The 68,194-nt window shown below is 35.1% G+C and overlaps 10 protein-coding genes, 1 long non-coding RNA gene and 1 other non-coding gene across 28 annotated transcripts; 7 read left to right on the top strand and 5 right to left on the bottom strand.

Annotated features, from left to right (window-relative positions):
- Positions 1–57: 57 nt before the first annotated feature.
- Positions 58–2,674, bottom strand: LOC115997947 (protein NOI4). Of its 2 annotated transcripts, none has more exons than XR_004093809.1 (3): positions 2,548–2,674; positions 2,044–2,229; positions 58–339 (listed from the first exon to the last, which is right to left on the bottom strand). XR_004093809.1 is itself a non-coding variant. In XM_031237368.1 (3 exons), exons 1-3 carry the CDS (start codon positions 2,554–2,556, stop codon positions 305–307), a joined length of 225 nt encoding a protein of 74 aa, XP_031093228.1. In that variant the 5' UTR covers positions 2,557–2,668; the 3' UTR covers positions 58–304. The 2 variants fall into 2 exon arrangements, 1 of the variants encoding a protein (XP_031093228.1); XM_031237368.1 differs by having other exon boundaries at positions 58–334; positions 2,548–2,668.
- Positions 2,675–8,173: 5,499 nt separating this feature from the next.
- LOC115998198 (cystinosin homolog) lies at positions 8,174–11,081 on the top strand. Of its 2 annotated transcripts, XM_031237692.1 has the most exons (9): positions 8,174–8,415; positions 8,494–8,626; positions 8,758–8,847; positions 9,076–9,200; positions 9,899–9,941; positions 10,036–10,153; positions 10,291–10,340; positions 10,437–10,532; positions 10,865–11,081. In XM_031237692.1, exons 1-9 carry the CDS (start codon positions 8,297–8,299, stop codon positions 10,883–10,885), a joined length of 795 nt encoding a protein of 264 aa, XP_031093552.1. In that variant the 5' UTR covers positions 8,174–8,296; the 3' UTR covers positions 10,886–11,081. The 2 variants fall into 2 exon arrangements, with proteins under 2 accessions (XP_031093552.1, XP_031093551.1); XM_031237691.1 differs by lacking the exon at positions 10,865–11,081 and having other exon boundaries at positions 8,176–8,415; positions 10,437–10,787.
- A 3,519-nt stretch (positions 11,082–14,600) lies between these two features.
- On the top strand, positions 14,601–23,132 carry LOC115998636. Of its 5 annotated transcripts, XR_004093935.1 has the most exons (9): positions 14,601–14,823; positions 15,103–15,157; positions 15,235–15,361; positions 16,575–16,621; positions 16,928–19,608; positions 19,685–19,784; positions 19,868–21,195; positions 22,737–23,009; positions 23,075–23,132. XR_004093935.1 is itself a non-coding variant. In XM_031238258.1 (7 exons), exons 5-7 carry the CDS (start codon positions 16,937–16,939, stop codon positions 20,681–20,683), a joined length of 3,588 nt encoding a protein of 1,195 aa, XP_031094118.1. In that variant the 5' UTR covers positions 14,601–14,823; positions 15,103–15,157; positions 15,235–15,361; positions 16,575–16,621; positions 16,928–16,936; the 3' UTR covers positions 20,684–23,108. The 5 variants fall into 5 exon arrangements, 1 of the variants encoding a protein (XP_031094118.1); XR_004093933.1 differs by having other exon boundaries at positions 19,868–23,009; XR_004093934.1 differs by having other exon boundaries at positions 15,093–15,157; positions 19,868–23,009.
- Positions 23,133–23,158: 26 nt separating this feature from the next.
- On the top strand, positions 23,159–26,067 carry LOC115998635. Of its 3 annotated transcripts, XR_004093932.1 has the most exons (5): positions 23,159–23,314; positions 24,856–25,128; positions 25,194–25,317; positions 25,406–25,710; positions 25,793–26,067. It is a non-coding gene; the product is annotated as an uncharacterized LOC115998635 (long non-coding RNA). The 3 variants fall into 3 exon arrangements; XR_004093931.1 differs by having other exon boundaries at positions 23,159–25,128; positions 25,411–25,710; XR_004093930.1 differs by having other exon boundaries at positions 23,159–25,128.
- A 5,209-nt stretch (positions 26,068–31,276) lies between these two features.
- Positions 31,277–31,657, top strand: LOC115998896. The gene has a single exon (XM_031238566.1). It carries the CDS (start codon positions 31,277–31,279, stop codon positions 31,655–31,657), a length of 381 nt encoding a protein of 126 aa, XP_031094426.1.
- Positions 31,658–33,256: 1,599 nt separating this feature from the next.
- LOC115998350 lies at positions 33,257–34,250 on the top strand. Its single transcript, XM_031237902.1, has one exon. It carries the CDS (start codon positions 33,368–33,370, stop codon positions 34,001–34,003), a length of 636 nt encoding a protein of 211 aa, XP_031093762.1. The 5' UTR covers positions 33,257–33,367; the 3' UTR covers positions 34,004–34,250.
- Positions 34,251–36,846: 2,596 nt separating this feature from the next.
- On the top strand, positions 36,847–38,679 carry LOC116000180 (probable E3 ubiquitin-protein ligase TRIML1). Its single transcript, XM_031240212.1, has 5 exons — positions 36,847–37,126; positions 37,196–37,394; positions 37,485–37,534; positions 37,619–37,693; positions 37,856–38,679. Exons 1-5 carry the CDS (start codon positions 36,882–36,884, stop codon positions 38,394–38,396), a joined length of 1,110 nt encoding a protein of 369 aa, XP_031096072.1. The 5' UTR covers positions 36,847–36,881; the 3' UTR covers positions 38,397–38,679.
- A 50-nt stretch (positions 38,680–38,729) lies between these two features.
- LOC115998700 (probable carboxylesterase 11) lies at positions 38,730–41,513 on the bottom strand. Its single transcript, XM_031238335.1, has 2 exons — positions 40,550–41,513; positions 38,730–39,545 (listed from the first exon to the last, which is right to left on the bottom strand). The coding sequence occupies exons 1-2, from the start codon at positions 41,443–41,445 to the stop codon at positions 39,008–39,010; spliced, it is 1,434 nt and encodes a 477-aa protein (XP_031094195.1). The 5' UTR covers positions 41,446–41,513; the 3' UTR covers positions 38,730–39,007.
- Positions 41,514–44,314: 2,801 nt separating this feature from the next.
- On the top strand, positions 44,315–46,259 carry LOC115998411 (F-box/LRR-repeat protein 20-like). Of its 4 annotated transcripts, XM_031237987.1 has the most exons (4): positions 44,332–44,426; positions 44,480–44,538; positions 44,609–45,427; positions 45,848–46,259. In XM_031237987.1, the coding sequence occupies exons 1-4, from the start codon at positions 44,369–44,371 to the stop codon at positions 45,908–45,910; spliced, it is 999 nt and encodes a 332-aa protein (XP_031093847.1). In that variant the 5' UTR covers positions 44,332–44,368; the 3' UTR covers positions 45,911–46,259. The 4 variants fall into 4 exon arrangements, 2 of the variants coding, with proteins under 2 accessions (XP_031093846.1, XP_031093847.1); XM_031237986.1 differs by having other exon boundaries at positions 44,326–44,426; positions 44,480–45,427; XR_004093889.1 differs by having other exon boundaries at positions 44,315–45,629.
- Positions 46,260–46,270: 11 nt separating this feature from the next.
- On the bottom strand, positions 46,271–46,343 carry TRNAR-ACG. The gene has a single exon. It is a non-coding gene; the product is annotated as a tRNA-Arg (tRNA).
- Positions 46,344–50,131: 3,788 nt separating this feature from the next.
- LOC115999035 (serine/threonine protein phosphatase 2A 57 kDa regulatory subunit B' theta isoform-like) lies at positions 50,132–54,507 on the bottom strand. Of its 4 annotated transcripts, none has more exons than XM_031238764.1 (4): positions 54,202–54,507; positions 54,060–54,125; positions 52,295–53,786; positions 50,132–51,039 (listed from the first exon to the last, which is right to left on the bottom strand). In XM_031238764.1, the coding sequence occupies exons 3-4, from the start codon at positions 53,495–53,497 to the stop codon at positions 50,680–50,682; spliced, it is 1,563 nt and encodes a 520-aa protein (XP_031094624.1). In that variant the 5' UTR covers positions 53,498–53,786; positions 54,060–54,125; positions 54,202–54,507; the 3' UTR covers positions 50,132–50,679. The 4 variants fall into 4 exon arrangements, with proteins under 4 accessions (XP_031094624.1, XP_031094625.1, XP_031094627.1 ...); XM_031238765.1 differs by having other exon boundaries at positions 52,295–53,759; XM_031238767.1 differs by having other exon boundaries at positions 54,085–54,125.
- A 2,390-nt stretch (positions 54,508–56,897) lies between these two features.
- LOC115999128 (AUGMIN subunit 6) lies at positions 56,898–66,165 on the bottom strand. Of its 3 annotated transcripts, none has more exons than XR_004093983.1 (14): positions 65,866–66,165; positions 65,727–65,783; positions 65,522–65,616; positions 64,772–64,922; positions 64,373–64,498; positions 64,109–64,265; positions 63,844–63,904; positions 63,476–63,770; positions 62,762–62,887; positions 59,311–59,472; positions 58,961–59,210; positions 58,368–58,844; positions 57,336–57,485; positions 56,898–57,234 (listed from the first exon to the last, which is right to left on the bottom strand). XR_004093983.1 is itself a non-coding variant. In XM_031238906.1 (14 exons), the coding sequence occupies exons 1-13, from the start codon at positions 66,079–66,081 to the stop codon at positions 57,445–57,447; spliced, it is 2,214 nt and encodes a 737-aa protein (XP_031094766.1). In that variant the 5' UTR covers positions 66,082–66,165; the 3' UTR covers positions 56,898–57,234; positions 57,402–57,444. The 3 variants fall into 3 exon arrangements, 2 of the variants coding, with proteins under 2 accessions (XP_031094766.1, XP_031094765.1); XM_031238906.1 differs by having other exon boundaries at positions 57,402–57,485; XM_031238905.1 differs by having other exon boundaries at positions 56,898–57,485.
- Positions 66,166–68,194: the final 2,029 nt, after the last annotated feature.

Genomic DNA, 68,194 nt, shown 5'->3' with positions numbered 1-68,194 from the left:
TTTTAATTTTTATATATTTTATGATAATGTATAAAACAATATTTTACTGTGAAACTATAATAGTAAAGAATAATACCATTAACACATTCTTATTTTTTTTTGATATTTTTACATAATAAGTTGGTTTTATCTAACGTCGGGATTGAATGAATATACTATTCAATAATTAGTAATTGGTGACATAAATAAAACCAATTACTAACTTACTAAGTATATTTTAGATAAAAATATTTAAAATAAAATGTGGAAATTACATTATTTCTTCCTCTGCCCTGCTTTCACATCCTTTACAAATTACAACCTCCTACTCATGTTTCAGAAACAGCAGAACCGCCTTTTCTGTCGGAAAATAATGGAATATATAATCATCATTTTGTCGGTAGCCAATAAATCAATCTCAATTTCTACCATACAAATCCAAATATTAAATATATACTCCGTGTGAGAATTGCTTCCATTTTTCAAACATAAAAATATACTCAATTCCAATAAAAACTTTATCCACAAAGTTTTAATAATAATGATAACAACAACATAAAAATACCCCGACTCGACAGTATACCATCCAAACTATATTTGTTGGTTTAAAGGAGTTGAGAGATTAAAAATGATCGAATTTATCTAGGAAGACAGGCAACAGCTAGTGATGGTGGTCAACGACGGAATAGTTACGGGTAATCTATTGATTACTTCCTAAGTGAACTTATTTGATTGATTTTATGAAGTTGAAGTACTTAATTACACCTTTTTTAAGTTGAAGGGTTTAATTGCACTTTTATATAAAGTTTTAGGGTGTATTTCACCCTTTTCCTAAACTTATTTATAAACTAAAATACGTAGTAATATATAAGCTCTAAAAACCTATCAAATAGAGCCTAGAGATTGGGATTGGGAGTGAGAATTTCACTATTGTTAAAAAGACAAAAAATAATATTAACTCTTTAAAAACAACCAATTCCAGTCAAAAATGATAATTGATCTTTTGCTGGAGCAAAATAGAAAAAGGTCAAATATAAGGGAATTTTGTGAAAGTAATTTTAAGATAAATTTGAAAAAAAAATAATAAAAGCAGTTTATAGCTCTAATTAAAAGGTTATATAAATTTTTTAAAATTTTATATATTATCAATTATTGTTAAGACAATTAAAACAATAAACATTGAAAATAAACCGTGTAAGATTGTTTCAACTTTACCATCAATACTTTTGATATAGATTATCTTAGGGAATGTTAGATAATGAAAATGTTAGATTCTTGTGTTTGTGTTTGGTTTAAAACAGAAGCATGTAAATAAGACAACGAAAATAAGACAAATTGATTAGAATGTCAAAAATCTAAAATTAGTAATAAGATAAGGGAATGTGAGATTAAGTAAGAAATTGGGATGTATCTCACATTCCCTTCCTATAGTTAAAAACTTTATCTTGAGATAATATTACATTCCTTGGGAAAATTATATAACCAAACATAGAAATCTTATATTCCCAAACAAATATAACCTTAGTTATCTTATATAACTTGAACCAAACACCTCCTAATGTTATTATATCCTAAACCAACCTCAGACTGAAATGCAAAGGAATATACTTCTATTTTTTTTAATTCATAACTAACAAAATGACTAGAGATTGGAGTGAATTTCTTTTTGGCAATGTCCCAGCCACCAGGTTCTTTCTTGCATTATGGACCCTGATCCAAAAATTATGTGGCATGTTTTTATTTGCAATTAACAATTAATTTGTGTCTGTAAATGAATTAAAGACACATAACATGTTAAAAATTAACATAGTATGTATTATATGTTTGCAATTAACATGTTATGTCTCTGTAGTTAACATGTGTCTTCAATTTATTTACATGCACATATATATACTGTTAATTGTAAGTAAAGAATATATCAATTGCAACACATAAATAATGTGGAGGTTATTGAACCAGAATTCAACATGCAAAATAAACTCTGGTCTATCATATAATTTACCACTTTTTATTCAAATTATACCATGGACCTGAGTGAAAAAGAATAAAATTAATCGTATATACCGTGGGGAGGTCGTCATCACGGGGATCACCGGGCCTTGCTGCAGGCGGTTGGCGAGCGGCGGAGTTTCCGGTTCCTTTTTTCTCATCTCTTGCCTTGGCAAATATCACTGTAAATCCATCGGCTGAGGCCGGGTTATTCACATCCCACTCGCCGAATTTCGGCAACGGCCGCGCTTTCTCTGCAGTCTGCATATATCCGCCGACTAATGCTATTTATTACCAAAAATCTCAAATGCATCGTTGATTATGGATGATTTTGATGGGGGCTAGGTTTTCATATAATAAACACAGATCGAAATCTCGATCAGTATAAGCAGATCAGAATTAGAAACAATAAATTCTCAATCTCAAGCCATTATGAAAATATATACACGCATATATTAATCTCCAATGGCAATGAAGAATTGAATACAAACAATTAATTAATTACAAGACGCGTGATGGATAATCTAATCTGCAAATTATATTGGAGAGGATCGGAGGACAAAAATCTGAGGAACTTACAGGCGTCATGAGAGATGGAATATGCAGGAGCTGAGCCTCAAATGGAAACAGAGTTATTAGCCAACAAGAGATCAGGGGGAGGGAGAAAAGCACACACGGAAATGGTGATGGGAAGTGGGAATGAGTCTTGATCGAGGTAGAGGAATATAAGAGGTAGCACTTACGCAATTTTAATGGAGCCTAGCAGGATGCGCATTTTGCATGCACTCAACAATATAATTAACAAAATGATTTTCAAGGTTGAATTACATTATTAACCATAGGCAAAAACTTGAGACCGACACGGTCTCACGGATCCTTGTTTGTGAGACAGTTCGGGTTGTAAATAACTGAGGGTATAGGTATCACAATTCCAATTATAAGTATTGCAATTTTCATATATGAGTATTAGGAGTGGAAATAAATCATTATTACGTGGATTGTAGTCCACACAGCTATGTGAACCACGATCCAAAAACATATAAAGTACATTATTTTAACTCATAAAATACATTATTATAACACGCAAAGTACATTATTTTAACTCATAAAGTACATTATCTTACCGTATAAATTTTATTCTAACACATAAAAATACATTATTCTAACACATAAAATACATTATCTTACCTAGAAAGTTCATTATTCTAACATAAGTGACGCTATTTTGGACCGTGGTCCACACAATAATTTGTCAGGTGTAAATAGGCTAGGTCACTATCAAGGGACTTACGACTTGGCCTAGTTTGGGTCCAGTCTAGGCCTATTTAGGCCTATAACTCTGTTTGGCACGCCTAACTGAAAAGCTAGTTGAAATTGAAGTTGAAAACTGAAAAACTAGTCAAACTGCATCAAATATAAAAAGATGATTTATCTATCACAAATACATGCATCAAACATGAATTAATAAGCTAACAATTACTAGCCACATGTGCCAAATTACCCTCAGCGTCGCACTGTTGCTCTCAATGACTTGAATATCCTTCTCTCCCTGCCGCGAGCATGCTAGAAACCTTATTTCCATTGGATTTGCACGCTGCTACCACATACCATGCTTAGAGCACTAAGTACAATAAATTGAGATTTTCTTGTATTCGATCCGCATCCAAAACCCTCTCCTAGATAAGCATCATCATTTGCAAAACAAATCCAAATTAAAGCTCATATAGTAAAAGCTTTCTTAAATCTATCTCAAGGTTAACCCTGACAATGCTAAAGTATTTACAATGAATGGTGGGAGTGTCAAGAGCAAACAACCTCCCAATTAATTGACAAATATGCTTTAAAGTTTAAACTCACATTATCTAAAAATTAGTGCAGAAACTCTAGCTTGATAATAAAATTCAAACCGTAGTAATGAAATACTATTTGTCTCGTGTAACTAGATAATCTTGTCAAATAACCTAATATTCCATGAATCAAATGCACTAATAGTTCATGCTAATCATCTAACATGCAGAAATAGAAAAATCTTAGCAAAACATATCTTAATTAATTGTAACAGGGTCAATAGTATTAAAAAAAAAAATTAATTGCGTAATATTCCACAACATTCATACGGCATGTGATTTATTAGTCTAGGGGCTTGTAACTTAAAGTAATCATATGCAATTCCTTTTGAAATGAATTTGCACAATACATGATCACTTGGCCAAATTAATTAACTCTTAAGCCACCTTGCTTAATCAAATATTATACTACGTATTAATTAATAATTAGGCAAATGATATAGCTAGCCCTAATTAATTAATTGATTGATGATTGATTTCTTAGACTTAAATAGCTTAATTAAAATGCTAATTATTAATTGAAGATATATTCCAATCAAATATGCAGCTGGCTAGCTGGCTTAATTACACTCCAAGTTTGCTCCAATTAAAGAACAAAAATAATTAATATTATTACTGTTCATACATACTTTCCCAACCTATTGAAAAATAAATAGTCAATGCTCCATTGAGTCTATACATAGATTTGAACAAGTGAAACTGTGACCTCTTATTTGGGAGACTCACAATTATGGCATTTGACCATTAATACCAACAAATTGTCAATATTCATATTTGAAAATTTAATTTTACAATCATTTTAACGGGTTTAGAAAAGAGTTAACGGTACAAGAGTAAAATATTGCCTTTGCCCTTTAGTGATAATTGAGTGAGTGAATATGAATGCACAAATAATTTAAAGAATGACTATATAATTCAGAGGAATTTTTTTTCTCATTCACTTTAATATGATTTTAAAAAATAGGAGGGTTTAGATTCGCTAATTTTGTTGGTTGATGAAGAATTTATTCTAATAAAATGAATTCCTCACATTTAAGAAAAATAAATTCCTTATTATTCTCCAATATTTTACTTTCACACTTTTTGGAAAGAAAAAAAAAAAGATACAATATGAAGAATTTCTTTATGACCATCACATATTTTTATTGTGTAGGGCCATTTGGGTCTTTACACTAATTATTTTTAACAACTTATTTTTTTAGCAACCAAATAATGGAATTAATATTCTGAGTATTTTTTTAATGAAATTTAAATTCAATATCTTCTCAATTATTTTTCGCGAGCCAAACACACGTAATTGTTTTCTATTGGCAAATTATGTCATGGACAATGATCCACCATAATTACATTATGGACATGGTCCAAAACTATATTCATATTATGTATCTGTAGTTAACATATATATTATGTACCTTCAGTTAGCATATTATTATGTACATATATGTAAATAAACAAAAAGTACATAAGATAATTGTAATAAGTATATAAAATGTTTTTAATTGTAGGTACATAATATTTAATTGTAATAAATACATAATTTATTAACTTTAGATACTATACGTAATATGTTACCTACATGTACATAATATGTTAATTGTAATAGGTAAATAATTTATTAACTGAAAATATACTCTGTATAATATGTTAACCGCAGATACATAATCTGATTATCGTTTTAGACCAAGGTCCACAATGCAAGATGAACCATAGTCTATAGTATAACAATTGGTTCATACTCCTAAAGCCTTAATGACAAATTATACTATGGACCTTGGTCGATATTGCAATGCGAACAACAGATAAATGTTCATTTTTAGTATATTGAATTTTTATTTTTAATATATTGAAAGTTAATGTTTTCGTAGTATATTTAAAAATGAGAATACGGTCAAATAGGCCCTTGAACTGTACTCAAAAGTGCAATTAGGCTCTCAAACTTTTAAAAAGTGCAATTTTTTTTTTTTGAAATCAAGTGCAATTAAACACTTGAACTTGTTATTTTGAGCGTCTAAACCCAGTAGCCGGTTATTCACTTGGAATAACCGGTCATTTAAAATTATGGCAATATTCTGGCCAAAAATAATACTCCCTCTGTCCCATTTTACCTGTCCTATTTACTATTCATTGGTCAAACCAATTCTTCCTTCTTTGCTTATTTTCTTTAGTAATTTTCTATTATTTTTAAATTTAATTTTTTGTGTTTAATAGTACTTTTAATGTAGTTTCTAAATATATAAATTTTATATATTAATGCTAAACTTAATAATATGAAAAATTGGATTAAAAATTACTTTAGTCAAGCCTCGTTAAACGAACCAGACATCCATTTTGGGACGGAGGTAGTAATAAAATCAAGCAACGATTAAAAAAAAAAACTTCTCCGCTAGAGACCAAAGAAGACGATCATTGGAGAAGACGACCAGCAGCCACCTTCTCCAATGGAGAAGGCGACCTTGATCGTCCTCTCCAATGGAGAAGATGGCCAGATCTGGTCATCCTCTCCAATGGAGAAGACGGTCAGAAATACAGTATCTGGCGGTTTTATTATTATTATTTTTTATTTTTAGTGGTGGTGAACACTAATAGCGACAGTCAACGTCAATAATTTATCGGTAACTTGTTGGTTACCAGTAAATTAGACTTATTTGACTCATTTGGCAAGTTCAAGTGTTTAATTGCATTCTTTAAAAAAAAAAAAAAGTTTGAGGGCATAATTACACTTTTGAGTTTCAATGGTCTATTTGAACTTTTTCCTTTTAAAATTAAATCTTAGTATATGAACAGTGAACCTTCATAAAATAAACATTTAATATACTAAAAATAAATCTTACGTCAATGGTCTATCTTGCAAGGTGAATCATGGTCCATACTAAAATAACTAAGTCATAATGTGATAACTCTTTAATCACAGCCCAAACCTTGGTGAGAGAGTTGTTATACCATGGATCAGAGTCCACCTTGCGTCTTAAACTGTTTGTGAACTTTTAAAATATAAATTGTTTTTCTAAGTCAAAACACATAGCAACTGTAGAAGAGAATTTGTGAATAGAATACATGGTGATCAAATTATATTGACTGTAGTATTTGAAAGGACTTGTGAATACTAAACAAGGTAATCAATTATATATATGTTAACTTTGTGTGTTTGAAATATACAAATTGTGAATTTTTTATAGAAAAATTGTGAGCATTTAATATATAAATTGTAAACATCCAAAATCAATGTACGCCTTCCTATATGGATCCGAATCTACAGAATAATTTGTGTTGGTGAGAGAAGCGAATCGAACGTGGACGTTAACTCGACCAGATTCATGTGCAGATTAGCAATGCTATCAAACCGTACGTTAATTCGACCAGATTCATGTGAAGATCAGCAATGCTATCAAACCGTTTTTATCTTCTTGGTAGGTTGCTGATATTGCATGAATATTATGAGTATGAGTTCCCCTTTTAACAAATGAATAAAGCTATTGAACCAATTATTATTATTATTTTTTTTTGTCAAACCAATTGACCGAGAATATATAGTTTGAATTTGATTAATAAAGAAAAAAAATACTTAATTTTATTTTTTGTCCTAAATTTATATGTGATGAGAATTCACTTTTAGTCTTTTTTTTTTTTTCAAAGCAACTCTTTCGGTTCTAATATTATTGTGGCATGGTCATTTTCTGTCCTCCATCAACAAAATCGTTTAACTTTCGTATAATACCAGCGAATTTAGGTCTTTAATTATGATTTAAAAAAAAACTTATAAATAAAAAAAAACGGGTCAACCCACTTTGTATTTAAAAAAAAAAACGAAATATCATTATATTTAACGATATTTCAATAATTTTGCTGACAGAAAACTAAAAGTGATCATGACACAATAATACTATGACCATAGCGATGTTCTAGGGACCTGCAATTACATGCCGGTGGGTCACCTGGGTTGCCCAGAGGGTTGTAAGAATCCTAGAGACCTGCAATTACATGTCACCAATCGATTTTCGGGTTCAATGTTTCAAAATAACATGTTTATAAGTTTAATTGCAACTTTTGAAAGCTTAAAGAGCTAATTGACTTTTCGGAAAAAGTTTAGGAGCTTATTTGACTAGTTATTTTTTCAAAATAATTTAAGTATAATTTAATAAATAAAATATAATAAATTCTTTTCATTTAAAATAATTTTACATGTCACTCGTAAATAACCAATTACTAAATACGGAGTATTCTTTAATACTACTAATTTGTTAAAATAATTAATACAATCGCAATATATTACTCCGTAATACAATTAATTGCCAAACATGGTTTATCCAACCAAAAAATGCGGGTTAGTTGAACTCCGATAATCCGATATTCCGTAGTGCGGTCTTAAGGATATCGCATTAGCGCCCATACTATATATAAACGCTCACCTCGCAGGCAACCAAGAAGGTGAGATTCCGAAATTGATTTGAAATTATTCCTTCTCGTCAATTTGGGTTCCAGTAATGGCGTCTTGGAACTCAACTCCGCTGGAGGTGCTATACAACGTATTGGGATGGGTTGCGTTTGTGTCGTGGTCTATCAGTTTCTATCCTCAGGTCATCCTCAACTTTCGCCGGAAAAGGTTTCCCGATTTCTCGCCCTCTCTCTTTCACTTTATTCACTTTCTTCTTCTTCTTAATTGGAAAAGGTTGTGGCGCAGTGTGATAGGATTGAATTTCGATTTCGTGGTGTTGAATTTGACCAAGCACACCTCCTATCTCATCTACAACGCTTCACTCTTCTTCGGCTCTGCTGTTCAGAGGCAGTACCGTCAGAAATATGGCTTTGATGAGGTTACTTTTTTTTTTCTTTTCTTTTTTTTTTTGGAATTTCTGCATAATTGATTCTTTTTGTCAGCGTATGAGTCATTTCTCCTTCTATAGTAAGATATTGGATTGATAATTTGGGGATTTCTTATATGCAGATGATACCTGTAGCTGCTAACGATGTTGCTTTCTCTGTACATGCTGTTCTTTTGACGGCAATAACCTTGTTTCAAATCGCGATCTATGATGTAAGTATTTGTTTGATTTTTATTTTTTTTTTGAGAAAAAGTATTTGTTTGATATTTTCTTATACTCTTTGATATTTTAGTATAACTTTGGTTGAGATATTCTAACCTAGATCATATATTTGATACCTTCAGAAGTTAGATTTCAGATTATTTGAGTGTTTAAATTAAGCTGTTGTAGAGTTGGGAAGTACAATTGTGTAAATATTTTTGTGGGTTGTCAATTTACAGAGGGGAACCCAGAAGGTCTCAAAAAGTTGCACTGCAATTGTGTCGGTTGCGTGGTTGGCCATTGCTGTTTGTGTGTTCATTGCTATACCCAAACATAGTTGGCTTTGGCTGGTGTCTTGCTTCAAGTAAGGAAACCTCTGCTTCATACCAAAAGTACTGTTTGACATTCATTTGCCTCCGTAAAAGAAGTCACTGATTGGTGTAATGATTTAGTGAATGGGTGGGCGGGTGACTTTTCTCATGACATACAATACTTTCAATCTTTGTAATTATCTATATATGTTTGCATGCTTACACATGAGTATCATCAGTAAGCAAAACAAGGTAACTCTATAGTGGGCCCCGGGGCATTACTTAGTGGTCGAAGTGTTGAGTGTGGGTGTAGTGACCTAGCAAATACTCGGGTTTGAATCCTCAATGGAAGAGGATCTCAGCCTTGGGGCAAAAAGCAAGCACTCAGACCTTGCGTCGCTGAGGCACATCCCACGATTTACATCCTCTCATCCAACACAGGGCAGGGCATTGAGGGGCCCTTAGGTTCGGGGTTCAAACTTAAGGTGACTCTATAGTGACTTTCTGGATATTGTAGAGCAAGATGCATAACATCAGAACATGAGTGCTTTGTCCATTACTATTCTAGAATTTCTTAGGTGAGGGGCTTTCTTGTTTCTGGGGACAGTACCTTTTCTTTGGATACATTTGAAGGGAAATCCTTCTATTAGGATCTTTACTGTTTCTGTTATCATTAAATTATTAATAGACAAGAAGGATGCATATTATGAGTGCTGATGAGTTTGTGTTTAATTTGGAACTGTATCTACAGCATCTTGCAGGTTGTCATGACAGTCATCAAGTACATTCCCCAGGTAGGTTATAGCAACACTGAATTGAACCAACTGCTTTGTATGTAGTATTTGCACTAATAAACTACTTGTGTGTTTACCTTTTATAAATCTCTAGGCAGTCATGAATTTTCGACGAAAGAGCACTGTTGGATGGAGTATTGGCAACATTTTACTTGATTTACTCGGAGGTCTTACAAATTATGGGCAGATGGCTGTGCAGTCTATAGATCAACGTATGTCTTATGTTCCCAATTTTAATGTTATTAATATATGCTTTAGGTGGAGACTGGGGAATGCCATATAAATCTTATATGGAGTAGTATTACTGTATTAGTGTAGTTACTCACCTCTTTCTTTCTTTTCTTTTCAGATTCTTGGGTGAATTTCTATGGAAATATAGGAAAGACTTTATTGTCTCTGGTACGAATGCTCACTTTTAGCTAAGTTTTTTACTGAACTAATCCTTTATATATCAAGTTAGTTAATTCCACAATTTTCTGAATGCACATTTTACAGGTATCTGTATTCTTTGACATTCTGTTCATCGTGCAACATTATGTGCTCTATCCTTCCAGAAAGGCAGTTACTTCCGATGATGCTGATGCTGAAGCGGTAAGAAAGAAGCTATTAATTAACTCTTCTGATCACCCACATGCAGATGATGTGTAATGGTTGAACGGGTACATGTGTAATCGTTTATTCCACTTTGGTAAGCACTTGACGATAGGGAGAAAAACAAAACAATATTTTGCGTTATTTGTATACATGTGTTCCTCGCAGTGGAAAGACTGCAAAGCTGTTTTTTTTTATGTGTTGATAAAAATGAAATGAAAACAGAAGTGTTAGTTATAAATTGGAGATTACATAGGTACTGTGTTTTGTTTCCTAGATTTCTAGGATATGGGTGAAGTTCCCAAATCCAGTAATTAAGGTGCTAATGTCAGGGTATGCAGCGCTCAATTTGAATCATTGAATGCCCTTTAGTTGAACTGTTGAAGAGAGGATGTAGCTGGGAAGAATATCCCTTGTCATGCTGCACTTTTGATGTAGCCATATGTGATTCGGTAGAGTGATCAAGGAACTGCCTCAATTCTGTATCGGAAATGAAATATCAAGTCTTGCATTATCATGCTTAATATTTATTGGTCAAATTGGATATTCTTTTTTCGCTTGGTTTTTTTTTTTTAATTAATTAATTTATTTGCATAATAGTCCTGATCCTACTCCTTCTCCAGGTTCCCTATAATAGTATTATAGGCATATTTGACTTAGAAAGAACCCTGACTCGATTGAGACTAAGTATAGATAATCTTAGTCAATCTAATAAAAATTTGAGTAACGAAGATTATATTAATGGGGATATGGATAATTTGAGTGAACATGATAATACAATAAATGGTGCTTTGTAGTCCTTTGAGTGGACATGATAATTTATCAAAATGAGCATAATGTCGAATATATACTGGTTGATAAACAAATTGTCCTTTATTTTGATATTTATGACCCTACAAGTTGGTCTAATCTTGAATAATAAATCAAGAGATATTTTGATTGAAAAGGGACTTATAAGATAATTAAATATTATGTTTCCTTTGGATAATACCTTTAGGCATTTTTAAATGCTTATTATGCTACAAAGTTGAGTGAAGGAGAAATTAGTGATCGAAAATGGTTGGTTTACAGCCCACTCAAAACATGTGGATGAAGTATATTGTTTTTGTTGTAAGTTAATCTAATAATAATACAAGTGCTTTAGCAAATGATGGATTTAGGAATTGGAATCATCTTAATGACGGACTCAAAGAACATGAGAATAACATTGAGCATATGACAAATTGGAATGAACTAAAAATAAAATTAAATTATAATAATCAAACTATTAATAAAGATTTACAACATGAAATTTCAAAAGAAAAAGAGCATTGGAGACAAGTTTTGCTAAGCACAGTTTCAATTATAAAATGTCTTGCAAAATATAATTTGATTTTTCGAGGTCTAATGAAAAACTTTATTATAATAATAATGACAATTTTTTGGTGTTGATTGAGATAATTGCATAATTTGGTGTAATAATGCAAAATCATATTAGACACATTCAAAATCATGAAATTCATCATCATTATCTTGGTCACAAAATTCAAAATGAGTTCATTTCTATTTTGACCCAAAGTGTAAAAAGTTCTATCATAAACATTATTAAAGAGGCTAAATATTTTTCTATAATTTTTTATTATACTCCAAATGTGAGTCACCAATAACAAATGAGTTTAGTAGTACAGTGTGTTAATATGTCTACTAACAAAATCCGATAGTGTTGTATATGCCATGTGATTGTCATAGTCTTATTCTTACTGTTAGTTAGAGGTGTCAAATGGACGGGCTGGCCCGAAGTCCAATCCAAGCACGACCCTTTTAGGCAGGCATAACCCAATCTATTTGCTACAATGGACGGATTATGGCTAGCATGTATTTAACAGTGTTGCAAAAATCCCGGCTAATCGACGCCTAGGTGCTCCCGAGATGCCCTATGAGCGCCTAACGATTTTTCCAATCATGGTTTTTAGGTACATGGACAAGGTCGGCCCAATCTGGCAAGTTGGCCCATACATTTTTAAAAATATATAATATGCATATATAATTTTAAAAGACTAATGGCACATGGATTATCACATTAGAAATTATAAAATTGGTTTTATGCCTATTAAATTATTACGTATTTACTATTTAACAACCATACTTTAGTAATTACAACCTTAAAATATTTTAAAGTTGTAAATTTGTAATTGTTTCAAATTGAAAAGTTACTCTTACTACATAGTATAGTTTTTTTTGAAAACACTACATAGTATAGTTAGTAGTTGTAATATGTAAACTTATCTTTATTAATGTGATTACTTTATTGATTATTCATTTCATAATTTTCTTGTAATAATTCTTAAGTTAAATATTTGAAAATAAATATGTACCATGTAAAGCTAATTTAAAAAGAAAATATAACTTAAAGAGTAACTACCACAAATGGTTCTCTGACTATTGAGCTAGTACTCCTTTTAGTCATCGACTTCAATTCAACCACAAATGTTCCTCTGACTTTCATTTGTGACCACAAATAGTCTTCCGTTAAAATTTTTATTAAATATGTGTTAAATCTAGGGGTATTATTATCAAATTGATATATATATATATATATATATATATATATATATATATATATATATATATATATATATATATATATATATATATATAATGGTCATAAAATAAAAATGTTTAGAATTTTTCACCAACAAGCATAATTGAAACAATTAACGAATATAAATACTCTTAGATAGAAAGACAATACACCTTATTCTTGTAATTATGCGTACAAAATGAATATTTAATATTATAGCTATATGTTTTTAATTTAACCAACAGATTAAAATGGAAGATTTTTTTTTTCAAAAACCTTGCTTTCCATTATTTTCATAATTGTTCATACATGGCCGATTAATAATTTTCACTCTTCATTAATCAATCAAACATTATATTTGGGACATAACTGGAAGCCGCCACTGTTGAATTAATATAATTATTCAAGTATAAATTACGAACATTAATCATGGGTTTTTATTTAATTTGTTCATTTATGTGATTTGTCATGTCCATTTTGTTTTTATAATTATTAACTTAATGTTTATTAATGTTTGAAAATTAATTATGTTGTCATATAATTCTCAAAAAGAAGTAATCATAATAATATCAATCAATTTGATAATATTACACATAGATTTAACACCTATTTAACATAAAGTTTATGTGTAAATGTCATAATTGTTAAGAAACTAAAGTAAATGCTACGAAGTATGTGTTTTTCAATTTTGTCACTCACTTTTCTCACTTTTGAAAATAAAAGCAACAAAACATGCAAAACTTATAAGGATAAATCGAAAAAAAGTAGAATGATATTGATGTTCAATATTTAAAAGAGGACAACATTTTAGGACAAATTAAAAAGGAAAATAAGACATGTAAAATGAGACGGATGAAGTACCATATTTAATTATTTTTGTAATTATATATTGTATTTAATTTTTTATTACGTCATGTTATCTTATATTTTAATTTTGTTTTTCAAATTTAAGCTTTTATTAGTAAATTATTTTTTAAATCATGTAATTATATATGATACCATTATCTTATTTATTTATTTTAGTTTTAAAATTTATTGAAATACATGAAAATATGTTAAGGGTATTAAAGTAATATATATATATATATATATATATATATATATATATATATATATATATATATATAGACATTTTCGTAATTATCACCAATTTTACTTGCAAACTTGAACAATAAAATTTGCAATTTTCATACTTTTTTCAAGTTTGCACATTTAGTATTAACTTTTTTCACATTTAGGATTAACATTTTGCATATTTAGTATTAAAAGATTGTACCTAGCAAAAATGCTAAAGTGCATTGCATTTAGAGTTTCAATTTTAGAGTTTATGAATGAGTTTTCGATTGATATATTATTCAATTAATTGAATGATACTTTTTAAAGTAATCTTGTAATCAAATAAATGTATCATTTTAAATATTTGATTTTTTAAATATTTTATCTATTATCTATAATAATAATAATATAATAATAATAATAATAATAAGAATCTTTGGGCTTTTCCAAATCCCTAACCTCTGTGCTCTGCTTGCTGAGTGCTGCCTCGTCGGGACGTCGCCGGACCTGCACCAAAGACCAGTCGTCCAGTCCTCCAACTTGCCTGCTGCCGGCGGCCCTGCTCCGCCGCCTCGCCTGCTCCAAGCGACGAACGGACCGTCACCAGAGACCAGTCCAGTTCTCGTCGACGGACCATAGCTCCGGTCTCCTCCCGGACCTCTCCTGTCGACGAAGGTACTCACTACTCAGGCTTGATTTCTGATTTTTCTGTTCGTATACCACAAAACCTTGATTTTTTATTTGAATTTCTCTTACGGCATGCTTTTGCTGATGCTTCAATGAGTATGGCATACCAAAAGCAATGGCTCTTGTATCTCAGTACAAAGAATACCATTCTCAAGAAATATGATGGGAGCTAATCCACTTTTTATCTCCATTGGCCTTCTTTTATATTTTACTTGTTTACCAAATTGTATTTCTTCCTTTTAGCTAAACTTCAACAGTTTCATGAAGGTTTAAGGACATCTTCAAGAAGTCTATGAAGCTTAATGGAAATCAAAGCTTAATGGTGAGAATTCTCTTTCTTGGGATAGATAGATATTGCATTGTCTATTGTTGAGACTAATTGTTCCATTTTTGGGGTAGGTACGAACACAGTCTCATTGATGATGATATCATTGATATGGTTGCTTATGCATTGAAAAGTGGTGGTGGTTATGTATGGGCATGCAAGAACTATGATGGGATGTGCAGAGTGATTTCTTAGCTCAAGGTATGCTGAAAATGATTTTATGTTTTCGCTGTCTATCTGTTTGTGAATGATATATAGATTATTCTGACTTGTATAATGTATATTTTAGTCTTTTGTCTTGATACTGTTGGTTGAAAGTTGAAACATTTGTGTACATTCGTGGAAGTCTTTTACTGAAGGACTTGTTCATTTCTCTTTCAATTTTCAGCTCATTGTCTCTTTCCTAGATACCTATTCTCATTGTCTCTTTCCTAGATACCTATTCTCTTTATCTTTGTAACATGTTTTGGTCTTTTGGATACCTTGGGTTGATGACATTTGTCCTGGTATGCTTCACTCTGTCCATAATAAGTGCTGAATGAAAGTGTATTTTAGTTATTATCAACAATGATTGAACTATTGAAGTTTCAAAAAGTCATATGAATTCAGAAAAGTGAAATAAGATTGAGATGTTGGAAAGATAAACTATTCATTAAAATATGTGTTTTGGTTTCCCTGTCTAGATTCTGGTTAATGTAAATTATAAGGATTGGTTGGGAGATGAATACATTATTGTTTTGTTTACTGTTATAGATGTTTGCTTGTTAGTTTGCACTAGAAAACTAGAAAATGTTAGGAATTGTGGTTTCTTAAACCAAATCGAAATCAAACTTTTTCAAACCGAACCGAAACCAAACCGAACTACAATGTTAGACCGAATTGTTTCATTTTTTAAAAACCGAACGAACCGAAACCGAACAAATACTAAAACGCCCACCCCTAGTCTTCTACTTCCTTAGGCTTATTATTTGTAGGCTAATGAAGTAGGGAACTAGTGATGGTATAAGCCCAAACGATCCAATGACTATGAAGACCCAAACACGGTTAGAAATCATCGTTTTTTCGACCACCCAAAAAATTGGTTTCAAAAAGTGACTTTGTTTCAATTTTTTGTCGGAGGATTGAGGTGGTCAAAAAAGTTTTGCCAAATTTAATTTTGTGTATTTGCGACCACCTTGGTGGTCGGAATTTGAATTTCCAACCACTATTCAAAAGTGGTCGGAAATTCCAAACACCAAGTTAGGTGGTGGCCTGTGGGAAGTTTCTGCGTTTTGAATTTTTTTAAATAGGTCTTCCTTAGTGGTTGAGAATACCTTTATATATATCTCCCATGCACATTTCAGATCAGTTTTCAGATCATTCTTCTCCTTGTTTTTTTTTAAACTCCTTTCTCCTGTTTTTTTCATTTTTGCAGGTGATTCTTCACTAAACCATTCACAATAGTGTTGAAATCAAGCTAAGGTATGTGTATATATTCTTAGCACTATCATTTATGTCATTTTTTATGTCTAGCTTTGGTTTTTTTTTTTTGTATATATTCTTGTGAATACATTTTTAAATTATTTATTTTATGATTGAACAATATGTAGTGTTCATAGATGTATATGTGTGTGTGTGTGTGTCTATATATATATATATATATATGTATGTATGTTTTTTTTGTATAATTATTTGTATATTTATGATTTTTTAACTTTTTATTTAAAATATTTATATTATTTGTAATATATTTATAAATGTGTTTGTATTGTATATATGTTTTTGCAGTTGTTTTACATGGCTAATATACCTGAACATCGAAAATGGATGTATAACCGATTGTTACCTGGAAAAAGGGGATACACTGATGAGTTCTTAATAGGTGTTGAGGAATTTGTAAATTATGCTAGCACACTTCCTGTATACAAGGCTTCAATGGAGATTAGGTGCCCATGTAGTAAGTGTAAAAATAGAGTACACTTGTCTGCAGATGATGTTCGTGTTCATTTGTATAAGAAGGGTTTTGAACCAAATTATTGGATTTGGACATGTCACGATGAGCTTGCCCCTTCAATACAATCACATATGAACGAAGGCCCGAGTGAAAGCAATCGGTATGAACAAATGGTTTTTGATGTATCTGGTCCATCAGATGAGCTTGCCCTTTCAATACAACCACATATGAACGAAGGCCCGAGTGAAAGCAATCGGTATGAACAAATGGTTTTTGATGTATCTGGTCCATCAGTTTTTCCATTAAATGGCGATAATGACCAAGATGAAGAGCCACATAGTAGTGCAAGAAACTTCTATGATTTGCTAGATCTTGCGAGACAACCTTTATCAAAAAATGTTGGTGAAGAAACAGAGTTGGCATATGCATTGATGATGATGAATATCAAGACAACTTTTAATATACCACAGCTAGCAATGGATCAGATATTTCAGTATAATAACCGTATGATGGGTCCCAATAATCGAGTACCTACTCGGTATTCTGATGCCAAAAAATTACTTACAAAACTTGGTCTTGGACATGAGAAGATTGATTGTTGTATAAACAGTTGTATGTTGTACTATAAGTCTGAAATCAATGACAGACACTGTAAGTTTTGTGGTGAGCCAAGATTTAAACCACATCCACCTGGATTTGCTCGTGCAAAAGAGATACCACGCAAAAGAATGCATTACATTCCTCTCATCCCTAGATTGCAACGTTTGTATGCATCACATAGCTCTGCTTCACACATGCGGTGGCATTATGAAAATCTTCGTGAATCTGGTATTATGTGTCATCCTTCAGATGGGGAAGCATGGAAGCACTTTGATAGTAGATTTCCTGATTTCGCAGCAGATCCTCGAAATGTGAGATTAGGCTTGTGTTCTACTGGATTTTCTCCATTTGGTTTCAATGCAAAGTCGTACTCTTGTTGGCCTGTTATGGTTGTTCCATATAATCTCCCACCTTCAATGTGTATGACTCCACCAACCACATTCTTAACTTGTATTATTCCTGGGAAGAAGAACCCAAAAGCCAATATTGATGTCTATCTGCAGCCTTTAATTGATGAACTTCAAATATTATGGAAAACAGGTGTCTTAACTTATGATGCATCACTTAAACAAAATTTTATGATGCGAGCTGCGTTAATGTGGACCATCAATGACTTTCTTGTGTACGGTATGCTATCTGGATGGCAGACAACCGGGAAACTAGCATGTCCTTATTGTCTTCAGTATTCTAAATCATTTTATTTGAAGAATGACCATAAAACATGTTGGTTTGATTGTCACCGTCAGTTCCTTCCAATGAATCACTCATGGAGGAAGAATCGAGATGCTTTCATCAAACGACGGGTAGAGAAATCAAAACCTCCACCCATTTGGACAGGGGATGAGTTGTTTCATAGTTTGAAAAATATTCCAAGGATTATTGATGGGCCAATTGATCGCATTGAGGGATTTGGACAATCACATAATTGGAAAAAAAAGAGTATATTTTGGGATTTGCCTTATTGGAAAGATAACTTGCTACGCCATAATCTTGATGTGATGCATATAGAGAAAAATGTGTTTGACAACATCTTCTACACTGTTATGGATGTCAAAGGCACAACCAAAAACAAAGACACACCTAGTGCACGTCTTGATATGAAGGACGTTTGTAATAGGCCACAACTTGAGTTGGTAGAAGAGAATGGACATTTTCTTATGCCCAAGGCAAGCTACAGTTTGAATCGTAATAATCAATTGGTTGTCTATGAGTGGTTACGGACTTTGAAGTTATCTGATGGGTTTTCTTCTAATTTGGCTACATGTGTTGAGTCCACATCTTCTAAATTAATTGGGATGAGCAGTCATGATTGCGATATTTTTATGCAATTTCTTTTACCTGTAGCGTTCATGTTTTTACCAAGCTGTTATTGGAAGCCTTTGACTGAGTTAAGTGCGTTTTTTCGAAATCTTTGCTCTACATCCCTACGTGTGGACAAAATAAGTGAAATGGAAAACTCGATTGCTTTAACGTTGTGTAAGTTAGAACGTTTTTTTCCTCCAGCACTGTTTGACTGCATGGAACACTTGCCTGTCCATCTTCCCTATGAAGCACGTTTAGGTGGCCCAATACAATATCGTTGGATGTATCCATTTGAAAGATTTCTTAATCACTTGAAATCCAAAATGAAAAATAAGAGATATGTTGAGGGTTCAATTGCTGATGCATATATGCTTGAAGAGTCAACACACTTTGCATCATTTTATTTTGACGATCATGTGAAGAGTAGAACAAAGATAGGTCAGAACCTAAATGATGGAGGCATTAATCCCAACTTTCCAGTTACTTTGTCAATATTTAATCAACCAGGTCGGTCGATGGGCAAGAGAAAAACAAGATATTTGAGTGCAGAAGAATGTTTCTTAGCTCATCAATATGTCTTACTTAATTGTGAGGAGGTTCAACCCATTTTAAGGTATGTGTGCTCCATTTTTATAAATGTATTTCTCTGTTTTGGATCCAAATGTATATATCTAATTGAACTATTGTAGGTTGTATGAAAAAGGTTTACGGCGTTACAATCCTGGTTGTACTGATCAAGATGTAGATGATGAAGTTAAAAGGAATTTTGCACATTGGTTTAAAGAATATGTAAGAAGTTAATGTGCTTTGTGATTCTTGGTTCTTTATTATCTATATATGTTGTTAAATGACTTTTTTATATTTATTATTAGGTATATAACTCAAGGAACAATGTGTCTAACCAATCACTCATTGATTTGGCATCTGGGCCGTTGATGGAGGTAAACACATACACGGGATATGTTGTTAATGGTTTCAAGTTTCATACTGAAGTACATTGTCGTAGAAAGTCAACTTCTAACTTTGGAGTGTCTATTAAAGGAACTGGTTTAACACAGTTTGAATCAAATTGTTTTGGCACGTTGCAAGAGGTTGTTGAGGTTGAGTACCCAAATGACCCAATTAAAAAGGTAGTTCTCTTTAAGTGTGAGTGGTTTGACCCAACACTGAATGTTGGATCACGATTGAATTCTGAATATGGTATCGCTGAGGTGCATTGCAAAAAACGATCTAAGAAGTATGGTCCTTTTATCATTGCACAAAGCGCATCTCAAGTGTGTTATATTCCATACCCACAAGGTATAAAGGAAAAAATGAATTGGTGGGTAGTGTTAAATGTACAACCTAGAGGAACTATTGACAGCACTTATAGCTCTAGTTATTCATATCAACAACAGAACATAATGTTGCCTACATATGGGGGTAGTCAAAGTATTGAAGATGACGTGCAAGACTTAGTGCACAAACCATTACAAATGAATGAAGTGGAATTAACTCAAAGCGAAAATCAAGGGTCTGATGAACGTGCCCAAACTGAAAATTCTGAAGAAGATGATAGTGAAGAGATTGAAGAAGAGGACAATGATGATTTTATAGAAGATGATAGTGGAGATTCTGATGACAAAGATTCTACACCATCAGAGGATGATGATAATGAGCAATCCGAAGATGACGAGGGTGAATTTTAATTTAGATTTGAATTTTAATTTATTTTAATGTTTATTTTAATTAGTGATTTATATGTATTTTCATTTGCCTAAAAACTTTTGAAGTGATTTATATGTATTTTCATTTGCCTAAAAATGTGTGCTTTATTAATTAATTTACTTTTGTTAGGAATATACTATATGTACTCCCATTTTTTACTCCTAATTTTTATTCCACACAAAATCATGATGTAGACACTTGTATTGAGACTCACATGAAAAAAGTAGCTTATCAGTGTCCCTTGTAAAATTTAGGGAGTAAGATTTGGGAGTTCATGTAGTAGAACTCTTTTTGTTAACAGTAGAATGATGAGGCTTTTTTTTTTTTTTTGTGCTTCAAATTTTTGTGCTATTTTTTTTTTCTTTCCGGCTTTTGACAAAGTCAATGTTGGGTTTGAAAGCCATTTGAACAAATTTCTGCTAGCTAGGGTTTACTCTCTCACCACTTCTCCTTTGCCATTTCTCTGTTGAAAAGAAGCACCGTCACACCTCAGGTACGCCATTTTTATGTTTTGATTTTTGTTTTTGTTTTTTCCCAATTTTTCTACATATTTGGTACTTGTTTTTGCCTAGATTTCTACTTGTTTATGTTTCTAGATTTGTATTTGTTGTTTTCTCAGTTTCTACTTATGGCTATGGTTAACTTCTCATGATTCTCTGTGAAAGAAATTTCTGACAAAGAAAATATTGGGCATGTTGATTGTTAGTATTTCCATTTTTTCCCTGGTTTTTATTGTTTTGCAACTGTGGAAAATAGAGTTTGAGACATCCATGTCATATCAGAATGATGGAATGAGTATGTTGTGTGCTATGTACTGCTATTTAGTACTCAATAGGTAGTTCACTGCATCAAACCTAATAAGTCACTGCTATGGAATGAGACTTTTGGCTGGTTTTGCTATAGTGGTTGGAGTCAAATACTTGAGTTGTGCAAAAGTCTACTTATAACAATGTAAAGCAATAAAGTAGCATGAGTGCATTATTCTGTACAGTCCTCAATATACCCTTTCCAGAAGTCTTTATCCTCAAATTAGTTTTCCCCTACAGAAAAAGATTTTTTCACTCCTTACACTTGCTTATGAAGTTACTTTGTGCCATAGACTGATCTTCTGTCAAGATATTTCCAATAGCTTTGCAACAGTTAACAGAGGAAGATGAAAGATTGTGCCATATCCACAATCATTCTTATTTTGACATTTTGCTTTCATCAGTAATATCACTAATATGAAAGAAAAAGCTTTCAAATTAAGAAATAAATATGACCATATGCATTAAGTTTTTTACTCAATAAACCATAAAGAAATGTCTGACACAGACATTGGGGTTAATTAAAAAGGGGAAGAAGAGATTAAAAACATGAATTGTTTAAAAACATGAGAGTGATTAAATGAAAGAAAAGTGATTACTAATTCATCTTCTTCAAAGCCAGCTCATATTGCAGTGTCTCTTAGAATACTGTTCCATTCAATGCCTAAGCGCAGACTATCCATGGCTAACTTAGATTTTCTTTCTTTTTAAATTTTCCTCTTGGAGTTCCTCTTTCTCTATTTATCCACAATCAAATAATGAGAAAGAGGTGTTAAAAAGCTGAAAATGTCAACACAAATGTAGTCTGGAGCAATACTTTAGATTTTCTGAAAATGTCAATGCTAAAGATTTTGTTTAAAATGGATAAATAACTCTATCTTTCCAGTTTCCACATAGGTGTTGTTGAAATTTGAGGGCAAGCATATCTCTTCTCCAGAATCTGCTGAGATTAGGAAATAAAATCATGGCTGTTCAGCCATTTGTATCTGTTAAAGTGTGCCCAAGAAAAAAAATTATATTATTTTGTTTTTTTTGTTTTCCCTTATGCTGCTGTCTCTGCTTATTGTGTGTGAAGTCCAATCTGTTAGCATTTAACATCAATTCACATGCTGCTGTCTCTGCTTGATTTTAAGCATTATTTCTAAACAAATTTGAAGGCCTTGTTTTATTTTTAAGTGAGTGAAGACTGAAGCGTGGTGACCTTTCTTTACAACAAAAAATGTCACAGCGTAATGCAAGAGAGTAAAAGGTTGATGTCCCAACCACCAGCAATTGCTAATTCCGAATAAAGCTCACCACCAAATGATGTCCCAAACTCCAGCCCACCACCAAGTCTAGTCCCACACTCTAGCCCACCACCAAGTTATGTGCGTCGAGAGCTGCAGGATAGTGATTCTGAGCGTAATATCTTGGCATCACCAAATAATGTTCCAACACCTCCAAGTTCTAATTCAGATCCAAAAGACAACAGGATCACAATACACCCCATTGGCACGACATCGTAAGTCTTATATTGATAACTGTACTATGTTTACCTTTATTTCTAACATTTATATTTTGTTACAGGTTTGATCCATGTAGTGCGCATAGGGGAATTGTGCCTTGCCTTACTCGGACATTCCCCAANTTTTTTTTTTTTTTTTGTGCTTCAAATTTTTGTGCTATTTTTTTTTTCTTTCCGGCTTTTGACAAAGTCAATGTTGGGTTTGAAAGCCATTTGAACAAATTTCTGCTAGCTAGGGTTTACTCTCTCACCACTTCTCCTTTGCCATTTCTCTGTTGAAAAGAAGCACCGTCACACCTCAGGTACGCCATTTTTATGTTTTGATTTTTGTTTTTGTTTTTTCCCAATTTTTCTACATATTTGGTACTTGTTTTTGCCTAGATTTCTACTTGTTTATGTTTCTAGATTTGTATTTGTTGTTTTCTCAGTTTCTACTTATGGCTATGGTTAACTTCTCATGATTCTCTGTGAAAGAAATTTCTGACAAAGAAAATATTGGGCATGTTGATTGTTAGTATTTCCATTTTTTCCCTGGTTTTTATTGTTTTGCAACTGTGGAAAATAGAGTTTGAGACATCCATGTCATATCAGAATGATGGAATGAGTATGTTGTGTGCTATGTACTGCTATTTAGTACTCAATAGGTAGTTCACTGCATCAAACCTAATAAGTCACTGCTATGGAATGAGACTTTTGGCTGGTTTTGCTATAGTGGTTGGAGTCAAATACTTGAGTTGTGCAAAAGTCTACTTATAACAATGTAAAGCAATAAAGTAGCATGAGTGCATTATTCTGTACAGTCCTCAATATACCCTTTCCAGAAGTCTTTATCCTCAAATTAGTTTTCCCCTACAGAAAAAGATTTTTTCACTCCTTACACTTGCTTATGAAGTTACTTTGTGCCATAGACTGATCTTCTGTCAAGATATTTCCAATAGCTTTGCAACAGTTAACAGAGGAAGATGAAAGATTGTGCCATATCCACAATCATTCTTATTTTGACATTTTGCTTTCATCAGTAATATCACTAATATGAAAGAAAAAGCTTTCAAATTAAGAAATAAATATGACCATATGCATTAAGTTTTTTACTCAATAAACCATAAAGAAATGTCTGACACAGACATTGGGGTTAATTAAAAAGGGGAAGAAGAGATTAAAAACATGAATTGTTTAAAAACATGAGAGTGATTAAATGAAAGAAAAGTGATTACTAATTCATCTTCTTCAAAGCCAGCTCATATTGCAGTGTCTCTTAGAATACTGTTCCATTCAATGCCTAAGCGCAGACTATCCATGGCTAACTTAGATTTTCTTTCTTTTTAAATTTTCCTCTTGGAGTTCCTCTTTCTCTATTTATCCACAATCAAATAATGAGAAAGAGGTGTTAAAAAGCTGAAAATGTCAACACAAATGTAGTCTGGAGCAATACTTTAGATTTTCTGAAAATGTCAATGCTAAAGATTTTGTTTAAAATGGATAAATAACTCTATCTTTCCAGTTTCCACATAGGTGTTGTTGAAATTTGAGGGCAAGCATATCTCTTCTCCAGAATCTGCTGAGATTAGGAAATAAAATCATGGCTGTTCAGCCATTTGTATCTGTTAAAGTGTGCCCAAGAAAAAAAATTATATTATTTTGTTTTTTTTGTTTTCCCTTATGCTGCTGTCTCTGCTTATTGTGTGTGAAGTCCAATCTGTTAGCATTTAACATCAATTCACATGCTGCTGTCTCTGCTTGATTTTAAGCATTATTTCTAAACAAATTTGAAGGCCTTGTTTTATTTTTAAGTGAGTGAAGACTGAAGCGTGGTGACCTTTCTTTACAACAAAAAATGTCACAGCGTAATGCAAGAGAGTAAAAGGTTGATGTCCCAACCACCAGCAATTGCTAATTCCGAATAAAGCTCACCACCAAATGATGTCCCAAACTCCAGCCCACCACCAAGTCTAGTCCCACACTCTAGCCCACCACCAAGTTATGTGCGTCGAGAGCTGCAGGATAGTGATTCTGAGCGTAATATCTTGGCATCACCAAATAATGTTCCAACACCTCCAAGTTCTAATTCAGATCCAAAAGACAACAGGATCACAATACACCCCATTGGCACGACATCGTAAGTCTTATATTGATAACTGTACTATGTTTACCTTTATTTCTAACATTTATATTTTGTTACAGGTTTGATCCATGTAGTGCGCATAGGGGAATTGTGCCTTGCCTTACTCGGACATTCCCCAAGGCTGTAAGAACATACAATGATGCTCCTAGACATGTGAAGGATGTTTGGTTTAATGAATTTAGGGTAAATTACTTTAGAACTGCTATTGGGACAAGAATTCTGACCTATGTTTACTAAAACTACAATTTGTTTTCTTTTAATTTTATCAAAGAAAAGCTATAAGTGGAATTCGAAAGATGAGGGAGCTATTTGGATTTTGGAATATATTTGAGAAAAGAGCTGCCAGAAGACTGATCGACACGTTGCGACAGGTGCACATAAAGTTGGCAGCGGGTGACCCATGGCCTCCATGGATGTCTGATCTTTTGGCTCAATACCGCTTCATTTGGGATAAGGAGGACTTCAAAAAGACTTCTGAGAAGATTAAAAAAAAATAGAAATTTAGATTGCCGGGGAATGGGACCGTCGCTGCACTGTGCAAGTTCAATCCCAATGACTAAGCATAGGCGAAGATTGGTAAGCCATTTAATGATTAATATTTAAATACAGTTTAAATTTTAGCGACGACATTAATATTTGGTTTATTATTCTTGGATAGAAAGAAAAGCTCGGAGAGGAGTCCTCGCATGCAGTGTTGTTCCAAGCCACACAAACAAAAAAAGATCAATGAGTTTGTGTGCAAAAAAGCTCAACAAGTCACAGTAAGTTGCAAAAAGCTCAACAAAATCATTGTGTGAAATACATTTTTCCTGCGGTTTTGCCTAGATTTGGTTTAATATGCATTCCACTTGCAATAAATGTTCATATAATCTGTGAATTGAATGTCAATGAAACCCCAACAATTTGTAACAATTGAAACTGTTATTGTAACAATTGAGGTGTTGATTGATAAGCATAGATACTGTTATTGTTACCAAAATAGTTGCTCACTTGCTCGAAATTAAAAAGTGTACTATGGATATTAAACTAAGGTAATTTTCTTCAAAAGTCTTGCATGAGCTTCTGATTATTCTCAAAATTAGTGGTGCTATCAAATTGCATCTACTAGCAGATTTTCTTATTACAGGTTGAAGGATTTATCATTGTCATTCTTGACTCCATCCATTCAAACCAAATGATACTTGCAAGTGTGGTATGTGGTAAAGTTGCAAAAATATGCAATAATGCATTACAAATGTGTGCCTGTGGTTTCTCATGGATTGTGTAGTTTATTGTCTTTCTTATTTTTCGTGTAGCAGACTATTAAACAATTAAAATTGTGCCACAGAGTGGATCTATGAAATAGAGATATTAACTCTTTTTTGGTGTGCAACTTAGTTTTGCATGTGTTCTCTCTTAATACACCATGGGTCTAATTTTAATTAGTCCATCCTGAACTAAAGACTGCAAATGGCAATTGAGAGTGCAGCTTGAATAGTACTAATCAGATGGATTCTAAGCAGTATAAGGTGTATATGAAGCTGTACTGGTTTGCTATTTGTCAAATTGTATCTGTCACTCATGCTTATGTACTTGTTTGCTATCAATATAGGAAGCTGTAACTAGGGGTGAGAATGAGCCGGGTTCAGGTTCGACCCGACTAAAATGAGCCGAGTTCAGGTTCGACCCGACTAAAACTTCGGGTACCCTGTATTTTATCGCTCAAATCGAAATATTAACATTATGTTTCGGGTTTGGGTGCTTCGGGTCGGGCTAAATCGAGTTTGGGTTAGGATGCCCAAAATTATAAAAATTGTATTGATGAGGTCTGAAATACTTATCAAGTCTCTTACATTTCCAAGAATTTGAAATCTTTCATCATACATAATATACATTTACAATGTTACATTCTTGCATCATACACATACATAGGTAGGTACTACACTTCCACTAGGGATGAAGCTTTTGGGCATGCCAATATATCTTTAATTCCCATACAATTTTCTTCCACAATTTCCCTTGCTCATATTCATGATATCATAGCCTGAATCAACAACCCAGCTCATACAATCTAACAATCCTCAAATGGTGAAGTGAAGAGGAGAAAGCATCAGTCTTTGAATCCCAAAATCTTTGTTCATCAACAGGATGCATTACTGTTAGATCACTTTCACAAAATTTTTAAACGTATAAAAAAACAGTATTAATTGGTGTGCTAAATTTAGGCATTGTAAAGGTGTGCTGACTTGGTCAACACGCACTGAAAATAAAGCACAGTTTGACCAACATGGGCTTGCTCCCCAAGTTGCCCCATTTTTGTTTCTTCTATTTAAACTCTAAAATCTGCATTTTGCCTTCCAGTATCAGATTTCATCTCTCTTAGCTCACAATTGACTTCCAAGTTCCAATCGATAATGAAGAAACAAGGTTGCCAATATGGTATAGTCCCATTGATTAGGCCCATGCATCTTCGCCAACAAGTTGTACGACTCGCCCCCAACGGCGGCGGGGCTCTTGATCAGAGTCCCCGGGAAGCCCACCATCCACATCCGCTCCAAGTGCTTCCGCCCCCCACATTCGCTCGGTAAAGCCAAGGACAAGGGGACGCACAAGCTCAAGTCCCGCGACGTCGTCGTTTCTAGCTCTAAATTGACCACTTGGCGGGTCACGGATGGCGGGCCCGGCTTTAAATTTTCCGGGTTATCGGCCACGGGGATTTTGGATCACTTGGCCGTCGCCAATTACATGGACGATTGTGATTATGATTATAATGATGTGCACGAATAATTTGACGATTTGGGGTAACGTCAAGCTTTGTGGTGGAATTGTGGGGCTAAGAGAAAGGCTCAGAATGGCTAGAGATATGAGACTCAAGAGAATTTGTTGAGTTTGTCTTATATAAAGAATATAAATTTCTTTCATATAAGGAATATGAGTTTATCTCATATGAGAAATGAGTGTAGCGGATAGTAAATATTGTACCATCACTATCACTATAAATAAAAGAATAACTTCACTCCGTGGATGTAGACACATTGTCGAACCACGTAAATCATGTCTTCTTTACTTTTTGTCATTATTATTATTATTTTTTGTTCTTGTTAATTTCAATAGAATTGAAGTAGAGATGGACTTGGAGGTGGTAGTTCAGGTAATAATCGGAACGATCCATGAAAGACCCTAGGCAAGCATGTTGATCATAGATGGTAGGGAGCTACTTAATTAGGAGGGTAGAGACTAGGGGTGTAAACGAATCAAATATTTTTAGTCTATAGGAAAACTTGTAAAAAAAATTAAGTTAGGCATTTTCAATTCGAATGTTCGAGTCGAATCAAATATATTCGAATAATGTAGTCGAATCGAATACGAATAAATTTTTTAGATTCAAATATTTATCGAGTACGAATTTGAATAGTTCTCAAAATAGTCGAATTCGAATCGAATTGTAAGATATTTGACTCGATTCGATTCGTTTAGTAATAAAGTAGACAAGATTATACTACGGATGTAAAGAGTAATAACTTTGAAGTGTACAAATTTTGTAGTACAAGTGCTCAAGTTTTGCACCACAGGTGTATAGATTTTATACTACAAGTGCATAAAGTAATATAAGTTGAAAAAATGTAGTGACATTTTGATAATTTTTTAACTTTGAAGTGCAATATTTTTACACAACAGGTGCACAATTTCTATGTAGAGAAGAGAGGGGAAGTCGTCGACTTACAGCTAGAGAGAACGGAGGCGGAGGGATAAGGAGAATTAGAGAGAGAGAAAAGAACGAGCTTAGAATGTCTAATAACTCCTATAAGTCTATCCGAATCCAAAATTTTAAACCAAAGGCCCGAACCAACTTAACTATATCCAGTATTGTAAAAATTGGCCTAGGTATCTCATTATTATGTGGATCATGAATGCAATATACATTTTTAATATACTAAATAGTACATTATTTGTGTATTGAATGTACATTATTTGATAATATATTAAAAAATATCATATACTTTCAAATAATGTATTTTATGTATACAAACAATACACTTTTAGTATATTAAAAATATGCTTTTTAATTTATGATTCGCACAAATATATGGATCATGGTACATGGAATAATGATTGCTTCTAGGACAAGGTAATTTCAGCCCTGGACATCTTTTAGTCGGTTGGCCAACTAACTGGCGGGCTAAGTACCCTAGGTACCGAGTTGGGCACCTAACTTAGCCTAGTCAGTGCCCAACTCGGCCAAGTGTTTTTTTTTTTTGCCTGCTCGGCTACTCATTTTCTATGCATACTCTTCCAGCCATGTACTCAACTAACCATATAACATATGTGTTTGACTAGTTTGAGGAATTATAACAGTCTAAGGACATTCATATCAGTAGTTATTGCAAGGATAATGTCAGAGAAAAAACTTGAGGAAGAAAACTAATACTGATGTGAATAGAAAATCATGGAGGAAAATTAGTCCGGCAAAGCCAAAGATATTGCAGGAGTTACAGGTGAAGTATTTTTTTTTTTAAAAAAAAAAAAGAAAAGAAAGAAACACAAAAGTAGCGCGTTGGGCGCACTTTGCGCCCCAGCGGGTGGCGGCCACTCTGACATTTAATGCAACTTTAAGTTTTTTTTTTTTTTTTTTTTTTTTTGGGGGGCCTTTTTTTTTTTTTTTTTTTTTTTTTGGGGGGCCTTTTTTTTTTTTTTTTTTTTTTTTTGGGGGGCCTTTTTTTTTTTTTTTTTTTTTTTTTGGGGGGCCTTTTTTTTTTTTTTTTTTTTTTTTTGGGGGGCCTTTTTTTTTTTTTTTTTTTTTTTTTGGGGGGCCTTTTTTTTTTTTTTTTTTTTTTTTTGGGGGGCCTTTTTTTTTTTTTTTTTTTTTTTTTGGGGGGCCTTTTTTTTTTTTTTTTTTTTTTTTTGGGGGGCCTTTTTTTTTTTTTTTTTTTTTTTTTGGGGGGCCTTTTTTTTTTTTTTTTTTTTTTTTTGGGGGGCCTTTTTTTTTTTTTTTTTTTTTTTTTGGGGGGCCTTTTTTTTTTTTTTTTTTTTTTTTTGGGGGGCCTTTTTTTTTTTTTTTTTTTTTTTTTGGGGGGCCTTTTTTTTTTTTTTTTTTTTTTTTTGGGGGGCCTTTTTTTTTTTTTTTTTTTTTTTTTGGGGGGCCTTTTTTTTTTTTTTTTTTTTTTTTTGGGGGGCCTTTTTTTTTTTTTTTTTTTTTTTTTGGGGGGCCTTTTTTTTTTTTTTTTTTTTTTTTTGGGGGGCCTTTTTTTTTTTTTTTTTTTTTTTTTGGGGGGCCTTTTTTTTTTTTTTTTTTTTTTTTTGGGGGGCCTTTTTTTTTTTTTTTTTTTTTTTTTGGGGGGCCTTTTTTTTTTTTTTTTTTTTTTTTTGGGGGGCCTTTTTTTTTTTTTTTTTTTTTTTTTGGGGGGCCTTTTTTTTTTTTTTTTTTTTTTTTTGGGGGGCCTTTTTTTTTTTTTTTTTTTTTTTTTGGGGGGCCTTTTTTTTTTTTTTTTTTTTTTTTTGGGGGGCCTTTTTTTTTTTTTTTTTTTTTTTTTGTCAGAGTGCATTTTTTTTCACTTTTCTTTTTCTTTTTTATTCTTCCTCACACTTTCTCTTTCCTAATCATGCTTACAAAAACTCCTCAAGAACTGCGAAAAAACTCCATTGATAAGGATGCTCTAAGAAGTCTTAGTCCTGAGTGGAAAAAGTGGAGACGATATACTCAAATTACTGGATCGCCTAAGCGGTGTCTAGGCATCGTTAGGGATGACAATTCTACCCGCACCCGATGGTTTCTCTGCATTCCCGCCCCAACGGGCATTAAAATACCTGCACGATTTGGATAATAGGTGTGGGGATGAAATTTTTTTTTTATACCCGCACAAATATGGGGCGGATATGGGAGGTATCCTCGCCCCAGTTATATATTTGATCTGAGTTTAATTGATTTAAAAAAAAAATAAACGTATAAAAAAACAGTATTAATTGGTGTGCTAAATTTAGGCATTGCGCAGGTGTACTGGTTTGACCAACACGCAACGAAAATAAAGCACAGTTTGACCAGCATGGGATTGCTCCCCAAGTTTCCCATTTTTGTTTCTTCTATTTAAACTCAAAAATCTGCATTTTTCCTTCTTCATATCCGATTTCATCTCTCTCTTAGCTCACAATTGACATCGAATCGATAATGAAGAAACAAGGTTGCCAATATGGTATAGTCCCATTGAACTCAAGATTAGGCCCATGCATCTTCGCCAACAAGTTGTACGACTCGCCCCCAACGGCGGCGGGGCTCTTGATCAGAGTCCCCGGGAAGCCCACTATCCACATCCGGTCCAAGTGCTTCCGCCCCCCATATTCGGTCGGTAAAGCCAAGGACAAGGGGACGCACAAGCTCAAGTCCCGCGACGTCGTCGTTTCTAGCTCTAGATTGACCACTTGGCGGGTCACGGAGGGCGGCCCCGGCTTTAAATTTTCCGGATTATCGGCCACAGGGATTTTGGATCACTTGGCCGTCGCCAATTACATGGACGATTGTGATTACGATTATAATGATGTGCACGAATAATTTGACGATTTTGGGTAACGTCTAGCTTTGTGGAATTGTGAGGCTAAGAGAAAGGGCTCAGAATGGCTAGAGATATGGGACTAAAGAGAATTTGTTGAGTTTTTCTTATATAAAGAATATACATTTCTTTCATATAAGGAATATGAGTTTATCTCATATGAGGAATGAGTGTAGTGGATGGTAAGTATTGTATCATCACTATTCTAAAAACAAAGTATTGTACCATCACTATCACTATAAATAAAAGAATAACTTCACTCCGTGGATGTAGACACATTGTCGAACCACGTAAATCATGTCTTCTTTACTTTCTGTAATTATTATTATTATTTCTTGTTCTTGTTAATTTCAATAGAGTTGAAGTAGAGATGGACTTGGAGGTGGTAGTTTAGGTAATAATCGGAACGGTCCATGAAAGACCCTAGGCAAGCATGTTGATCATAGATGGTAGGGAGCTACTTAATTAAGAGGGTAGAGAGTAGGGATGCAAACGGATCAAATATTTTTAGTCAATTGGAGAACTTGTAAAAAAAATTAAGTTAGGGATTTTGAATTCGAATAATGTAGCCGAATCGACTACAAATAAAATTTTAGATTAAAATATTTATCAAATACAAATTCGAATAGTTTTCAAAATAGTCGAATTTGAATCGAATAATAAGATATTTGACTCAATTTGATTCGTTTAGTAATAAAGTGGACAAGGTTATACTACAGATGTAAAGAGTAATAACTTTGAAGTGTACAAATTTTGTAGTACAAGTGCTCAAGTTTTGCACTATATGTGTATAGGTTTTATACTACAAGTGCATAAAGTAATATAAGTTGAAAAAATGTAGTGACATTTTGATAATTTTTTAACTTTGAAATGCAATATTTTTACACTACATTTGCACAATTTCTATACTAAAGATGCTTAAGTTTCACACTACAAGTATAAAAGGCTATACTACGCATGGAGAAAAATTTTCTCACAGTACTTGGACACCTCTTCTCACCTAATCTCATCTATATCGGCTCCCCCCTCCCCACACATATATGAATGGTGGATCGACTAAGATTCTAGGCAGTTTTGTATATAGAACTTGAATCTAACTCAATTCACAGCTTCGACCTACCACCAACTATTATTCAAAAAAATTTATCCATGCAAGGTGAATATTCACGAGGCGTATTGAAATTTTCACCACTGCTGCCACCACCAAGAAACTAAAATATTTTATGAAAAATAAGTAATTTTTAAAAATTAATTTCTAAAAATATAATTTTCAAATTTCTAACCGACCTTAAATCTAATTTTTTTTAAATGAAAATTTGAATTACCTGACACAAGAAGTGTAAATTATTTTTTAGAGGCAATTAATATATTCTGATATGAGTTTAATTGATTTTAAAAAATTTATTTAAAAAGTATTTTTTTTTTTTAAAAAAAAAAGTATAAAAAGGCAGTATTAATTTGCGTGCTAAATTTAGGCATTGCGGTGTACTGGCTTGGGCAATACGCACCGAATATAAAGCATTAAAGCACAGTTTGACCGCATTATACACCACATGCCCACGTGGACATGGACTTGCTCCCCAAGTTTTTCCCCATTTCTATTTCTTCTATTTTTTTATTTTTTGAAAATTCTATTTCTTCTATTTAAACTCTTTAATCTGCATTTTCCCTTTCAATATATCTCTCTCTTAGCTCACAACCTCCAATCGATAATGAAGAAAGAAGGTCGCCAAAATGGAATGGTCCCATGGAGCCCCAGATCCGGCCCCTCCACCTCCGCCAACAAACTATCCGACTCGCCGCCAACGGCGGCCGGGCTCTTGCTCAGAGTCTCCCCGACTCGCATCCGCTCCAAGTGCGGTGGTAAAGCCAAGGACAAGGCCAAGGCCAAGGGAACGCACAAGCTCAGATCCAGAGACGTCGTCGTTTCTAGCTATAGATTGACCACTTGGCGAGTCGCCGATGGCGGACCTGGCTTTAAATTTTCCGGTTTATCGGCCACCGGGATTTTGGATCGATTGGCCGCCGCCGATTACATGGATTATGATTACGATTACGATCACGATCACGATCAAAATCACGATTACATGGATAATGATTACGATTACGATTACGATTCCGATCACGTGCACGAAGAATCCGGCAGTTTGGATTATTTCCCACCCGGTTTAATTGTCGATTTGGATTTCGCCCCATCGCCGTTGTCCCTCGAAATTGAGGCGGACGATTACGGTGACCTAGACGGCGGCGATGACGTCGACGACGATGCGATGAGCTTCTGTGAGGTGGGATTCCTGTGGGAACAAGTAGAGGGAGATGAAGGTTGGTGTCTAGTTGAAGAAATGTAATTAATTAATTAATTAAGATATGATTAATCACAGAATTGAATTTAATCCGCCTCTTTCAGCCATATAATTGTATTTAATATTCTTATATGTTTAAGTTTTATGTTAATAAATTTAAGTTAGGTGTACTCAAAAAAAGAAATTGTAAGGTATAGGTGTTACGTGTAGGCGGGTGCACGCAATTAATTGTATGTTTGTACAGTATCTCATTATTCAATATTCATACGTGCACATCATCACTTCCTTTAAATTATATCCCCACACACACTTACAGCTCGTTTGGTTCGCTGAAAAATATTTGAAGGAAATGGAATTCAAATTTCTTGGAAAACAAATTACCAGAAAAATAGATTTCATTGTTTGGTTGATGGAAAAGAAATTACAGGGAATATGAATTCCATTGTTTGGTTGGATTTGGAATGGTAAGGAATTATAAATATAAAGATCAATATGCCCTTAACAATTAATAGTGACAATAAATTATATTATTTTGATGAGGGTAAAGTTGTCCAATTGCTCAATACTTTCTTCCCAAACTCTAAGAAAAACAAAATACCAACTCCTAGCAAGGAATTTGTTTTCCTCCACTTTTGGGAACTCAAGTTCCATTGGAAAACATTTTCCATCCAACCAAACAATGGAAAAACACATTTCCTTCACTTCATGGAAAAGATTTTCCATCCAACCAAACACCCCCTTAAAATATTATTCTAAATTCTTATGAAGGATGACTATATTATTCTAAATTCTTATGAAGGATTACTATTTTGTCTTTGAGATTGATCGGGTCAAATACGTTTTTTCTCACTAATGAGTTGTTTGGTTGGATGTAGTTTTAATTTAATTACAACACAATTCTTTGGTCAATCGAATTATAGTATTTGGTTGGAGTGAATGCAATTCCTTCATTTTGTTGAATTGTAATTCATATTCTTTCCATATAATTACAATTCTGGAAAGGGAAAACAATTCTGGAAAGGGAAAAAGGAAGAAAAAGAGTTTTTACCATTGAATATTATTACTTTACAAAAAGAGGAATCAATTCCACCCAAGTCCAACACACCCAGGAAAAAAGTTATCAAAAGTTGTTAATAGGAATCTTTTTTTTTTTTTTTTTTTTCAAAATGAGGAATCAATTGTACTGTGTTCCCTTACCCCATTCGTAAGCATAATTGCGAAAAAAAAAAAAAAACATTTCGTAAGCATATTAAACAGCAATTGCCTAATAACCCATTTCGTAAGCCTTGAACCCATTTCCCACCTGTGCGTAAAATAAACTGAAAAAAATGGCATATTTTACTTACCAGTACAATTGCGCTCGCTTGAACCCATTTGCAGACTCCAACCGAACCAAATTCTTCAGCAATTTGAAAGCTTTTGATTCCTTAAGGTTTAATTTCAATGGTTTGAACTTTGAAGTATAGGAATGAGGGTTTGTGTTGGTTCTGATGAGGAAACAACACTCCGTACTTAATACATTCATTTTAAAAAAATTAATACATTAATTATGAAATAACTAAACTGTCCTTGAAAAAACGACATTAGACGGTGAATTGTAACGGAAGGACCATACGTGGGTAGGAACAAAAAGTAAGAGGACTTAAAGTGATTGATTTAAAAGTTGATGACTAAAAGTGGCGGTGTCATTAAATTCGGAGGACCTTCACTAGTATTTACTCTATTATTATTACACAAAAAATATTTTAGTCTTTATATCACATTTTCCATTATCATTTCTGATAATTATGTTCATTTCTATCAAACAATGTAATTTGAATTTCTACTTTATTTCAACCTTATTCTTTTCCCATCAAATTACAATTACTTTCCCCTTAATTCCTTCCTTCCAAGCCACTACATCTACGCATTACCTGAATTTAGACTTTAAAAAAAAAAAAAGAAATACAATTTATAAAAATAAATAAATAAATTTTAAATCGACGGTTCAAAACTGAAACTGGAATCAAACCAAACCGATTTATCATTTACCAATAGTGTTTGATCACTTTCACATTTATTCTTGACAGGATAATTGGGACCAACATCTGACCCGAATCATCAACACTCTGACCCGAAGGCAATAAACGGTCACCCGTTACACAAAGAGGAGAGGAGTTATTATCAACAGCTACACTACCATTGAAGGCTGATCATCATTGAACAACCGTTACAAGTCACAAAGAGTCGTTGTACCTCAAGTATAAGAGGAGCCCTGTTGTAGATGAGTAGGGGGACACTTTGTTTATCACACGCAACATTATTGTACTGAACTCACGATTGTACTCTTGATACATTGAGATTAATAATACAAAATATACCGGTAACATTATTACCGTCAATTCTAATTCTACATATAAATAAATATGACTGCGGTTCGGTTCTAGTTCAAGGTTTTAGAAAATCTTTTAAGAAGGTTTTAATTTCGATTTGAACTGCCATTTTGGTTCCGATTCATTGTTCTTGGAATGATAAATCAGAACGGGAACCTTTTAGGAAGATTCCAATTTCGATTTGAATCATTAATTCAAAATTTATTTATTTATTTTTGTAAGTTCAAATTCTTATTTCTAAAACAGTCTAAATTCAATAATTATTTTATTTTATTTTATTTTTTTCCGATTCTGAATTGTAACCAAAACCATCCATACTATTTCGGTTCGGATGGTTCAAACCGAAGTGTGGTCATCTTGTACTAGGTAAAGGTAAAAGGTCTATTATATTCTTTGGAGGTTCACGGTACTGGCTGCATCTGAGAACACAACATAACTCCCCTGAAACATAGCCGTTATATCTGGCGACTGGCATGCCCTCATACACTGGATTCAAAATCTAACGTAACGGTTATTTCAAAACCCTAGCGCAGCGCAGGGCGAATTCTGACATGAGAGAAACAATGGCGAAGGAAGAGGAGTGCGCTCAGTCCCAGAAGCCAAAATCTGAAGATGGAGAAAAATCTAGCACTCTCTTTAGCCCTGGTTTCCGATCCGTGGCGGCGATGGCTGGTTGGGACGAAGAGGCGCTTCTAATGGCGTCTCTCGTAGTAGAAGACACTCCCGACCGAAATCCCAAACACAAAAAACGCACTTCTCTCCTCAATTCCACCACTCCATCCACCAATTCCAGAAGGTATTAGCATTCATCTCTCTCTGTATTCATTGTGTTCGATTATTTTCGTCTAAAATTCGGTGTTTCCAGGAAAAGGAGGGCTCAGATACGCGCGACGGTTCTCGATCTCGAAGACGAAGTTGAATGCGAGAAAAAGGAGACCAGTGGAACTGCCGACAGTAAGAAAGGAGGAAATGCTGAGTCAAAGTCAAAGGCAAAAGAGCCATCACCAGACCATCCACCCATCCCCTGCAGCATTGATAAGCTTCGTGAAGAGCTTTCTTGTGCTGTAAGAGTTACTCCCAATCTGAATTATGTATTTATTGCTTGTTTCTTTCTATGATCTTGCAATTTACAAATAGGCTCATGGAATTTGCAGATTTGTTTGGAGATTTGTTTTGAACCAAGTACCACTCCTTGTGGACACAGGTACAATCTAACTTACCAATTCCAGTCCATTCAATCATTTAGTAGTTGAAGTTTATGAGTAATTTGCATTCAATTGGTTTGTAGTTTTTGTAAAAAGTGTTTGCGATCTGCTGCTGATAAGTGCGGGAAGAAATGCCCAAAATGCAGGCAGCTTATCAGGTACCTTTTGGATATCTCTATCACTCTATAACATATAAACATAAATGTGCAATCCAACTATAGGCTTAGACTTTTAGTTAGCCTCAATAAGATTTGTTTGTTTGTTTTAAGAATCATGGTTGCTGAATTTTATATATAATTCTCTGAATTTTGATCTTACAGCAATGGAAGATCTTGCACTGTGAATACAGTTCTCTGGAATACAATTCAGTTATTATTTCCACAAGAAGTTGAAGCAAGGAAGGCTAGTATTGGTAAAGTTCAGCAACAAAGTCCAGCAAGAACTCATCATCATAATAGTCGAAATCGAAGAGTTGCGATGTTAAATAATAATAGTAGTCCAGAGGCAGAAAGTGAGCAGCAGCATCATCAAAGCCTGGGAAGGGCAAACACCAGCAGGAGTAGAGTAAGAAGACAGAGTGAGAGGCCAAGTAGAGGCGATTTCGTGAGTTTAAGGCCAAGAAGGGAGTTGCCAAGCCAGGATGAGGATTCTGCATTGGCATTGAGATTGCAAAGAGAGGAATTCATGGCAGCTTTCAGGGATGATTCTGAGGAGCAGGAGCAAGGCAGGAGGACATCAAATTACAGGGATTCTGAAGAACAACAACGCAGGAGGACCTCCTCCCTTGCAGTGGCCAGAGCAAATCTGAGAGCTATGGCGTCAAGAGCCATTAACATTCGAACTAGAAGTCGGGGAACATAAACATGGAACTGAACTGAACTGAACTCAACTGGCCCGGCAACAATTACTCTATTGTTATGGTTTTTTCTCCCCCCTTCTCCTCTAAATGCCTTGGAGGTGTTAGTAGTCATCTGTTATTTTGTACTAATGCATTGAAAACAACATGGTTCTGTATTGATGATTACTTTCAATAGTATCCACAAAATCAATGGCATTGAAACTTAAAAGATATACAGCCATTGTTTGTGAATGCATTGTAAATTTCTTTGGGCTATGAATTCAAATCACTTTTTACTTTTAAAAACTTTTTTAAAGAAATGTCCATAATTCCAAAAATCAACTTAGAATAGAATATTCAGAAAAGGAAGAGAATTAGGATATATTTCATTTTTTAAAAAAAGTTTTATTCACAAGAGATGGTACAAAAATGTAGACAACTGCAACAGTGTTGCCTCAAAATAGTATGCCTTTGCGGCTCAAAACTCACATGCCAACTATATTTTACAACAAGGAGAAGAGTGGACGCAGGAGAAAAAGCCCAAAAACTTGGCAACCAGAGATCATGCGGTACACAACCCCCACCCACCATGAAGTATGGGAACAGCCAAACTATAATTCAACCATCAACTTACTTAGTATGAAAGCTCATTGCCTCGAAGTGAAATATACTTCTTAACCCAGATCGCAATGTCCTCAGCACAAGCTTGAGCTTGAGGAGTCTTAAGAAGCATGCCAATTGTTGCAAATTCATGGACTGCATCCTTGTAGCAGAGAACAGGAGCATCAACATTGACCTTCCGGAGTTCCCCTGCGTATGCAATGGCTCTATCTTGCATCCAGTCATGCTCTGCCACTACTGTCAATGTTGGAGGCATCTGCTTTAATGGAGGACCCCTTCCCGGGACAAGTGGATTGGCAGCAGGGTGGTCTAAATCGAACTCCTCCTCAGGAAATAATAATTTCCATGCAAGTATACATGTCTCCTTGTCGTAGAAATAGGAATTTGCCAGTTTTATCTCTGAATTTGTTGGATCACTTCCAATGAAAAAAGGGTACATCAAAACCTGTGCGACCACCCTTACTGGGTCCAAAAGCTTACCTGCCTCTACAGCGTTCTGAGTCACATAATCTGCAATGTTTCCCCCACAGCTTACCCCGAGAAGGACACATCTGCACAAGATGAGGATGCAGGAAGTGTTCATTCACTTAGGCTTTTAGCAGGGGTTAGGACACATCAAGTAATATATGAATTTGCCTTATTAGAAATCATATGCAAATGGCCTCTTAGCATTCATATCAAGTAATAAATAAGTAGACTTGTAGGTTGTTCCTATTAAGAATTCTACATTGTAGAAAGTTCACAAACACCCTGAAGAATTCAATGATCACAGATAATATAAATTTCTTTGAGGATCTACCCTAGCCATTTGGAAATTGCTTATTGACCAAAAAATACACTTCCTTTTCTTCTATTTTCAATCACTTAATATGATTAAAATACCTCGAAGGAGACATGGAGTAGGAGCCTGGGAGGCACTGAAGAATTTCGCTTTGTGTGTGTGTTAGACTTTGGTGAATCTTAATGGCTCAAAAGACCAAGAAGAAATGGAAATAAAGATTCCTACCAATGAATTTTGGGAAAACTTGTAAAGTAGGTAGTCATAGGGGGCATATGCACCACGTATATGTTGTTCACTACCACCATGCTCACATCAATCTTACTCTTCAGATCAATTCAACACAAGTAAATGATTCCCAATAGAAATAGGGTAAAAAAGCAGCAGCCTTTATGTTAGGCAGAGACCCGTGAAGGGTCAAGTCCAGCACCTGATTAGGAAGATTGTTGAGTGGATGCCTAAAAGGGCCAAGTCAAGCACCCTGTCTCAAATGTGGCGAAGTTGCACCTTCCCTACTAGCAATAGCTTTAGGCGCTTAATCCCAAATCACGGGGAACTGCTACTATACTATAATTTTTGGCGTTCGCTTAATTCTAACACTTTAGGATTCATACTAGCATTAGAATTGTAGCATTAATAACCACAAATAAGGCAATACAACAGATATACACTTTGTCAAATCCACATTTCTGTTTGATCTTCAATTCAATCAATCAATCAAATTACCACAATATAAGAGAATATACACATACACCACAGCAAAAGATGCAAACTAACCTTGATGGATCAGCATGAGCAGCCAACCAAGGCTCCACCATTGATGCTCCAAAGGCATCGGGAACATGATTGTGAACATCAGACTTTCTCAAATCTGCCCCTCCACCACCACCACCGCGCTTGTTCTTACTCACTGATTTACTACATCCTGCCAAATTCGATTGCTTCGCCAACCATTGCAGCACCTTCAACCCATCCTCAAAGGCTGCCGGGTACCGATTCTCCGGGGCTAACCTGTATCCAACTCCCAAAACAATCACATCGCACAGTTTCGCAATTCTCCTACAGAACAAATCATTCGCCACCGTATTGTTGCTCCCGCTAACAAATCCGCCAGAGTGAAATTGCAACATCACCGGCAATTTTCGATGTTTCTTACCGGCCGGTGAATATCCGCTGTACGCCCCATTCTCGCCGCTTAACAAACTCACGTCAATGTCGCATCCATCGCTATTTCTCCGATTATGACCGTTACTCCCCGTCTGCGAAACATTCGCAATATCGTTAATGGCAAAAGAATTAATGCTGTTCCGGCGAAAAAGAGGCTGATTAGGATCGGATCCTGAGGAGGAATCCTTCTTTTTAAACGAATCATTGTCCTTAGATTTGGATTGGAGCTTGGCATGGGAGTCCGGAGAGTTAAGGCAGGTATCGGGAAGGAAAATTCTGAGGGAGAGAGAAGTTAAGGGATCGATATGTATATCCTTGGTGGCGACGCCGTCGGTGAACACAGGATTAACGGGGGCGATCGGTTCCCCCTCCGGCCGAGACGTAACGCCAAATGAGGCGGCGCCATCGCTTCCATCTACGTCTATGTTTTGGATTCGGCTCTGCAGCCGATGCTTCAACATACGCTTAAACACAACACTGGAGAATTGTACACCGACGCTAGGCATTTCCAACCACCACCCAACCCCAGGCTTCCTCCCTCTCCCTCTCTCCCTCTCCCTCTCTTTTCTCCTTCCTCTCTCTCTCTCTCTCTCTCTCTCTCTCTCTTTCTCAATGGATGGGGGTAGAGAGACGTGGAAGGAGAAGAGTGAGTACGTCGCATGGTATACACATGATGATTCCTTTTTTTTTTTTTTTTTTTTTGGAAAACCAAAGCAAAAACTCATATCATTGAAATAATATATTTTCATCCGTAAATTATACTGTTTGGTAAAAAAAAAAATAGAATTTATAAATTATTTTAAAGTACACATAAAATATAATATTTTTAGTTTTTATCATTCATTATTAATTAATTCAATCATGTTTAAAGTCACTCAATTTTTTAAAAATTGATAAAATAATACTCTAAAATATTTTAAATGTTTTCACTTTCAACAAATGTTATATTAGAACATTTCAAATATTTAAAGTAAATTACAGTGGAAAGTGGTCATAGTGGTGAGGTCGCCGCTAAGAAATACGTCAAACCTATATCGACTTCTCTAAATATCACATCAATATCTAACATGCATCATGATTGACCTAAGCCACTAGCTATGTACCGTCGTGTTAGACTTGTTGGTGAGATTTTAGCATTGTGCTCCATATTCTAATACTATAATCAATGTTGAAAAAGACGCTAGGCGCCTGATTTATTTTATAACTTAAATAAGCGTCTTTTTCCCAAACGTGATAAGTCTGAAGCTCACAACTCACAAGCAATCTCATTGAAGATCTGAAATCTCAATTTTGCAATCTCACTGAAGATATGAAATCTCAATTTTTCTAAACGTCAGCCCTGCCATCCATCGCTGACCACTAGCCTCCAGACCTGCGACCTCCAACCTCGCCATCTATCGGTAGCCTCTGACCTCTAAGAATCAAGGAGTAAGAAAGTCATCGGTGACGGCAACGACGACTGGTCCGTTGAAGTTACAGCGGTGACGGGCAGCGGCGGCTTCACAGTAGTTCGGCTGGTGGCAGTGGCGGTTGTGGTTACCTCAAACAGAGGCAGCGGTGACCCATCTTCGTCTCTCTCGTAGCCTGTAGTATAGAGACCTCTTCTAGCGCCGACTTCTTCTCCATTGTCTGTAGCTCCATCCGGCGACTATGGCAGACCAGCTTTCCTCTTTCCAGTGGAAAAAAAAAGGGGGTTGAGACGTGGCGACCGGCCGCGGAAGAGGCCTATTCCAACCTTTCTCGACGCAGTCGGACGCCGCCTAGCGCCTAGGTGTAATTTTTGCAACACTGACTATAATAGAGGCCACTTTTAGCTAGTTGAGGGTTCTTTAGTAGAACTTAGCAGTTTTGTTCACATTATATTCCAATGAGGCTAGAGAGTGTATTTTCTCACACAACAAAATCTTCAAAACGCTTTAAGAGTCTTGTCACCCAAACCTATGATGACACGCTTATTTATTTAGCTCTATGTTTGAGCTAGGTACATGTGAGAGATCATAATTAAATGGTTGTGGATAAAGTAAAAAAAGATGATAATAAATGTAGTTGGAGTAGTTAGTATGTATTTAGACTACCATGAGGTATATATATAGTAGGGCTAGAATACATGGTTAAGCAAATGGTAGTGAATGGATGAAAACAACATATGTATAGGTGGGTAGATGAGTGCAATGGTGTGATAGGTAGGTGATGAGTGGATTGGTAATGAGATAAGTAATACGATGCATCATAAATAAATAAATGAGGAAAACAAAAGTTTATAAATAATGATGGTAATGGGTTCGAACCTCAGTGGGGGCAATGTTGACTTTGTTGGGTTTCAGTAGGTTGAGAAAAATATATGGACAGATACTACATGTAATAGGGTCAATAGTATTCAAAAAATAATAATAATAATAATGATGGTAATGGTTTTTTTTTTTTTTAAAAGAAGACTATTTTAGATTAATTCAAATTCGTAGACAACATATTACAGATGATAGGAGGAGGGTCATCAAACCACTCCGAACAATCAGACATAGAAATGGATTGCCTAGCAAGCTTATGATAATGTTAGAGATGAATTGCAACATTTGGAGTACACAATTTATTATTATTATTATTATTTTGGTTTCCAAATTCCTTTGTTAATTTTTCATTTTTTTTATTTTTAATTTGAAAGATAAGAATTTGAACCAAAAAAATAATAATTTATTTTCCGTTTTTAAATTTTCTAAAAAACTTTTAAAAATTAAAAAAAAAAAATCTTCAATTACTAAATACACCCTCAAAAGTTTTTTTTTTTTTTTTTTTTAAAATTTTTAAAAAAATTTTAAAAATTAAAAAAAAAAAATCTTCAATTTCTAAAAACCCCCCCAAAAGTTTTTTTTTTTTTTTTTTTTAGTTGTAATTATGTAGAACCCAAAATTTAATACTCGGGTACATTTTTGTACAAGTTAATTCTATTTGTGTCTTAAATTTATAGGTGGTAGTCCATTTTAAGTCTTTTTTATCATAACATTCATATTTGGTCCTAGTATTATTGTGATGTGACCATTTTTTATCATTTATCAACAAAATAGTTTAAATATCGTTAAATACAAGGGCATTTCAATATTCAATAATGATTTTTTTAAAAAAATAAACATAAAAAATATAGCAGTTTAATGTATTTTGTTAAAAAATTAAAATATCTTTGTATTTAACCACATTTCAATAATTTTGTTAATAAATGATAAAAAATGATCATGTCTTAATAATACTATGATCAAATATGAATGCTTTAATAAAAATGACTAAAAATAGGACAAAAATGGAATTAACTCTTCTTGTACAGAGGGCCTCAAATCTTCAAGAAAAGATGCCTCATACTTGAATAATTACATACATGAGATTGAGAATTGAGAATAATACATAGATGAGACTTTAGAGCTCATCTCATACGCGGCAATGGAGAGACTAGGAGATGATGTAATGGCCTTGATTTTCCACCGGATCCAAGACCGAAATGACAGAAAGTCATGCTCTCAAGTTTGCAAGCAATGATTGATAGTCGAGGGCATGACATCTTCAAATCTGCGGGTTTTCGAGCCCAACCTTCTCCGAAACTTCCTTCCCAGGTACCCAAATCTTCTTAAATTCGAGTGTTCTGAGGTAATCTCGAATTCTCATGTCCAATTTTTGGCCCAGACGTGCCCAAGAATTCAGTCATTGAACCTGAATTTCAAGGAAAAAACTCAAATTTATTATGAAACGGATGATAATCTGAGCTTTGATGATTTTGATGATGAGGGTCTGCGTGCTATTGCAAAGGGTTGTTGTGATTTAAACTCGGTTTTATTGAGGAAAAGAAGTGGTGTAGGCGATGCTGGGGTTACTTCACTGGTTAATTTTGCGCCCAATTTGAGGGTTTTGGACTTGAGTTGCTGCCGAAGGGTTACTGATGAAGGGCTTAGATCTATTGGGACAGCCAATTCTTTGGAGAATTTGAATTTGCAGGGTTGTTGCTTGATATCTGACAGGGGTTTGGAGTCCCTGGCTATAGGGCCTTTGTGTCATACCTTAAAGAAATTGATCATTGCTGAATGTGATCGGATTTCAGACTCTGGGGTGGGGAGTTTGGTGAAATTGAGGTCTTTGGAGGGGTTAGATTTGGGGGACTGTGGGCCAAAAGTGACTGACATTAGTGCAACAGCTTTTGCTGCAATGAGAAGTCTGATGAGATTGAATTTATCCTGGCTTGTAAACGTATCGGATCATACGCTTATTTCTTTGGCTCAAAATTGCAAGAACTTGACGTCCCTTAATTTGACAGGTTGTGAATTTGTTACTGGCAATGGGATTTGCTCCTTCCAGAATCATGAATCATTGAAAGAGCTGATTTTGAGATATTGTAAAAATCTCTTGGTTTCTGATTTGGTGTATTTGGTGCATGGGTGCGAAACGCTAGAGCGAATCGTGCTCGATCGAGCACTGAAGATATGGATTCCCGCACTAGCGGATCATAATGTAAGAAATAGTTGTAGGATTGAGTGGAAATGATAAGCATGAATACTCATTTAAAACAAGCATACATACGATGGTCGATGAAAGTGTTCTAGTGGAGGAAAAGGGTAGTCATCCACAACCATTGTCAATCGGGAAATGCTTCTTTACCCCTACAAAAACCACAAGTTTATAGCCCCTCCCTGATGTGGCTATTTTTTGTGTGGTTAGTTGTTTCTTTTTTCTTGTTTTATTTTAAATTTCAATTCACCACAAAATGGCGCACAAGGGAGTTTTGTTGGTGGTTATGGAACCATAGAAAATTGTAGTTTTGAGCATATTAGGTTTTATCCATTCTGATAACTCTCTGCTGCAGATTCTGTTTGTGTTAATGGCTGACTTTTGGTACAGACATCATCGTTACTGAATGATTATCTGCTTCAGGTTGGAATGGTTTTCGGGAGGATCCTGGGCTGGATTTCAGGGGCTGTTACAATTGAGTTCTGAGGATCTTGCAAATAGCTGGTTTCTTTTGGCTACTGGACTTTGATGAGTTTCTGAAAATTTTCTGTTGCAGATTCTATTTGTGTTAATAGCTGATTTCTACAGACAATACTATCTACTACTGGTTGGACTGACTGGTTTTAGAAGGATGCTAGTTTGGTTTTTAGGGCCTGTAAAACAATTCTTTTTTTTTTTTCAATTATTAAGAAGGTTGGGTGGTCATTTTTTTGTGGATGCAAAAATTATTGTTTTTGAAGGATGCTAGTTTGGTTTTTAGGGCCTGTAAAACAATTCTTTTTTGTTTTCCAATTATTAAGAAGGTTGGGTGGGCATGCTTTTGTTGATGCAAAAATTATTCTTGTTCGACTCTGCTGGGGATCGAACCCAGAATCTCTGGTTCCGTAGACCAGCGCCTTATCCATTGGGCCACAGAGTCATTTTGAACTGTAAATCAATTCAGTTTTATAACTTTTATTTTTGCGCAGGGAAACAGGACAGTTGCTGCTAGTTTTACTTGATCTAACACTTACACTTGTACAGGGATTTGCATTTATTGATTAATCATTATGTTTAGGGCGGTTAACGAACCGAACATAAACGAACGGAGGCTGTTCGTGTTCGTTTGTTAAGGATTTTGGACTGTTCGTGTTCGTGTTCGTTTGTTAAGGTTTTTGAAAATCCTGTTCGTGTTCGTTTGTTAAGCGTTCGCGAACGTGCTCGTTAACATTAACGAACACGTTCACGAACGTGTTCGCGAACGTTAATGAACACGTTCACAAACATATTAATTTTCGTTCACGAACACGTTCGTGAACACTTAATAACCAAACACCTGTACATGTTCATGAACACAATTTGTTCGTGAACAAGAAATAATCTACGTTCACGAACAATAATCAAACAAACAACACAACTACAAAACTAATACAAATAATTGAATAAGTCCACTCGTAGGAGTAGTAGCATCTAAATAAATGACCTTAATCACCCCATATATATAATATATAATTATTATTTATTAATTTTGAATACTACTAAACGAACACAAACGAGCTTATTTGCGAACACTTAGCAAACGAACTTACCACTGTTCATACTCTGTTCGTTTATTAACCGAGCTCAAAATTTTGTTCGTTTACCTTAACAAACGAACATAAACGAACGCTTACCAAGCTCGAACACGAGTTATTTGTCAAAAACTCTGTTCGCTAACAGCCCTAATTATGTTGCGCTATTTTGATGTTTTGACAACCTAACTTATTAGGGTATCCACAATGCTTCTAATTTCTTATTCTATTTTCTCTTCAATCCTTCTTTCATTCCCTCCCCATTTTGTGGGCCCTACTCCTTCTCATTCTTTCATTCTCTCTCCATTTTGTAGGTCCTACTTATCTCATTCGGCAATTCCTACACATCATCTATTATTTTATTTATTTTTTTATAACTAATAATTCAACTTTATTTTATTTACTTTTCTATAATTAATAATTTTAACTTTATAATTAGAATTTCTAATTTCAATTATAAATATAATTAAATAAATTACAGAATAAAATATATTTTAATTTTATAAATTTAATTCAAGCAATTAAACTTGTAATTAAATAAAAATATCTTTATGAAATTTAAATTAAACTACAAATTTAATACATAGATAAAAATATAAAATCATAAATTAAATAAAAAATCAAAAGCATAGAGGCTGAATAAAAAAAAAATGTACTAATATTGTACTTCAGAACTCAAGGTGAAGTTGGTATTTCAATTATTTCTAAACTTGGTTATTTTCCTTTGGGAAAAGGGTAAATATACGAAAACATTATTAGGTTATTGAACTCTAAAATAAATGCAATTAAACATATTGGTCTTGACTTTAGTGCCTCCGTCAATTTAGGTACACGACTTTCATTCCTGACATAAGTAGTGCTTGACTTTAATTTTTTTGCAACTTTTAGTCCTTGACTTTGATTTTTTTTTTCCACTTTTAGTCCTTTCGGCCATCTGTACGACAACTTTTAATCGAAATCAACAAACTGTTGTGCCATTAAGGATAAATAACGTTTAATGTATTTAGGGATTTATGAATAAGCAATTTTACCCTTAATGGCACAACAATTTGTTGATTCTGATTAAAAGTTATCGCTTAAAAAGCGAAGCAAAATAAGCAAATAACGTTTCTTTTTCCTTAAAAAGCGAAGCAAAATAAGCAAATAACGTTTCTTTTTCCTATTTTTTCTCTGCAAAATAAGCAAATAACGTTTCTTTTTCCTATTTTTTCTCTGATTTTATTTATAAATATATTTAGGGCTTTATCAAAAGACACTTTTACCCTTAATGGCACAATAGTTTGTTGATTCCGATTAAAAGTTGTCGCTTGGATGGCCAAAAGGACTTGATTCCGATTAAAAGTTGTCGCTTGGATGGCCAAAAGGACTAAAAGTGGAAAACAAATCAAAGTTTGGATGGCCAAAAGGACTAAAAGTGGAAAACAAATCAAAGTTAAGGACTAAAAGTGGAAAAAAAATCAAAGTCAAGCACTACTTATGTCATGAATGAAAGTCGTGTACCTAAATTGACGGAAACACTAAAGTCATAGGACCAAAAGTGGAAAAAACTCAATAGTTAGCCTATCAGCTAATTTTGACTTATTTGACCATTATTAGATGTTTGATTTGGTTAAAAAATTAACATAAATATTTGGTTAATTAGCTTTTTGTAACTCTAAAATGCTAAAATTCAAAAGGTTGCTCAAAACAACTTTTTCAATTAGCTTTTCGAGAAAAGAAATTATGCCAAACAGTTATAAGCTAACAGCTAATTTACCAAACACCTTTCTACAATATATTATCAACTAGTTGTACCCTCTAACTCAATCAGTTAATAGTCATTTACCAAACAGAGCCAAGTTTTATTTTTGTGCATTTGTCATTTTATTCAAAGGTAAAAACTGGTAACGGGGATTATTTTAGAGTTGTCATCGGTCAAACTTAAATGAAGAATGCGATTAGCCGGTTGTTAGTCTTTGGTCTTGGTTGTCAAAACTTAAAATAACCTTCATTACTACTACGTAGTTGTTATTGGTGTATAACCAAGTGATGTATTTAATTATATTATTTATGTATAAAATTTAAGGGTTTTGACCCGTTTGAGTATGATAAGGGACATTGGCACAACTTAGAAGCCCCTTTACTCTGTTTTTGAGTAGTTGACGACTAAAAAATTATGATAATTTAAAACAATCAATATTGTCCTTATTGAAATATGATATGATAATTTATGTACACTTTGCACAAGAAATCTTCATTACCTCTGATTATATTTTTAGTGGGAATTAAATCCCTACCTTGTCACTGGAGCAAAACTTCTAATGTGCGGTGCACTTTTTAGTCACTTCTGTTCATGTAACATCATCATATATGCATCTTTCTTAAGTCTAAACTGAAGCATTTTTCATCCATCAACAATTTACTTTAGATGATTGAAGATTGAAGGGTAAAGAAGATAAATTATGAGTTGCCCAGTCTCTGCTGAATTGTTTTCAACCCTATATGTACACTCTGCGCACAGAAAATCTTCATTACCTCTGATTATGCCTGCAGTGGGAATCAAATCTTCACCCTGTCACTGGAGCAAAGACTTCTAAGATGACACTTGAACCATTGAGTTAACCCCGCGCGGTCCACTTTTTAGTCACTTCTATTCATGTAACATCATCATCTATGCATCGTTCTTTAAGTCTAAACCGAAGCACTTATCACCCATCCTATCCTATCCTATCCACAGTTTTACTTTAGATGATTGAAGATTGAAGGGTGAAATGCAGTAAAACATTTATTTTGTATGCAAGGATTACTCCCTGCCACTAGCTTCCCATCACCTAAAGTACTTCTCCTACAAAACAAACACTTACTCTCAAGATTATGGAAGAATCCAAGGACCCGTTTCCTAACTCGAGAGTTTCTCGAGAAAACTGGAGAGTTAGAGAATAGAAAACATAAAACATAAAAAAAGTCTTCTTTATCAGTGGAGGCCTCACAAAAATGCTTTGACATTAGCCTTAGATGAGCAATTCCTGAGCATATACCTACATTCCATTCCAAGAATATTAATTTGTAATCATCCCATCAACACAACTGGGCTTCAATTATTCACCCTTGCATGCAGGCATTCACCAATCATTAATCAACACAACAAACATTAACTATAATACTGCATAGATTTGAGTGAAGAAAGAAAATCCATATACCTGGCTTCAACAGAACTAAATTGGCTAACATAGTTGAGTTAGTTGCATTTCAAGGCAGGCAGCATTTTGTCAAGCATATTATATGATAGTACGATATAACTGCGGAACAGTGTACATAAATCAAACTACAAAAATTACCTAAACAGACTACCAGCAAAATGAAGCCCTTTCAGTCTCATAATTTCTAGAGCAATGAAGACCGAGTTTACTAACCAAATTCACTCAAGCTAAGTGTGCCGTGCAGTGCAGACTAAAAGCTTCAGGCACTTTCACCCAATTCCATATGTACACACCTCGTGTCTAAATTGAATAGAGGTAACCCGGTATCCAACATAGTGTCCCATTTACCCCATGTGACCTGTGAAACCAAAAAATTTCAGGAATAATGAAAACGCCAAGAAAGAAAGACTGTGATTTCCCATTACAATAAATCCCGCTCCTTGCTTATGATTCCTATCCTTGGTTGCCATACATACCACCGAGCACAATGAGGCAATTTCTGCATAAATAGTGTATCGGGTACCACCTAGCCAGATGATGCACGAGGGGTCAGCTTTCGAGAGACGAGCACTGGTTCGTTACTTGCAGCTTTCATTGCAGCAATCTCTTCAAGACGCTTCCAAGTCGCTTCACGTTGCAATTTTTTCTGTTGTTCTTGGGCTTCACCTTCCTGAAATTTGGTCATGCACTCTTCAAAAAATTCGGGATCAATATCAGAGAAAAGTTTGCATACATTCAAAGTCAAGCTTTGCACTGCCGGATTCCAATGGGTTCTTGAATTTTTCTCCAAGGCAGGGTAGATGACTGGCAGTATAACTTTGCGATTTTGTTTGATTAGGTTCTCGATGTGATCATTATTCCATAAAAACAAGGCCCTCTCAGCCACCTACATGAATAAAATTGAATAGCATGATGATATAGATACTATTATTGTCCATAGACTAGTGGAAGGAAGTGAAAAGGGAATGTGAAAAGCAAGCAAATGTAAGAATCAAGTTAAATTTTTAGTCTATACTACCATTACACAAGAAGTAATCTTTTATGTGCATATTACTTTTCAGCAAAGGTTCACACTGTTGAATTTGAAAGATCCAAAGGCCTGCTGGGTGGAGAATAACAACCACCCACCAGTTAGGCAGAAGCAAAGGTGAAGAGTCCAAGAATGAGAAAATGTATATAATACTGAAAGATTACAATATATTTCTATAATTCTATGTTTCTAATGAAGAAACACAGTACATATACATACGTACACATAACTATTAATATAAGCACCTATTCATAAACAGACACAACCCTATAGACAAACATAAACCTTTGTTTTTCAACACACACCACTCAGTATGATTTTCCAGTTCCTCGTTCTTTTGCAAAACTAAGAACAGGTGAGGATGCAAGAAATGCCTTTGTCCTGTTTATTTCCCTTACCTCATAAAACTATGTAAAGATACTTCGTAACAAGGATAGTTAGTGGAGAAGATAAGCAGGCAGTATGAGTAGTCAATGTTGAAGGCACATTAAATGTGCCAGAGAACCGGAGAATGCCAGGAAAGGAGTTCATTGGGGCCTAGTTGTGTCTACAAGGAATTTCTGTGCTAAGTTCTCTTAGAAGCCCTTGGATTCTTCTCCATCTAAGAATTACTAGGAAGATGCCCAGATTTCAGGCAAGCTGATATACATTAATTTAACAAGTATTAAATATCAAGTTGAAAAGTTTCAATGAGTTCTATCATCTTTTACTGAAATTAATTAATTCAGTGAAGTGGCAATGCCAGTGTGTAAAGAACAGAGAAATAATAGAGTAGCATATAATGCAATGTACAATGGTCCTAAAATTTGCCCAGACACTTGATCAGTGCTGCCAACAGTACAACTACATTCTGAAACAGGTATTGCACTATTACTGATGAAAATAATTCAATAATTGCCATTGGTGAGGAACTGAGGATACTATTCCCCCTCCCACCCCCAAACAAGCTCATTCCATGCACTATCTGTTCTTCAAAAATTGGAACACAAATAGCTATGGTTTAGCTTTGTGGTGCAGGAAGAACAGTTGCAAGCCTATACCATTTGTTTCAAAGGCGGGAAAAATAAAATAAAACAGAAAAGAAAAGGACTAACAAACTACAACCACTGACCTGAAAATGCGAGCTGCTCAAGCAACGACCAATTTGCTGAAACAAGGGAACCATACAGCGCTGGAATTCTGGAGGCTGTGTAGCCTCCAAGACCTCCTCCAGCTCACCTAAGAACATAACTTCCTTCGAACTGTTTGTGATTGGCCAATATTTCAGTAAACCCCTGATAACAGTATCGGCAAGCTTGCAGTCCTTCTCCACAAATTGTGTAATGCAGTAAGATAACTGCTGATGGTACATTTGTATGCACTTCGGCTTGTGAAGTGGAATAAGAGCTCGAACAAGGAACAGTTTGTGCTCTTCCTTCAGTGGTAATGCAAACCCATTAATTATGCTGCCCAAGATTTCCAGCAGCTCTGCAATTCCATTATGCTTCTCAGTTTCAAAGACGAACCTATAGAATATATTATTGATTGCTTTCCTAATGAATGGGCGGTGCACCATGAACTTTCCATATATCCGGTGCAGAACTGTTTTCAGGTATTCCCTTTCTCTTGGATCTTCAGAGTCAAACAGATCTAATAGCTTTACGACAAAAGAATGATCAATGTATCGTTTTGCCAACTTTGCATCTGTTTCAGGTGATGCCACAAACCTGAGAAGGAATTCATACACAATTTGCAGATGGGACCATGCAGGGTCCATCAAGGGTTCATCATCTTCCAGGTCAAAAGCTTCCAATATTTTGTTCTCACGAGGCTGAGGAGTAAGCACCCTGAATAAATTAATGGATACCATTTTAATAATTTCTTGCATGGCATTTTCTGTGAATTTCTCATTTGCAGAGGAAACATAATCAACAAGCTCTACCAGGGTCTGTCGTTTGATGTCTTTCTCTTTCAAGTTTTTTGTTGGATCAGTAAAATCAAACGGCACAGAACACAAGTTCAGTTTCTTTATGAATAAACTTTGCTTCTCAGAATTGGGAACATCTCTAAAGCTCGGCAACGCTTCATAGGGAGAAACTCCCGAACTCCCATTCTCCTTTGCATTTACAGCCTGGGGAAGTCTACTTCCATGATTGAGCCCCGGAGAAGAGTTGGAATTGACTCCTATTGAAGATGCAGCATTCGAATTCCCTGACCGAGGACTTGGCAAGTCACTGCTTCTTGGACTAGGTGAGAAAGTAGAGCCTCCACCATCACGATTTTCCACAGACCTAGACGGCTTCCGAGGGAGCTTATTGAATATCTGTTTGATCATCACTGGGAACTACACACTCGAGATTCTTTGGTATGAACCCAACAAGCTAGGTAGATCAAACAGTGTTTCAAAACAGACACATCCCCAAAGATAACGACACTAGAAACCGCAAGCATATAACCACCAAACCCGAAAGCCTAACAGCAACTCAGCGAGATCTCATCAGATCATAAACCTCCACTGTTCTCCACCACCATAAACCAATCCATCCTTCATATGGTTTCAAGTTCTTCCAGTCTAAGTAACTAACTTCCCCACTCATCTGGGCATTAAAAGAAGGTGAGAACTCCTAAATGAAGAAAATTACAATTATCAACTCTATCAGAAGTCAAAATTTTCAGTTGATCCTACATCAATAAAAGTCAATTTCCCCATTTCCTTTAGTGCAAAAAAATTGACACCAAGTCCATATTTTAGAAATATTTACACATATATCGATTCCCCCTTTATCAGCAAACTTAAAATCATGTTCTTTTTTCTTTTATGCCATAAACAGAATAGTCCAAAGCTCAAATTCCGGTTAAGGTTCAAACCACAATCACACAATTTAGGCTCTTCTCACCTGAGAAGAAAAGATGTAAACTAACCGCAGCTCTTCCTTCTGTCAAAACTTAGAGAGATTCACAGCCTACAGCGAGATCAAAAGATTAAAAGATCAGGCCATGATCTACGAAACCTAGATAACATTCCTTATCAATAATTACCTGCAAAAAGCGCCCAAGAAATACAAGCATAAGACACTCAATAGTCAATAAACAACAGGAGCAGCACCATTCACCAGAAGGATATTTGATGCTTACAAGAAGAAGAAGAAGATAGCACAAGTTATTGGTGATAAAGAAAAAGGCAGACTGAAAAAGATTGAATCTTTCTGGGTTGGGTCAGTAATCGCAATCTGAAAAAACAGCCCAAGACGAAAGAAAAAGGGAGACGGGTTGAAGAAAAGCAATTTCTGGTTGTTCTCGATGTGTTTGGTTCGCTGGCATTATTGTTATTCTGATTTTTTTTTCTTTTTTTTTTTTCAATTTTAAATTTTTATTCTTTGCTTTTTTCGGAGATTTCAATTTTCAACTTCTCAAAGCACTCCCCTTTTGGGGTTCTCCAGATGGAAAGAAACGTCCTGATTTGACTAGTTTCGCCCTTTATCTGCTAAAGAATTTTATGGAAGAAAAGGACCATATGGTCCGAACAGTTGAATTTTTTTTAAAAAAATGGTTAAATAAATTTCAAACTTTTATTTAAAAAAATCAATTAGGTCCTTAAACTTTTAAAAGTTACAATTAAGCCATTGAATATGTTATTCTGTGCACTGAAGTCCAAAATTAATTAATGACATATAATAGCATGTCAATAGAGTTCTAGACAAAAATTTGATTCTCCTAATTAGAAAAAAAAATTGTACCTCCAATTTGTATACATTATGATAGTCAATATTATTCAATAACTTATCACAACGACACAATATAATAGGTGCTTCTCTGTTGACTACGTGAAGTCAAAGAAAAACATAGCGAATTTGTTAATAAAAGAGTTAAGTAGGGAGTTGATAGAGAAGTTGTCACGATGAATGAGACTAAAGTTTTTGGAATAATAGTTTTATAATGGGAATGATTATTAATAGTTTTATACGAGGGTTACGAACTCCTATCGAATCCTCATTGAAATAGTGACTCCTACATGAGATTAGCATGTATGCATGCTTTAATAATTCTAAATGTCGGTTGACATGAGTGCAATATACAGGATACTTGGGAAAAAATCACCTACGTGGCTATGTGAAACAAAAGTGGAACCACTTTAAAAGAGAATTGTGCTCGCTCAATCCTTTTGAAACTTTGTTTGTGCATTCTTTTCAGTATATTGTTTATGTACATTAATTATTATTATTTTTATAAATATATATACATTATGAACATTGATGTTTTTATGCTTTTACTTCAAAAACTCAACTTTGGTGGATTTTTGGTTGAAAGGCTGAGAATTTCTATAATTATCTGTGTCAACTTGGTGGATTTACAAGTTTAGTCAACATAGTCTTCACAGTCTCTGCGCAACCTTGCAAACTGGAAGTGCAAACTTGGTTGCAATTTCCAGTTCACAACACAACGTTCTTCAGACTTGGAATTCTTGGTCCCCTAACTGTTATTGTGAATAGTAACAAAATCTAGCCATTTCTTGCAACAACAATAAACTTTTTGCTATAATTTTTATAAATATGTATAAAAATACAAAGATACAAATAGAAGGATATGAGTATTTATAAAAGTTTTGAAACATACATTAAAATTTGAAGAATAGATAAAAAGTTTGTTTACTTTAGACAGACAAAAAAAAAAAAAGTGGGAGAAATTCCATTCTGATAGAATTTATAAAAGTTAGACTCAAAAGTCTGAATTCAACACCAGTATATTTTTAAAGATTTTTTAAAACTTTGAACTCTGAATTGAATACCGATAAACTTTTAAAGAATTTTTAAAATCTAGATCGAATACTACTAAAATCTTGATTGAACATATCCCCTAAGAATGAAGGTGGATTGGATTGGGCATCAGAGAGTGCAGAACTTGCAATCATGCTCTCTTAGCCAAAACTTTGTGGAATATACACGGTGGGAAGGAGTGTTTGGACACCTAAGCTTGAGGATTCTCCCTTATTCCAGAGTATAGCTGGTGGACAACCAGGTGAATAACAAACTCTATGATATGATAAGGATTAAATCTGAGAGCAAGCAGTAGATGTGAGGATGTCCTCAAGCAGCCTGCATGCTGAAAATCAGGATAAAAATTGTGTTCTGTCAGAATAGGCTAGACACCTGGTCACCTGGATAACTTTATTTTTTTTTAATACTTAAGTAATCACAGTTTTGCCATACCATCTCCTAAGAATCACTACAAAGATAAATTTCAAGTAACACAATCAACCTGAACCTCGTGGCTTGTAACAAAGCGATAGTGTTGGGATTCATTTGCACTGTTTACTCTATTTGGAAGGCTGTAACCCGTACTATATTTTTGAGAAGAAGTCCTTTGAACAACAAAATTAGGCCCTGTTTGATAAATAATCAGCCAATTTTGACTTATTTAACCACTATTAGTTGGTAAATAATAAACTTTTTGTAATTCCAAAATGCTAAAATTCAAAAGGCTACTCAAAGCAGCCTTTTCAATTAGCTTTTTGAGAAAAGAAATTATACCAAACAGCTATCAGCTAACAACTAATTTATCAAACAACTTTCTACAATCAGCCAATGTTATTAACAAATCATACCTTCTAACCCAAACAGCCAACCCAATCAGCTAACAACCATTTACCAAACAGAGCCTTAGTCATGTTGAAGATTTCATAGGTACTTCAACGATACAAAGCAAACAAGTCATTCAATAAGGAAACTAGAAGTTAATGCCAGATAAAGATTATGAAAGGTCATTCTTTAACCACACTCAAGCCCATCAATCAAAGAATATATATGGCATAATGCAAACAGGATAAATTAGTTGATTAGTAATCTTACTATCAAACTAGCACAGGATACATCAAATAATAGAAGAGCTTTTGTATCCCACAGCAGACCATGAAACAATCAAAGATTTTAGAGGGTGTTCTTCCCAATTCCCATTGCACAGCTGCATCCAGGAGGGTGAGGGTCCACACCACAATGCATATCCAAACTTTAGGCATCCATGACCAGGTTTGAAGAAGCTTACGGTGAAGGATTCAAATTTGAGGCATCTGCCAAGCTGACCAAGAAATATTACCAGATATCAAACCCTCTCGACTCATCAACCCTTAACCATTTGAATAGATGATTTTGGAGCAGAAATGAAGAAAGAAATCATACAATGATCACATCTTAAGTACAAAATAAGAGAGAGGCTGAGCATCCCTATCAAATGAGAAGACATACAAATTTCCGGCATCACTTTTCAAGGCATATCAGCAGACTAATCTCAATGCTCTATTAAAGCAGCATCAGTTTCTGACAATGGTGCTGCAAGGCAACAGAAATTTCAATTAAAAGGATGAGAACAGAGAACATAATGAAGTAAAATGATCATCAACATAAAACTAAAAGAAAATGCATTTACAAAATGCATAGAGAAAATACTGAATAGACCAAACTCCAAAAGCAAAGAGTAATTAACAGATTGGTCTTTATGTATGTTCCCCCCTCCAAAACCTCAACCATTTTTAAAGAATAGAAAGATGGGGCACACATATGAGACCAAATAAGTAAAAGTAAAAAATAAAAATGAGAACAATGCTAAAATCATTAGAAACTACAATCACATACAATCTGACCTGCAAAGGAAAACTTTTAGTTGGCATCTATACTGCCCATCTTTGCTTGTTCATTTAGTATTATACTCTATTTATATTTAAGAAAACCATTGACGAAGAGGGTTCATTTCCAGAGTTGGGAAAATTTTTAGTTGGCATCTATAATGCCCATCACAGCAAACTTGCTAGTTTATTGGTAAAAACTGACTTGCACAAGGAGCTGGAAAAATTGAGCAAGAGGGTACATTCCAGAGTTGGGAACTATTCCTTAGTCCTGTGGTTAAGAAAATGATTCAATAATAGCAATTTTCAAGATGCACATCTACTCAAATAGAAAAAGCTGTTCACATGCAATACTTATAGAATTTAGATAATGATTTCAATGAAATTAAAAATGACAAGTTGAGTGAGCAACAGCAGTGGTTCAAGCATCAAGATTAGCTTAAATAAGCAGGATTCATAAATTCTCAACATCATGTGTTTTAGATAGGAAATGAAAGTTCTGGGCAGTAATGAATTCAATCGTGCCAATGAGATTTTCTAAAATACATCTAAATACCAGTATACCACACAAGCAGGCATAGAAACATACCAAGCAAGTCTTCATAACCATCAGCCAAAAATGAAGCGTCCATGAGCAAAGGGGGTGAAAATACTTCATTTGGAGTTTCATCCATATCATAAAATGACCTGGGTGCATCAGAAACTGAGGAGTTTGAACCCCCAGCAGAAAGAAAACCATTCACAGCATCAAAGTCATCAAAAGAATCCAGATCATTTAGTAAATCTGGGATTCCATCAGATTTGCCCCCCACATTATTTTCTGAACCACTCGTTACTAGATAGGATGAGTCTGATCCAGAAGCAAACAGCTGTTTAGCACTTGATAAGCTTGATTTGTTCTCTTGACCAACACGAGTAAACCCAGCTCCTGAGAGCGGTATGAAGTAATGGTCAGAGCTATCATCAGCACGACTATCTTGAGATGAATCTGGATTGTAAGATTGAGACAAAAGTGCAGCTTCTCTGACTGATCTTTTCAAGTTTTGTACAAAATAAATGTCATTATCTGCAAGAAGAAATGAGTATCATTAAGAAACTACAAGTAGAGAGAGAGAGATAGAGAACTGCAGCAAAGTAGTATATGCACCCAGCAAGAGATTAGTCAGGAAAAAGAACACAAACCTTGTGATGGGTTATCCACATGATTATTTAATAGAGGTTGGTCAAGGAATTTTTTCTCTGAAATGTTTTCTATGTGACTGTTTTGTGCTGGCATCTGTCTCTTCTGAGTGTTCCCACCCTTCCCAGAAGAGTTAGGTGTTAGACTAAACAATGGTGGGAGCTTTAAAGCAGGAGGGCTAGCTGATACTTTTTCTAGCTGAATGGCTGACAATCTAGAATTCATTTCAGCAACCTCATCATTGCTATTGTCCTAGAAAAGTCAAGATTGTGTTGAACATAGTGAGAAATTCAGAATCTAGCATCTACAAATATCATTGAAGCTTATGACTTATGTTCTCCATAGAAAATACCAATGCTCTTCCACTGCTCTGTGCTTGGATAGGTGAGTTCGATCTTCCATGATGCCTGGTCAACGCAGGCATACTTGATGAAATACTAGTAACCTCCTCAGTCAGCTCTGAAATTGAATTCTGTATAGCTGGAGCAACTTCCTTCAGTTGATTAATGAGGACCTGAAGAGTAGAAGTATATTCATCAGAAAATTTTCAACTGTAAATCACAAGAGTAAAGGAGAACCAAAATCTAATATACGAATCAGTATGAATTGAAAATGACTACTCTCGGTCCTCGAGTAATTTACAGTACTATCCAGCAGACGAATTGCATTAGTATATATCTTTCACCTGTGTTAAACCCTAAAGCCCGTTTATAGATAAGCCCATTAGGGTTTCCATTATTTTGTAACCTTTATTGATGATTATTCACGTTGTACTTGGGTTTTTCTAATGAGAAATCGTTCTGAGTTGTTTAAAATCTTTCAGAATTTCTGCAATGAAATACAAACCCAATTTGGTACTCCCATCCGTGTTTTACGTAGTGACAATGCCAAAGAGTATTTATCTGTTCCTTTCCAAACCTTTATGCAATCTCGGGGTATGTTACACCAAAAGTCCTGTGCTTACACACCTCAGCAAAACGGGGTTGCTGAGAGAAAAAATAGGCATTTGGTAGAAATTGCTCGAACTATGATATTGCATTATCATGTTCCCTCTCATTTTTGGGCTGATGCTATTCTTACTGCATGTTATTTGATCAATCGCATGTCATCCTCTGTTTTAAACAACCTTACCCCATACTCTATTGTATATCCTTCTGTTAATCTTTTCCCTCTTCCTCCTCGGGTTTTTGGGTGTGTTTGTTTTGTCCATAACATGACACCAGGGCGGTCAAAGATGGATCCTAAAGCCGTTAAGTGTGTGTTTTTGGGCTATTCCAGGCTACAAAAGGGTTATAGGTGTTATTCTCCGTCACTCAAAAAGCACTTTGTGTCTGCTGATGTCACCTTCATTGAGTCATCCCCTTTCTTCCAGCCTTCTCCAAAAGACACCGGTCGAGAAGTCCTTCATATTCCTTACCTTGGTCCTCCACCTGATCCTCCAGCTGCCCAATATCCTCCACCTGATCCTCCAACTGCTCCTAACCCCCCACTTCAGGTTTATCATCGCCGTCCTCGCACTACACCTGCTGAGACTCCTGTTGACTCACCCAGACAATCTTATCCTCCTGCTGCGGTTCTACCAATTCCACTGGAATCTGTCACTGATCCCACTGAGGCACCTTCTGATCTTCGTAGAGGTACACGTTCTACTCGTAATCCCCATCCCATATATACCTTCTTGAGCTATCATCGTGTGTCTTCCCCATACTATGCCTTCCTCTTGAGCTATCATCGTGTGTCTTCCCCATACTATGCCTTCCTGTCTCATCTGTCTTCTGTGCCTATACCATACTATGCCTTCCTGTCTCATCTGTCTTCTGTGCCTATACACAAGACTACTAGTGAGGCTCTCTCAGATCCAGGTTGGTGCCAAGCCATGTTGACAGAAATGGAGGCTCTTCAATCCAGTGGCACTTGGGAGTTGGTACCTCTCCCTGATGGTAAGACTGTTGTTGGATGTCGATGGATTTATACGGTGAACGTGGGCCCTGATGGTAAGATTGATCGCCTTAAAGCAAGGCTGGTGGCTAAAGGCTACACCCAGTTCTTTGGTTTGGATTATATTGATACTTTTTCTCCTGTAGCTAAGATTGCATCAGTCCGCTTGTTGTTGTCTCTGGTTGCCATTAATCATTGGGACCTACACCAGTTGGATATCAAGAATGCTTTCCTCCATGGCGATCTTAAAGAGGAAGTTTATATGGAGCAACCACCTGGGTTTGTTGCTCAGGGGGAGTCTTCTGGCTTGGTTTGTAAGCTTCGCCGCTCTTTGTATGGTTTAAAGCAGTCTCCACGAGCTTGGTTTGGGAGATTTAGCTCAGTGGTGTGTGAGTTTGGTATGGTTCGAAGTGAAGTTGATCATTCTGTGTTCTATCGCCATTCTAGTGGGAAATGCATATATCTTGTTGTGTATGTAGATGACATTGTTATTACAGGAAGTGATCAAGAAGGCATATCCAAGCTGAAAGAGTATCTCTTCAGTTGATTCCAGACTAAGGATTTGGGCAAGCTGAAATATTTTCTTGGTATTGAAGTAGCTCAGTCTCACAGTGGTATAGTTATCTCTCAAAGGAAGTATGCTCAGTCTCACAGTGGTATAGTTATCTCTCAAAGGAAGTATGCTTTGGATATTCTAGAAGTAGTTATCTCTCAAAGGAAGTATGCTTTGGATATTCTAGAAGAAACTGTCTCTCAAAGGAAGTATGCTTTGGATATTCTAGAAGAAACTGGTTTGTTGGATTGTAGACCTGTGGATAATCCAGAAGAAACTGGTTTGTTGGATTGTAGACCTGTGGATAATCCAATGGATCCAAATGTTAAACTTCTACCAGGACAGGATAATCCAATGGATCCAAATGTTAAACTTCTACCAGGACAGGAGGAGCCATTGCCTAACCGAGAGAGATACAGGAGACTAATCGGGAAATTGAATTATCTCACAATCACTCGACCAGATATTTCCTTTGCAGTCAGTGTATTAAGCCAGTTCCTTGAAAGTCCTTGTGATACTCATTGGGATGCTGCTGTTCGGGTTCTGAGGTACATCAAAAGAGCCCCAGGGCAAGGTTTACTGTATGAAGATAGAGGACATGCTCAAGTTGTGGGATATTCTGATGCAGATTGGGCTGGTTGTCCTTTTGACAGACGATCTACCTCAGGTTACTGTGTACTCATTGGTGGTAATCTTATATCTTGGAAGAGTAAGAAACAAGATGTTGCTAGATCTAGTGCTGAAGCTGAATACCGTGCTGTGGCTCTTGTCACGTGTGAGTTGATATGGCTGAAGCATTTACTTCAAGAGTTACAGTGTGGTCAAGTAGATCAAATGACATTAATATGTGACAACCAAGCAGCTCTTCATATTACCTCAAATCCTGTCTTTCATGAGAGGACCAAACATATTGAAGTTGACTGCCACTTTATCAGGGAGAATTGTGTCTGGGAGTATCAAGACTAGCTTTGCCAACTCTGCAGATCAGTTGGCTGATATCTTAACAAAGTCTCTTAGGGCTCCTAGAGTTGGGCATATTTGTAACAAGCTTGGAGCATATGATCTATACTCTCCAGCTTGAGGGGGAGTGTTAAACCCTAAAGCCCGTTTATAGATAAGCCCATTAGGGTTTCCTCTATTTTGTATAAGTAGTGGTAGTCTGTACAGCTTGAGGGGGAATGTTAAACCCTAAAGCCCGTTTATAGATAAGCCCATTAGGGTTTCCTCTATTTTGTATAAGTAGTGGTAGTCTGTACAGTTCTACATTATTGAGATATATACGAATACACATTATTCTCTCAAGTTCTACAACCTGTATGCTGGCTAGATGTTGCTGATGTTCAGCAAGTGTTGCTGCTAAAGATTCAGCATGACTGCTTGTGCCACCATCATGTGAATTTCGTAGCAGCTCTGGTCCTTCTCCGTCATTTGCTTTTGCCTACATAAAAACATAGCATACCAAAACCTCACTGTACCACTGGAAAAAAACAAGTGAAAATGGTCTTAATGGAAAAACTACTGTAAAATTACTTTATCATATTTGTCATTATACAAAAATAAATAAATAAATAAATAATCAAGGAGTTTCCTCCAGTAGCAATTAAGAAGATGCCATAAGAAATAATTTGACTGAAAAAGGTTCATCTTCAGAATGCTTACTTATATATTACATTTTAGATGCTTCACTACAACATATTGTGCAAACTCAAAACCTCTATCAGGTCAGAGCAAGTAGGTAAGATAGTTACTGAATGACAGTGAAAAACTGAAAATCAAGGTTAAAATCATTAAAGACCAAGCAGTTAACAAATGAAGATGGAGCTGTATGCATGGTTCATTTGATGAGTACTGGGAGTTCTGGCAGTTACAGTAGGACATAAAATGCAATGTGTCCACTTGGAACATTGATAGTAGGACATGAATTTCAAAACAAAGAATTGCATTAGAAATTAGAATAGCTGGCAGTTTGTTGGCAGTAAGTGTTTAAATAAGAGCAATAAACCATTGGTCAACATAAATAGCATACCAGTTGAAGTGATTGCTTATGAATCCGTTGTAGGGAATGTGTCCAACGCCTTAAGACTTCTGCTACATCAACAGTGGGGTGGCCTCTTGAGGTTCGATCATCCATTCGAGAAAATTTTTCATCATTTCCTTGAATATGGGAAGAATCTGAATTGGCTTTGTAATTCTCTCTAATTACATCTTCATGTGATCTATCATTTTCATCATTCTTATCAGAATGTGATGCAATTATATCACGAGGAACTGCAGAACTTTGATCCATCGCTGCAAGCAAAGATGACCCAGAGATGCGATACCTGAACATGTATAAATATGACTATTAGCTAAGTCCCTACTGTAAATCTAAAATTAAATCAACATGACTATTACCTATGCTCACGGTGAGCTATAAGATCCTCAATGGGCCCAGAGGCGAGTACCTCATGCTGGCCTATAATATGCAAACAAATATTGAAGTAGGTAAGTAGAATCATGGAACAAATTAAAATGCATAGAGAAGCCTTATGATAAGTAACTCACCTTTGGTAAAAGAAATCAGTAGACAATAGCATTTGAATAAATTGCATACTGATTAACTGTTTGATAAATCTAGATATATCAAAACTAAGCAGAAGTATCAACAGTGCCGACTTACTCTTCCGAGATAGTAATGAGTCCCACAGGCGAGTAGCTCTTTGAACCATGTGAGAGTTTTGACTGGAGCTAGACACAAGTTCATCCCATTGCTCACCTTCCAACTTGACTTTATTTCTCAAATCATGCAGTTTTTCAAGTTCTTGCTGCAAATATGCCTAAAACAAGAAGATATCAAGGAAGCACAATGAGGAACAATCATTCACTTCCATGAGTAAAGGGATATAAAGGTCCTCAATGAAAACCATGAAGAAAATTTTCTTACCTCTTCAGCACAAAGGCCACGAAATTCTGCTGTCATTTCGTGAGCCAAATTAGACCACATTGCCTGTCTGCGTACAGCTGTTTCTGCATTTTTCAGAAATCTTCTTCTTTCAAGAGCAATCCTTGCCTAGTTGAAGAAAGGAAACTCAAATTAGCAGGCATTTGCAGAACCAGAATACTTTTGCAAACAACTAACAACAAGCATTGTCAATGAAGGTAAATAGATTAGATCAAATGCACAAAGGCTCCTGCACACAGCAGTGTATGCTTGAGGATTAGAACCTGTGGGCTATGCCCTAACAGTCAATTAAGCACTTAGATAGTATGCCTAACCCAAGATGCAGTGGCTTTATTCTCATTTCCTTGTCAAATAAAGAGAAAGAACTGGAAAATATGTTACCTTGGTTACAGGAAGTAGTGAAGCAGCATGTGAGAAAGCTACATCTGTCAATGAGGCAGGCAATGGACTAGAGGCTACATCAGCTGCAAAAGTTCGTCTATGAACTTCCCTCAAAGCATGCAGAGAAAGTTGCCAAAGGAGTTCAACAAATCTGAAATTACATGGGAAGCATATCATGAGCTTTCGTGCACCTTGAAGGCTACCATGATGTGATAATAGAAACATGTTTATGCAAACAGTGTTGAAGAATCTGACAAATATGAAACAGAATATGGAAAGACAAATGACAATGATATTTGGTGATTCTACAATGGTCTTGCCCACAGAAAATTCAAGATACAAAATAAGGAAACTCATGGTCAGGCACTATATTCATTTATCTGTTTAATATTCAGAAGGCTCAAAGTATAATGGTATGTATTCTTTTCACTACTAAGTTGAACTCCTTAGGGGCCTAATAAGTGGCAGCAGTATGTATGAGTTCTAAATATGTGTTATTTCTGCAATCCCATAAAGATGAAGGTAATAGAAAAGGAGTGATCCAATGACTTTCTGTTAGATTCAACAATGATATTAATTAGTCCCATACACAATGGTACTTAATCTCGAACACAGACAAAAGCTTGAATAGGACAATCAGGCTATCCAATGACTGAGGCTCAAAATAAAGCTACAAGAAAACAACTACGCAGTATCGCATCCAAACCCAAATCAAATCCAATTGAAGTTGGAAATGAGGCACAAACTAACCTTGGTCCACAACAAGTAGCAAGAGAAGATACCCTCGAATTGCTCCTCGGTAGTGCCCCTTGCGATTCCAACTCACTTATAATTCCTTGTACGACCTAGATATTCAAAGAGGCAAAGCATTTAACAAATGTCAGCTTCCTAAACTAAAAATTTAAATTTAGGGCATCCATTCCATTCCATTCTCACCAAAGTAAAACCAAATTACCTTGCGGAAATCGCGAGACTGCGCTGAATCGAAAATTGGCCATACCTTATCAAAGTCCTAAAAGACCTTCCAAGTTAAGAAACGGAAAACAAAGATCCAAATGAATAAAAAAGCAATCAAGTTGAATGTGTGTTCGTACTTTGGCAGATTGAGTTGGGCCTCTGAGAGAGGATAAGATGAAGTAGAGAAGCTGTTCGCCCAATTTAGGGTTGGAGTGGCGGAAGAGCCCGACTCGAGGCGTGCCGTTGCTGGCTCCGATACCGATGATCGACGGATCCAATCCTAACAACAAACAGTTGGTGTACATTGCACTCTCCAGCTCAATCTCTCTTTCCTTCTCACGGTCCATCGTCATTCCACCTTCCACTCTCCCTCTCTCTCTCAATCTCTCTCTGCAATTTTGTGTTCCTCTCTCTCTCTCTCTAAAGTTTGGTTTCCAGATTTGATTTTTGTGTAAATAAAATTTCAAAAAGTAGGCCTTCGGAAATAAATAAAATTGCAGAAGGGGCCTTGCTGTTGGACTGTCTTGAGGCAGCGGCTTCAAAATTTGGGCCAAATTTTTAAATTATGAAGTTTGGTGGGGGGTGATTAGTCAACTCCTAAGAGTAGCGAATAGCGATTTGAGAAAGTTTGAAATGCGTGGGAGGGGTGTCACTAACGTGCGCCGTCGCACTCATGATTTCTTATTGCCGGCCGGCCGTGCTTTGCTGTCGTCATCTGCCCATTCAGTGTCGTCGCTTAACGGCAACTTATTATGTGGATGTGTGGAAAATGGTCCAAAACCAGGTTATTGAATTTTATGAATAATAAAATTTTTAGGATAATATAATGTATTTTATGAGTTAGAATAATGTACATTGTAAGTTATTAAAATATTTGTTTTAGTGTGTGGTATTTAAAAAAATTTACACGAAATGACGTTATTTTTAGACCGTGATCTACACAAACACACAATAACTATTCTCGCTTAACAATCAAACATGTGTGATGTTTTCTTTTTCCAATTTGTTTTAAAACCAATTGCATACCCAAAAAATGTAGTTAAAATTGGAGCATAATGGTAACATTTTGTGATTTAGTTAAAATTTTTGTTATTTAATATTTATAATTGCAACTCCTTCAAACTATCTTTGGAAGAAAAAAGAGTAAAAGTTGTAACATTTTTATAGCTAGTTAAAGACCGTTATGAATCTTTATTATTGTTAATATGTCTTTAATTGGGACTAATTATTTTATTCAATTTTAAATTTCAAATTCTTGATCTTATTGAACTATATTTTAATCCATTCCTAATTTTCGACACATTTGATGTCCATTTTAATAAAAATTAAAATAGTTTAATATTTCATAATTAATCATTAATTTAAAATTTTATTTGTCACACTTATAATATCATTATAACTTTTTCCGTCAATACTAACGTAGTTAAACTTGCATAAAAATAAATTGCAATGAAGTATTAATTTGCAACCATTTCATATGACCTTTGTTAGTCCTCACCATTCTCTTTAGTCTTTACCACCACTCAATTTTTGCCTTTTTCCCCTATCATTTCTATCCATTTCCCCTTTCTTCGCCAAACCACCGTATGACAGTATGACTACCTCATATCTTACTACTTTTACTATTTATTTCTTCAATAATTATCTAATTGCTATGATTCCAGAAGGACCCAAGGAACCATAAGAAGCTGATCTCAAGGATGTTGAGCTAGATTATATGACAGCATCTTTGATGAAAGTAATGAACTAGAGGAAGAGTGGCATATGTCACGGACTCGTTTTCCCCTAACGGCATCTCGTGCGGCCTCAGCTATTTTTCCCCTCAAATAGCTAAGTCAGCCTCGATCCTCTCTCGAAAAGTATGCAAAGTAAGTGATGAGATGGCTACGGAGATAAATAAGGCAAGAAGCTAAAGGAAACACTCGAAGTTTGTAGGGAACTTATATTATTTCCACACTTATTCCTTACTTGGATTCCACTTTTGGATGTTTGTTTGATGGTTTACTAATGAGCCCCTATAAGGGGTATTTATACCCATTCCACTTCCTCAATGGGTGGTGGAGATTGATTTTATCCTACAACTAATATTTATTCTCTAGAATCCTCCATAACTCTCTTTACACACTTGAGAATTCAATAATATTATAGAATGTTCGATGGTTCTCTACACCCCTAAAGTTATCTATATGATTTTAGATCATTATAACAACTATGGGAAACTATGTACAACCCTTAGAAAAGTCCGGAAGGATGTAGCAAATCTCGGCAAAGTGTCCAACGCATCTCGGAAATTTGTAGGAAAGTGTCCCACGCGTTACATCCTCCCCGACTTATTTCGGCGACGTCCTCGTCGCCTTATATGCCTCCAATCGTCTCGGACGTGCCAAATATCATATTTGCGTTCCAATGTTGCCTCGTACTCGGATAGCCCATTTGACTTGCGCACCTATTCTATGTTTTGGTCGA

The sequence above is a fragment of the Ipomoea triloba genome, chromosome 12 (genome assembly GCF_003576645.1).
Source record: "Ipomoea triloba cultivar NCNSP0323 chromosome 12, ASM357664v1".
Taxonomy (NCBI): Eukaryota; Viridiplantae; Streptophyta; class Magnoliopsida; order Solanales; family Convolvulaceae; genus Ipomoea; species Ipomoea triloba.
The sequence above is the reverse complement of the archived record's forward strand: the minus strand, read 5'-3'. Positions and strand labels throughout refer to the sequence as shown.

Bases quoted from the DNA above. Each gene is read 5' to 3' on its own strand.
- LOC115998700 (XM_031238335.1), bottom strand. From the start codon at position 41,445: ATGCCTAGCGTCGGTGTACAATTCTCCAGTGTTGTGTTTAAGCGTATG. The intron at 39,546-40,549 runs GTTAGTTTGCAT...CATCTTGTGCAG, and splicing joins GCTCATGCTGATCCATCAAG to ATGTGTCCTTCTCGGGGTAA.
- LOC115998411 (XM_031237986.1), top strand. From the start codon at position 44,480: ATGACATCTTCAAATCTGCGGGTTTTCGAGCCCAACCTTCTCCGAAAC. The intron at 45,428-45,847 runs GTAAGAAATAGT...TATCTGCTTCAG, and splicing joins CCGCACTAGCGGATCATAAT to GTTGGAATGGTTTTCGGGAG.
- LOC115999128 (XM_031238905.1), bottom strand. From the start codon at position 66,081: ATGACGATGGACCGTGAGAAGGAAAGAGAGATTGAGCTGGAGAGTGCA. The intron at 65,617-65,726 runs GTAATTTGGTTT...TTGAATATCTAG, and splicing joins AGTCTCGCGATTTCCGCAAG to GTCGTACAAGGAATTATAAG. The intron at 64,923-65,521 runs GTTAGTTTGTGC...ATGTAATTTCAG, and splicing joins GCTACTTGTTGTGGACCAAG to ATTTGTTGAACTCCTTTGGC.
- LOC116000180 (XM_031240212.1), top strand. From the start codon at position 36,882: ATGAGAGAAACAATGGCGAAGGAAGAGGAGTGCGCTCAGTCCCAGAAG. The intron at 37,395-37,484 runs GTAAGAGTTACT...TGGAATTTGCAG, and splicing joins GTGAAGAGCTTTCTTGTGCT to ATTTGTTTGGAGATTTGTTT. The intron at 37,694-37,855 runs GTACCTTTTGGA...TTGATCTTACAG, and splicing joins AAATGCAGGCAGCTTATCAG to CAATGGAAGATCTTGCACTG.
- LOC115999035 (XM_031238764.1), bottom strand. From the start codon at position 53,497: ATGATCAAACAGATATTCAATAAGCTCCCTCGGAAGCCGTCTAGGTCT. The intron at 51,040-52,294 runs GTCAGTGGTTGT...TTATTCATGTAG, and splicing joins TGAGCAGCTCGCATTTTCAG to GTGGCTGAGAGGGCCTTGTT.
- LOC115998198 (XM_031237691.1), top strand. From the start codon at position 8,297: ATGGCGTCTTGGAACTCAACTCCGCTGGAGGTGCTATACAACGTATTG. The intron at 10,154-10,290 runs GTATGTCTTATG...TTTTCTTTTCAG, and splicing joins TGTGCAGTCTATAGATCAAC to ATTCTTGGGTGAATTTCTAT. The intron at 10,341-10,436 runs GTACGAATGCTC...CACATTTTACAG, and splicing joins GAAAGACTTTATTGTCTCTG to GTATCTGTATTCTTTGACAT.
- LOC115997947 (XM_031237368.1), bottom strand. The intron at 335-2,043 runs GTATATACGATT...CCGACAGAAAAG, and splicing joins GTGATGACGACCTCCCCACG to GCGGTTCTGCTGTTTCTGAA.
- LOC115998636 (XM_031238258.1), top strand. From the start codon at position 16,937: ATGGCTAATATACCTGAACATCGAAAATGGATGTATAACCGATTGTTA. The intron at 19,609-19,684 runs GTATGTGTGCTC...GAACTATTGTAG, and splicing joins GAGGTTCAACCCATTTTAAG to GTTGTATGAAAAAGGTTTAC. The intron at 19,785-19,867 runs GTAAGAAGTTAA...ATTTATTATTAG, and splicing joins CACATTGGTTTAAAGAATAT to GTATATAACTCAAGGAACAA.
- LOC115998350 (XM_031237902.1), top strand. From the start codon at position 33,368: ATGAAGAAAGAAGGTCGCCAAAATGGAATGGTCCCATGGAGCCCCAGA.
- LOC115998896 (XM_031238566.1), top strand. From the start codon at position 31,277: ATGAAGAAACAAGGTTGCCAATATGGTATAGTCCCATTGAACTCAAGA.